The sequence below is a fragment of the Rissa tridactyla genome, chromosome 16 (assembly GCF_028500815.1).
Source record: "Rissa tridactyla isolate bRisTri1 chromosome 16, bRisTri1.patW.cur.20221130, whole genome shotgun sequence".
Classification (NCBI taxonomy): domain Eukaryota; kingdom Metazoa; phylum Chordata; class Aves; order Charadriiformes; family Laridae; genus Rissa; species Rissa tridactyla.
The window spans coordinates 9316119-9388207 of record NC_071481.1 but is presented as its reverse complement, the minus strand read 5'-3'; the positions used below and the strand labels follow the sequence as shown (position 1 = coordinate 9388207).

At 44.5% G+C, this 72089-nt stretch overlaps 1 protein-coding gene across 4 annotated transcripts; it reads right to left on the bottom strand.

The window, feature by feature from the left end:
• Positions 1-50213: 50213 nt before the first annotated feature.
• On the bottom strand, positions 50214-69978 carry LACTBL1 (lactamase beta like 1). 4 transcript variants are annotated; one of them, XM_054222722.1, is made up of 7 exons: positions 69856-69961; positions 66238-66382; positions 64695-64804; positions 59839-59996; positions 57997-58244; positions 54974-55079; positions 50214-52904 (listed from the first exon to the last, which is right to left on the bottom strand). In XM_054222722.1, the coding sequence occupies exons 1-7, from the start codon at positions 69874-69876 to the stop codon at positions 51926-51928; spliced, it is 1767 nt and encodes a 588-aa protein (XP_054078697.1). In that variant the 5' UTR covers positions 69877-69961; the 3' UTR covers positions 50214-51925. The 4 variants fall into 4 exon arrangements, with proteins under 4 accessions (XP_054078697.1, XP_054078698.1, XP_054078699.1 ...); XM_054222723.1 differs by lacking the exon at positions 69856-69961 and adding an exon at positions 69076-69427; XM_054222724.1 differs by lacking the exon at positions 66238-66382 and having other exon boundaries at positions 69856-69978.
• Between the last annotated feature and the right edge of the window lie 2111 nt (positions 69979-72089).

Here is a 72089-nt window from a genome sequence, read left to right as displayed (position 1 = left end):
CTAGCTCTTTAACTTGGCAGCATAGCTTTATCTTTGAAGGGCTTCCAGAGTGTCATTTCCATATACACACCGGTGCTTTAATATTCAGAGCCAAGAGCTGTTCATAGATCTCTAGATAATAATTCACAGCCTTAACTGTGAGACTGCCTTTTCTAAGAAACAGAAATATTCAGGCAAATATCTGCTGGGAAAGTAAGACATTCAACACCAAACAAAAATGGGGTTGAATATCACAGGAGGAGACTCAATGGAGCCTTGTAATTTTAATCCAACACCGTATTTTTGGCCTGGTTTCAAGCCCATTCATACCATCTCTCTTTGACTATCTATCCCTGTCAGGTACCTTTATAGCTTGGGATGCCTCACAGGAAAAAAACTGAACCTGTTGGAGATCTCAAGGGATCAAATTTCTGCAGATTTGTGCAGTAGAGAAATTGCGTAGAGGCCATGATGTCCAGTTCACACAGTGAACTGAGGCAGCTTTTTGAGTTCCATAGTTCACCAAAAAGAGCTGGAGGTGACTATTTCTAGGAGGGGAGGATTAAGGATAAGAGATGCAAGAAGGAGCTAGAGTAAAGAGTCAAACGGAAGCCACAAAGACACACGTCCATTATAAAAAGTAAAATGCATGCGAGTGCTGCTTGTGTCCTGTGACACTTCATATCCCAGCTGCTACGCTCAGTGAATGCTTTTCACCACTACAGTCCTTGGATTTTGCACCTGAATGAAACTTGGTGTGCAAATGTGTCCCATAAATTATTATCTCCAGCAGAATATATTGATATGTTTGATATTTTCAGTGTTTCTTGAGGTAGCTGCATACCTGGTTTCCCTTATTTTTAGTTTAGCCTTCCAGCACTGAACGGGGCCTGAAATCTCCAGCCCATGCTTTTTTCTTGTATTTAGTCATGATAGAGCTGCTTTCACTTAAGAAATATTTTATACATTGTGTTGCCTTGTCAAGGATTCAGCTTTGAATTTTATACTTTATGGGACTTGCCTGTGAATCTGATTGTAACTGCAACAGCTGTGTGATAACAGACTGACAGTCACTTTTTGTTTATAAGTTTATAATTATGACCTTGACTTTCAGATAATATTTTGTTGAAACTCCCAGTGTCTGCCTCACCCTCCGGGTTGCATTCTTTGCCTCTTTCAAAGGCCGTGCATGTGACTTCATTCGCCAGAAGTGCTTATTTGAAAAACTGCAAATGTGCCTCCAAATCATAGTCTAGGTAAAATGATTGTCAGGCAAGCTCAGGCCCTGCAGTAAGGCATGCATGTTTTTTCGTCTATTCGACTCAATGTCATAGCATTTTGCACCAAATATAGTAAAAATGGAAGGCTGGCCATAACAGTGTGAGAAGGCTGGTTTATAACAACATAGGATGCGACTCCAGCAGACAGTGCTTCATTGAATGCGACCCCTCCATGACCCGTGCCTTGGAAAAGACAATGAGCTAATGGCTACCTCATGGGAGAGAGTAACTACTGGGTGCAATTTTCTTTTAACATTTGCCTGTAATACTAAAGAAATTATGCACCAAGTTTTGATGTAGTGAAAAGCACTTTGGTACTGGGAGACTGAGAATATAGGCCCACAGCTAGCTCCAAAGGCAGATCCTGTTCTGAAATTTCAGAATTACAGCACCAATAATTTATATTCTTTTTTTGAAAATATATATCAGGAATAAAATTTTTATTCAGAAAGAAACGAAATACAAATGCTGCATTGTGCATTGTAACATAAAGAGTGGGAGTGAAGAGGATGGGGCCAGAATCTTTTCAGCCCAGCAACAGGACAAGGGGCAACGGGCACAAGCTGGAACACGGGAAATCCCATCTGAACATGAGGAAAATCTTCTTTATTTTGAGGGTGGCAGCGTCCTGGCACAGGCTGCCCAGAGAGGTGGTGGAGTCTCTGTCTCTGGAGACATTCCAAACCCATCTAGACACGGTCCTGTCCAACCTGCTCTGGGTGACCCTGCTCTGGCAGAGATGATCTCCAGACGTCCCTCCCAGCCCCTACCATTCCGTGGTTCTGTGATTCATGTTCTGTGTTTGTTTTCCCAGGTACACGATGCCTGAGATAGCAGAAATTGTTAGTTTAAAACATAAAAACTGTGTGTGTTGGGGGGTGTCAATGGAGAGATTTTTGTGTGCCCACACGTGGGAGACAATGGGAGAGAGCAAAGATCCAGGAGCAGCTACTGAATTGACATGCAGCTACCGTGAATACACGCTCAGTCTTGTTACTGGCTGGGCCTGGTGGCACAGACCTGTGGCAGTCTTGCCTCTGTTGGGGCACCAGATTTTGCAGCTCTCTACAAGAGGAAACATCAGAAAATAGCCGTAGCAGCTGAATTATCTAGGGACCAGACTATCTCCAAGGAGGCACACAGCATGTGTTATTTGTGAGTACAGGATGTCAGGAGATAGCTGGGTTTGAAAAGAGACTGGACAAATTAATGCTTAAACATAGTCATGGCAGTGTTTATTAAGCATCAACATGCTTGATATTAAATAAAATCCAGAAGGTAGGAGCCCTACCTCAAAGAATTTATGACAGGGATAATATTTGCTCAGTGTGAAATAGGGGCAGTTGCAGATCCTGTTTCCTGAGGCTGGCTGATTACTCTAACGTCAAAATTGGCAAATGAACAGGTAGAACTGCGTGAGAAAACACTCTCATTTGCGGTGAAGCTTTATGGGAGAATGTGGGCAAAGGCTGCTGCACCCAGTCAGGTAGTATTCAAGTTATCGGAGCCTTTTTGAAGCCATTACTTTCTCTCCTAACAGTCTTTCATCCTCTCCTTAATAAGAATAACAAACCCACTCCAGTAACACTCTGGCAATCAGGGCTGAGGAATATTAACATTTTTTGCATGATAAAGCTCTGCACCTAACTCTGACATCATCTTTCAAACATGCACCAGCCCTGTGGCCTGGGTGTACCGGAAGATGCCTCCAGAAAGCTCTGCCAGCTGCCCCTGTGGTCAGCCACAGCCGTCAGCAGCCCACGAAGATCATCCGTCCTTGTGGGGCTCCTCAGTGTGCAGTTCTGGAAGGGGATACGCCCTGACCTGGAGCACAGTGAAGAGGTGTCCCCCACCTCTCAGTGTCTCTCCAGGACACAAGTCGGAGGCTGATCAGAAAAGCACGGCATGCCTCCAACTAGCAGGGTTCCGCACGCGAGCCTTGAGAGTGAGAAAGTCCGTGGGCTGTGTGACAGAATTGTGTAAGGCAAAGAAAAGCATAAGGAAGGGATTTGTGCTGCAACGTTAAAGGTCAGGATGTGGAACCAGATAACCAGACACATAGATCCACTGGTCTGACTCTGGGGATCACCTTTAGAAGTGTGCAGCTGTATTACTGTGTCTTAATTAGTTGGTCTAGTGCATTGGAAATTAATGGAGAGAAACAGAGAAATGCAAGTGCCAGCAGGATGCATCTGCTTGCCTGGAGCTAAAGAAGTTCTGCCCAATGTGAAACCAGAATAGTTCACGCTGCTATTGATCCACACGGATTTATAGCGAGCTACAGATCTATTGATCCACACAGATCTACATTGAGCTTCCAAAGCAGAAGAAATTCTTTCTGAGTCATTCCTGGGAGATGCATGTCTCACTTATTCTTCAGGGCCTACAAGAAAGGGGAATTCCACAACTTTCTCAGAAAAGTCCAAAGCTTCACTGTACCTGTTATTTAAACCTTTTCTCTTTGAATCAGCCTTTTGCTGCAGTTTAAACCTGCTATTCCCAGTTCTGTTCATGGAAATGGAGATCAGACCAACCTTGTTCTCTTTCATCAACTGCCTACAAACGCAAGGGCTATTTTCATCCTCACCCCTCTCTTATCTTTTTTCTGCTTATTTTTGCTGTCCTTATTTACTGGTCTGTCCCTTCAAGGACACTCACGGTTCTCTCTGGAGTCCAACATCTTCTCTGACGTGCTAACTCTCTAAATAAATGTAAAAGGTTAATCCACACACTCTGAGGGTTGTGGCTCTAAACATTCCAGGCTGGGCTTGCGGTTTTTGCCGTGCAGTGTCCTGCCTGGCTCATGTCCCGCCATGAGTATGTCAGTCTCAGTTGTCTACACGCTATGGACATGAGCAATCAGAGAAAATCTGAAGGTGCAAAACAACAGTCCGTCTATTTCAATGAAGATAAACCACGCTGCTAGTTAAAGGAGCATTAGGCACGTTTGTGTGCAGGGCTGAAAAGTGCACATATCCTTCTGGAGGAGCTGCTTTTTTTGCACGTTTTGATAAGAGCCAGGAACATGAAGAAAGAAGCGATGGCTATGAGACAGGCAGCAATGGCTATGAGAAGGGCAGCAGTAACCTCGTTTTGCCGGAATAGTTTGCCTTCCCCCCCACAAACTCCCACTCCCCCGGCCTTTATTTCTCTTGTTAACCACACGAGGGCAACCTTATCCTGTCATTTGTGGGAAATGGGCTCAAATTCCCTGACAGAGATTAAGGAGACTAGGGAAACATTCCTTTTCGATTGGACGTGTATTAAAGGACAGAACTTAACTCCAAGTTGGAAAGAAAATACTAACAAAATCTGCTTGTTATGCTTTTCCTTCTCTTAACAGTATACCGGTAGGATGATTCCAAACCCACCTGGACACGTACCTGTGCCACCTGCTCTGGGTGACCCTGCTCTGGCAGGGGATTGGACGGGATGATCTCCAGAGGTCCCTTCCAGCCCCGGCCATTCTGTGACTCTGTGACTGTGTGACAATGGCTTGCCTTGTCTTTAGCAACGAGCAATGAGAAGCCCATGTCAAATCTCATGACCAAGGCGAGTTAGGGTGATGTAATAATTATAATAGGAAAAAAATCTTGAGAGGGATGACGAGAGTGGGAAGACTGACAATCACAGGCCTAAAAATTTGTTTAACTTTTCTACTTCTGTACCTCAGATGCTGATATTTCAGCATTAAATGCTAAGATCAGGTATCTTTGTGTGGAAAAGATCCTTCCAAGAGATTTTACTTACTGTATCATATACTATATGCTAACAGGCTTCCATTTTTACCTTCTTTATTGACTGTCCTCACTCACGTACATTTCAACCCCAAATCACATGATTAAAGTTCGGCAAGAGTATACCTGTTTCTGCTACTATTATCATGATGACAAAGTGCATCTGTGAAGAAGTTTCTTTCCTTTTCAATTTATTTCTCTGTTCCTCCTCTCATCACGTATTAGCACTGGCCAGTGCTCCATGAGAGCCATAATTGCCCAGATATTGGTATGTGAACTCACAGAACCACAAAATCATGTAGAGAAGACCACAGAAGGTCCCTGTGTGCTCCAGTCTCCTGATCGAAGCAGGCCCAGTTAGAGCAGGTTGTCCTTTTGAGTACAGATTATCTCCGAGGGTGATAATCCTTCCGCCTCTCTGGGTCCCTCTTCCAGTATTTGACCATGCTCATGGCACAAAATGTTTTCCTTAAATTCAGTTGAAATTTCCATCTTCCAGATTGTGCCTATTGCCTCTTATCCCAGCCCTGGGTGCTGTGCACCTCGAGAGGAGTCTGTCTTCTCCACACTGTTCCAGCAGGTTTTTGTACTTGTCTTCTCCAGTCTGAAAAAACCCAGTTCTCCTACCCTCTCCCCATCATGTGATCCAACTCCCAGTCACCTTGGTGGTCCTCAGGTGAACTTGCTCCAGTGTGCTAATACCTTCGTCATATTGGGAAGTCTCCAACTGGACTTGGCATTCAGGTATCATCTCACAAGTGCCAAACAGAGGCAAAGGATCCTGCCAGCAGTGCTGTTGCTAACACAGCCGAGGATGTGGCTCCCCTTCTTCGCTGTAATGGCATACTGCTGACTTTAATTCAATTTGTTTTCAGCCAGGACTCCCAGCTCCTTTTCTGCAAAGCTACCTCCAAGCTAGCTGGCTGCCTGTCTGACTTGCACTCAGGATTATTCTGTACCAGACGCAGTGCTTTTCATTTGCCATCATTGAACTTCATGAGGTTCTTTTCAGCCCATTTCTCCAGTCTTTTCTTTTCAGAAGCCAATGAATGATGAAGGAAGGTGGCAATGAAGCCTAAATCTGATGTGACCTGAGTACAAAGGAGCCCAAGTTCAGATCTGGTATGTATTAAGAAACCTTACAGTTCAGCTGTTCCACTTGTCTCATTCTTCAACAAGTCCTTCACACTAATCAGACCTATTTACAAGAGCAGGTAGAGTAAGAGGGGTAAATAATCCTTTTGTGTCACAGATATTTAACAAATGAAAACTTCCAGCCTTTGTGACAGTAAATGCAGCCCGTAAGAGCCCATTGACAGACAGCAAATGCAGTTGGTGGCTTCTTTCATCCTATAAGCCTCACCAAGGGTCAACTGAACAAATCTTCTTAGGTGTAAGCACTGAACTGAGCAATACATACTTCTCACTATGACCAGTGAATGCAGAGCACCAGCAGATTTCACCTCCTGGAAAAGGATTACTTTAGAATGTTTCAGTCAAAAGTAAGCAGTGCTATGTCTACCTGTGTGAATAAAGTAAGGTCTGGTGGCATTTGGGATTGACATTCAAGTCTGAGACCCAGCTACTGCTGGGAAAGAAAATCAAGACAGTCAGACCACTGGTTTGAAAGCAGGTAACCTGGATCCTGTTAATAGTGTATCTAAAGCAGAAGCTCAGCACAGGCTCCTGGAGCCATCAAAGTACAGGAGAAACACTCAGCTCAGAAGCTTATGTTGAACTCATGTAGTTGCAACAACCGCCAGCACCCCTTGAGCATCTGGTTTGATACACTCATATCTTTAACTGTTAAGTGAGATCTGTGTAATGATATAACATGAGAGGCTCTACTTATTACTACTACAAAAAATAGTGTTACCCCACTCCATTGACAGAGCAGCAGAGAGGCTCAGCTCCTACGTGAAGAAGAGGCAGGCTGGGGGTGTTCTTTCTGTAGGACATGAATTGTATGAGAGAGCCCACAGAGAAAGAAGGATCTGTGCCACCAGAGACTGTAGTCTCAAGGCTATTAAAGAAATGTTCTGCCAGGTCTCTAGTTCCAGAGAGAAAATCAGCTCAGTGAGGAACCACTCATCCTGCTCCTCATCCAGAGTCCCTTCAAACTGGTGGAAAATTTGTTGAATACTAGTTTTGACAGGATAAGAAAGGGAATCACCACTAGATGAGGAAGAAATCTTCAACCAGGCAGTGTTTAGGGTTAAACACACTTTTGTCTGTAATCCTTAGACTCCTGAGCACAAGGTAACTGTGCCTACAAAGTGACTTTCTTACTTTTACCCTTCCCTTCGGTGCGCTGCTCTGCGTTGCAATGCTGCCCTGCATATAATTCTGCATTTGGAGATTAAAATTTGAGCTGTGTGGCTAGTAATACATTTTAAATAATGCCTTGGGAAGCGAAAAAACAGGAAGAAGCAATCACAAAACAAGCAGGAAATGAAAACATTGATAGCAGTTAAGTCTCCAGTGCTGAGATTGCATTTTTGTGTGGTACTTTGGGCAGGCACAAACTCACTCTGCCACAACCTAGGCCAGCTGGAAACCCTGAGTAGAGAAGCTCAAACTAGTCTACTCTGCCTCCCAGAAAAGTGAATTAGCCCATGTTCTGTGTCTCGCTCAGCGTGGTCATGAGATTTTTAATCTGCTTTGTGCACAGGCACAGTGAGCTCCCATCTGTTGTAGAGGCAGGCACAGCAAGTGGGCATCTAAGGGCAAACCGGCATGTAGAGATACCAGGAGGAAGAAGCACCTGCCATCTTGTGTACCATAGGGATGTCCAGAGGAGGAAGAATGTGTGCTCTCGCTGTAGATTTTTGTTTTTCACTGCTGTCTTCTTACTTCCTTCTACATGAATTTAAAAAAAAAAAAAAAAAAAAAAAGATTTAATCCAAAATCCTTTGGGAAAAGTCAGTTTTATGGCATCAGCTTCTCTGAGTGATGACTTTCAGCCATCCAGGGCTGGAACATGTACTTCTGTTTATGTAAAATTCAGAACCACCTGCAAGTTCCCCAGAGCTTCAAAGAGCAAAGGTGGCAACTGCTTGGGCAGATGGTTAACTGGGCTTCTCAGGCACATCTTGTAACATACAACAGACTGGGAAGAAAGAAACTAAACAGTCCATCACCTGTTGATTCACCAAATATCTGTTCCACTAGACACTTTTTCTGTGCAATAATGCAATGCAGAAAATGGACTGGGAATTATAGAAGTACCTCTGTTAATAAACTAGGGTCTTCTCCCTGGGGAAGGAGATTGCCCACCAAAAGCTACAAAACTGAAGTAGATATATATGAAGATTTTGCATACAGTTATTTGGAACCTGCTGGGTGCCTGTGTTTTTCTTTTGTCCTTCAGGTTGCATATAAATAAAAGCTATAACAGGAAATGTTGCCTGTGGAGACATCTCCAAATGCAAACAGAAAACACAACTTTCAGTATAAAATCCAGAATATGATGCATGATACATCATGAAAGTAGAGCTTGTGGCTAATGCCTCCTCTGGAGTTTCTCATGCAGGGTTTTCCCATGCACAGTCTATCCAGTGTCTAGGAAGGCATGAGCTCTGCAAAAGACAAAGAAATTTTCAATGTCTCCTTCACACATAAATTTCTGTTGTCTGAAACGGTGTGAATTTACTTTGCAACTTCCCCACAGACTTGGTGCATGCATAAATTCTGTCTTTTCTGTTTCCCTTTGATTTTGAGGTAACAGGAGGTAATGGGAGCTCATAAGTGAGACCTTTTCCTGGTGAAATGAACCAGAAGAGTTAAAAAGTTAGAGCCCTCACTACAGGAAAGACATTGAGGTGTTGGAGCGGGTCCAGAGAAGGGCAACGGAGCTGGTGAGGGGTCTGGAGAATAGAATAAGTCTTATGAGGAGCGGCTGAGGGCGCTGGGGGTGTTCAGCCTGGAGAAGAGGAGGCTGAGGGGAGACCTTCTCGCTCTCTACAGCTCCCTGAAAGGAGGGGGTAGCCAGGGGGGTCGATCTCTTCTCCCAAGGAACAGGCCATGGGACAAGAGGAAACAGCCTCAAGTTGTGCCAGGGGAGATTTAGATTAGATATTAGGAAAAATTTTTACACTGAAAGGGTTATCAAGCATTGGAACAGCCTGCCCAGGGAAGTGGTGGAATCATCATCCCTGGAGGTATTTAAAAGGCGGGTAGACGTGGTGCTGAGGGACATGGTTTAATGATGTTTTTTGTCACTATTAGGTTGATGATTGGACTCGATGATCTAAAAGGTCCCTCCAACCTAGACAATTCTATGATTCTGTGATTCTGTGACCTTCCACCTATCCTGCCAGATAACACAAAGATGAAGAACGAGCATTTCCCAGTCAGTACGCTCTGCAGTAAAAACTTATGCCTGAAGTGAGGTGCTGCAAAAGAGATGCTTAACTCTGATTTAAACTGGCAGCATTCCTTGATCCATGATCAGTTGTCCAATGTGAAATATTGTAAGAATGCAAAAATGTCTCTCAGTGTCCTAAGTACAGTGAGTTGACTTCCTTTGTTCACATCCTTTAAAGAATAAATAAGCTTAGATTAATTTTTGGCCATTCACCAAACACCTTGTTTTTCCTGCTGCTTTGAAGAAATCTCACCTATTAGAAATACCGCCCAATGAAGCCTCTTGACATCTTAATAATCTCCCGAGTAAATGAAAAACAGATTCTTAAGGCAAGGTGTCCAAACTTCAAGTCATTCTTAGAACTCTTTCCCCATAATCCACCTTTCTTTTTGTTTTGATAGGTGAACACCATCAGTATGCCTAATAAATGGGATAAAACAGAGCTGGAGAACTACAGAGAGAGGACCCCTGTATGTTCTAGAAATACAACATGTCAACTGATACAGGAATGACTGATGAAGAAACTGATACAGCAAGGAGATATTTCCATCTTTGGCTTCAGAATTAATCTTTTGCAACAAATGACACTGTGGTCTAGACAGAAGATAAGCTTTAGAGTAAGCAATAAGTCCTAGGTTGCATCCATTCTTGCTGACTTTTAAAGGAAAAATAAGAACGAAAGCATGTCAGCAAGATGTTGCTGCCCTAGAACATATTAACAGAGTGGTGGTGAATTGGTGGACTTTGAATTTTTCCAAGATGGGCTTAGGCAAAGCCATGACTTCCCTGATTTAGTGTTGCCAATTGTCCTGCTCCAAGTGCAAGTTAGAACCAGAGGCTCCAGAGGTCCCTTCCTATTAGCAGTACTACCGTTCTGCAAAACAATTAAAGAAATGAATCTTCATCCCGGAACAGAGAAGACCAAGGGATATAGGAAAGAGGAAAGAAAAGTAATGAGCAGCATGGAGAAATTTGGTAGGATCTAATGCCTCAATGTCACTTCTACACACAAGAACTAGGGAGCACCTACACTACAGGATTGCAGGTTCACAAGTAAAAGAATTTTTCTGTTCCCACAAGAGTTAATTAAGCTGTGGACCTCCTTGTCACATACAGTAACAGATGGCAAATATTTACCTGATTTTAAAAAAGAAATTGAAAAGCTCGTGGAGGATCAGTCCATGGAGGGCTACTGACCAAAATGCACACTCTGTTGTGAGAATTATCACAGGAACACTACTTTATGTTTGCGCAATTCTTTCACTTTTCTTTATGAATCAGATGGCTTTCCAAATGTCTTGATCAAAAACATCCTCACTTACATAATGTTTTTCAACAAGCTGGTTAGTACCTTCTGTCCCCAGATGGACTACATTGTGATGGCACTGTTTGGAAGAATCCCACAGGAAAGATTGTGATTTTGAAGATGAAGATGTTATTTTACAGTATTGATGTCTGATTGGCAATCCACCCCACCTCTGCTGCAAAGGAGCTGTTTTGTGTTTCTGCAAGGCAGTGCAGAATCACCACCAGTGGAGAGGCCGTCAGTGAATAAAGTGCAGACCTGTTCCCATGACACTCACAAAACCATAGTTTTATCAGTTGACGCATCTGCTTCAATCATTACCTTGTTATGGCAGGGGACTGATAACATAGAATGAAAGCTAGGGAAATAACAAAGCAGATCATAAAACAAGCTCACCCTCCAGAGTCCAAGGTCCAAGGACAGGAGTTTCTGGCCGTAAGTGCAGTTGTACTTGTTCAGATGATGTTACAAGAGCATACTTTGAGACATATATATGATTACAAAGCATAACAAAAGCTTTAGATCCGTAAGTGATACCGGTACAAAAAAAAAAAAAAATGCCCAGGGTCTAAGCTGGTTACTAAAAATCACCATCAAACGATGTAGAACATGAGACTTTCCCCCATATGAAGTTTTGCAGAGAATAAACTAGAACCATGAGAGCCAAAGATGAACCAACTTCTAAGAAACAGATCTTTTAAAACCCACTTTGAAAATATTTTTTCTCAACTGGAAAAGAAAGGCAGGAGAATGAAACACCCAAGCGTAAATATCTTACAGTTTTCCTTATACAACCAAGGAGTCTAATTTCTGCAGGACACACAATTAAATTAATGTTATTTTTATTTCTGTATCGGTCCGGCAGGCTGGAGATGTATTTTTCTCCTGGTAATATGATCCTATATACAGCTCCCGTAATATACTCGCACCTTAATTCCTGCTTAGATTCTGGGGCATTTCTCTGGGCACTAAGGAGGTAGGAAACAGAGGCTTAATTGAATTAAATAAATGGAATGGTCCCCACTGACTGTTGATGCTGTATCCATGCTATTTAGCATCATCCCTCTGAAAGAGCTTGCTGAGATCTTTCAGCTTGTGACTTTTTTACTGAGCTTTCCGGGGAAACAGAGTACAATTACTGGAGCTGCATTCCAACCACAGCACCACATTCTCTTCACCATCACATACAAACCCTTCGTATGTCATTCTACAATCATACGTGTTTGGTGGGTACAGAAAAATAATGTTAATTTCACTCTTTCGGTCTTACCTGAGGAAAGGGTTCCCATTCCACCCAGCCATTCTTTTCATGGGGACACTAGTGTTACTGGTAAGATGGATGATAATGTCCCCTTTCCAGCACATTCACTTATGTAGTCCAGAACTTTCAGTTCTTGAGGCAGAGATCGACTTTATTCTCATGATAAAATGCTATTAAACAGCTATTGTCATGACTTCTGTGACAACATTATCATTCCCAGTAGCCTTTCCTCAAAAAAAAAAAAAGCTCTGAATACATTTTCAGAAATGCTGAGAACTCTGAATCTGTTCTCATCTTTAGGGACCTTGACAAATGGTTTATCATAAAATGCAGTGAACTGAATATGCATAACCTGGCAATGGTCTGTTTATGAACCTGTCGCAGTGGCTTGAAGTAATCCTTAATTTGGGGTGAGACGCCACTCCACATTGTCAGGTTATACTTACGTGGAGCAGACGTGCTGCACACCGATGTGTTCATTTGCTGAGAGTGCAACATCCTGCTAAATAAAAATGAAGTGTAATTTTAGCCCAAGGGTATTATTGCTATTCCTTATTTCATGCTTATTATAAAAAGGCCATTGACTGTATCTCAGTGGTCCTAAAAACTGCCTTGGGATTGTCTAATCTAAGCTTTGGCCTTTCCCACATCTTAAATTTCTCATACTTTCTCCTTCTGATTCATAAGATCAGGCTTTTTGTGATGGTTCATAGTACAATGATGCAAGCCTTTTCAACTGATTTTAATATTCTAAATATCCTTTTTTGCTGGCTTGTGAGGCTAATGGACACCGTTGTGGATTTTTGTTGACATGTACCTAAAGGGATTTCCGTAAGCTTTCATGCAGTGTAAACGTAACCTGATGTTTAGGTCTGTTAGACTAAGACCCAGGAATCATGAACAATTGTGACAATATTGGTATATGGACCTACTTTGTCATATACTGTTGCATTGCAGGAGTCTGGAACACACTTTTTGCCTGTACACATAGAAAAAGTCAGTAAGAGTGATGTTTAATTAGACAAAAATCTTTAAAAATAAACAGGAAGGTGAACATCAGACCTCATTAGTTTTGAAATAAACTCTTGCATGAAAAAGTGACTCTCATAATCTCTGCGTCACTTGACATGTTGGCCTTTGTGCCTATTTTCATTTGAAGATGAGTGGGTTTAAAAGGCAAAACCATACAAGAAAAATCCTCCCAGAGACTGAGATTCAAGGATAAAAATACCATATATTACTCAAAACAACCACCAAACTGCACATTGTAGAAAGCTTGCAGGCTCAGCTGGAAACATCACACTCCTTGAGCACGGCTTATATGCTTTTCTTTTGCATCTGTTACTGTTTCCTGTCCTTTTTGATATAGGGATCATAAGAATGGTTCTTCTGGGTGTGAGCTGCCAGAGGACATGCCTTGCTGCTGAACTTGCATTCTGTTGCCAATGGCTGGAAGGAGGAGGCCATCACCAGCACCCGTCCTTCATGTCACCATCAAATTAGACCACATGGAATGGGGGTTAGCCTCACTGGGTGGGGCTTGCTGGCAAACCTGATGAGGGCAACAAGACAGGGTCCTTGGAGAATGGACTACAGGAGACTGCATGGAACAAAAGAAAGGGATATTCACATAGGGGGTTATTATCTCCCTCTCAGGCCAGCCTTCCTGGCTTTTCTTTTCATGCAGTTGCCCTGAATCCTCTCTGCTGAACACCTGCACAGATATCTGTAACTAGATTGGGTACTTGGCTAAGGTACAAACTGAGAAAACTTAAACCCAAGCATCTCTCTCCTCCCCTGGGATGAGAGTCTCCTCCATGTGTGCTCTGGACCTGTAGCTGCCTCCTGACCAGGTTCAACAGGTAGACCTAGCTGCAGTTATGCAAAAAACTCTGGAGAGAAACGCCACAACCAAAATATATGAGTCCACTAGCCCTGCTTCAGAATGGTGGAACTGGGTCTACTCCACATATCTCTTTGACATCTTCAGTTTCCAGGTAGTCCTCTTCTGAGGGATAGGAAGACACAGAAATAGTGGCAGCTCATCTATTGCACTGCCAGGTCCCCGTGGTGGATTTACTGTTAACCTCATGGTCTGAGTGGCTGCAGCAGGAAGCATCTACCTTCCCTGGTGTTATAACATCTTCATGGGCATCTAGTTCTGGACAGGTATTTTAACTTCACCTTATGAGGGGTGGATCAGGACAGAGAGGTATCAGGCTTTAGCAGATGCGTTCAGGTAGATCACAAACCATATAGCAGATGACAAAGAACTGCCGGAGAGGGTACAGCAAAGGGCTACCAAGATGCTGAGGGGACTGGAACACCTCTCTGATGAAGAAAAGCTGACAGGACAAGGGGTAACGGGCACAAACTTGACCATGGGAAGTTCCATCTCAACATGAGGAGGAACTTCTTTGCTGTGAGGGTGGCAGAGCCCTGGCACAGGCTGCCCAGAGAGGTGGGGGAGTCTCCGTCTCTGGAGACATTCCAAACCTGCCTGAACGCGTTCCTGTGCCACCTGCTCTGGGTGACCCTGCTCTGGCAGGGGGTGGGACTGGGTGATCTCCAGAGGTCCCTTCCAACCCTATGATTTTATGATTCTATAATTCTATGATTCTATGATTTGGCAGCCAAACCTATACAACACCACCTCTTTCACTTGTATCTGGGTGGGAAGTGGCATATTAAGCCAGTGTTATTGAACTGGTGTGTAATGCTTTAACATCATGTCAGTGTGATACAGGCTGGCCTCCTCACAAGCTGCTGCCTCATAATCACAGCTTTTTCTGTTAGTTTCAGCGCTTGGGATCAGTCTTTTGGCAGTTTAACAAAAACTTGGCAGAGGATGTGAGCCTTCTAATTGCCCCGTAGACTTCTGGCTTCCTTGCAAAAAGGAGAGGCACATCTTTCCCTCAACCTCAGCAGTGGTGAGACCTTGTTGCCACCCACTAGGGTGCATCTTATATTCTTACTCCCAGAGTATTTGAGCCACCAGCAGTGATACTGTCGTTGTCTTCTTTCAGCTTTTGCACTGGCACCTCCCTTGTCCTTCCTGTGTGAGGGTGCTCCCTCCAGACATGTTCTGACACTCCTTGCAGCCTCTCCAGTGGAGCAGTCCACTCTTCAGCAGGCTTCCTGATGTGCTGCGCGCTCAGAAAATTTTGAGGCTCTCCATGCTGCGGACAGTCATTGTGATCCAGTCAATGGACTGCTGATGGAAAAAGAGTGGTCAGCAGAGGGTGAGGTCCTTACCGCCTGAGGGATAAAGGGTGGCTGGAGAAAGTCCATGGTTGTAGTAGTCAAAGAGGAACTGTGGCACTGCAGGTGGAGAAGCCATGCCTGCCCAAGACAGGAGATACTGCTGGGAATCTGGCAAACAAAGCTGATGGCTGGACTGGGTCTGCAGGGGCAGGCCTCTGAGGACAGTGCTCGTGCCCTCCCTGGGCACGGAGGAGGGCCCTGCAGCAAGGCAGGGGAGTCTCTGCCTGGGCCTGGCAGTGTTTCCGTCTCTTGGTTGCCTTTGTATGTGGGGAGAGACAAACACCTTCCATTTTTCTTGCCCTAACACCAACCATATTAAACAACAAAAGTGTGTTGATTATTTCCTAAACAATTAAAACACCTGCTTATCTGGACCCAGGTAAAAGATTTTCCACCACAATAAAAAAGAATGACTAACAACCCCCAAAATGTTATTCTAGCCCATTTTTAACAACATTACCACAGACAGTCTTGCAGACGTGCCAGAACGGGGTACTGTGACCTCATTCAAAGCATTCCCTCCAGCCACAGACGCTGCCTTCAGCTTTTGATGAATTATTTCCCTTTCTCCCCCTAATTAGACTAGATTTTCTGGTTCTGTTCAATGCGACTGCAGCATAAATGGTTGCTCACACATGACCCTACCAGTGCCTGTTCAGCCCCCTCCCCTGCCATCTCAGCTGGCCCAGAATTCATTCTGAGAGCCTCTGGCATTTGATAATATTTAGCAATAGATCATATGGAAGGTGTTTTATGATTAATGGTATTTGGAAAAATATCATATAAGCTGAGAAGTCTTACACCCTGTCTATTCACATGCCAGCAAGTGAAGATTTGCAGAGTGAGGTAATGTCTCTTATTAAACCAACCGATACAACTGGAAAAAAGAGAAATACTTTGGAGCATTCAACACCTTCTTGAAGTCCTAACCAGAAACTACAAATTTCTAGCTAAGTTCTGTCTGAGAATGGCTGTGCTGAGTTTCCCTTGATTTTTTTAATCTGTTTGAAATAAAAGGATGGTTGGTGAAAATGTGAGGTGAGAAGACTGTTGTGGGGTAAAAGACATTGTTAGAGCAAGGAGCAAACAGTCAGTGGGAATCTAAAGTTGGTCTCTGAATTAGCTCCATGGTGACCTTGAGGACCGATTGCCCATCAGCAGCTCAAGCCCATCTTTCCTTTCACTTTCATCCCAAGGGGATATCCCATGCTCTGAAATTGCAATGCAAGCCAGTGTCCCAGGGGAAGAGAGTCAGGAGACTTGCTTAAAAAATTGTGTTCTTGATTCGAACTAAAAGTAGATGTTCCTGATGAAGCCAGCTTTCCCTCCAAAATCCTTGAAGGGCTCAAGAATTCTGATGAATTGGTTTTCCCCAGACACAGAATGAAAGTGCTAAGCCTTCATACTCTCCTTCAACCACAGATCCAGATGGATACAGCTTTTACAGAACAACACATTTTTGGGGGGCAGGACCTTTTAAACTGATGGTCAACATAGAAAGAAGACGCTGGCAGTGAAGGAACCTCGGTCCATTAAGGTATAAGCCAAGCTTCATCTACCACCAGCAAGGACTGGACTCAATTTCCAGGAGCTGCGACTGCTAAGTTGGTTTGCCACCTGCACATCTGAATGAGGGAGTTTAAACATTTTGTCCTTTGGTGAACTTGTTTTCCCAGAGTCAGATTTGGACTGTGTCACTGATCCTGCTGGCCCCATGCAAGTGTTGGCTAACAGCATGTGATGACAGGCTCACCACACGCTCTTGCTGACCTCTCTAGCTACTAGCTCCCGCTGTGTTTTGCTACATCAAGACTGCACATGGAACAAAGGTTTAGGCACGGTCCTTATAGCTTACAGAAGGCCTCTAAAAAATAATATGACTTTTGTCTAAGGTTATGACCCATTGCCCTACTCTGAAGTGGCTAATTGCTCAAGGCGAATTCCATTTGAGAAGAAAAGCTCTGAATAAGACCTGAAGAACCTCTCTCATTAAAACGCTAAGCCAAGAATTGAGGAATGATTTGGTACTTTTCAGAGGAGTGAGCCCCAAGGACACTGCAAACTGGTACAGAATAGAAATGTGAAGATCATAGAATCATAGACTGGAATCATAGAATGGTTTGGGTTGGAAGGGACATTAAAGATCACCTAGTTCCAACGCCCCTGCCCTGGGCAGGGACACCTCCTACTAGACCAGGTTGCTCAAAGCCCCATCCAACCTGGCCTTGAACACCTCCAGGGATGGGGCATCCACAACTTCTCTGGGCAACTTGTGCCAGTGCCTCACCACCCTCACAGTAAAGAATTTCTTCCTAATATCCCATCTAAATTTTCCCTCTTTCAGTTTAAAACAATTACCCCTCATCCTGTCACTACACACCCTCATAAAGAGTCCCACCTCATCTCCCCTATAGGCCCTGAAAGGCTGCTATAAGGTCTCCCTGCAGCCTTTTCTTCTCCAGACTGAACAACCCCAACTCTCTCAGCCTGTCTTCATAGGAGAGGTGTTCCAGCCCTCTGATCATCTTAGTGGCCCTCTGCTGGACCCATTCCAACAGGTCCATGTCCTTCTTATGTTGGGGACTCCAGTGCTGGACACAGTACTCCAGGTGGGCTCTCACCAGAGCAGAGTAGAGGGGCAGAATCACCTCCCTCGACCTGCTGGCCACACTTCTTTTGATGCAGCCCATCATGCGGTTGGCTTTTTGGGGTGCAAGTGCGCATTGCCGGATCTTGTTGAGCTTCTCATCCACCAGCACCCTCAAGTCCTTCTCCTCAGGGCTGCTCCCAAGCCATTCCCCACCCAACCTGTACTTGTGCATTGGATTGCTGTGACCCAGGTGCAGGACCATGCACTTGGTCTGGTTGAACATCATGAGGTTTGCAGGGGCCCACCTCTCCAGCCTGTCCAGGTCCCTCTGGATGGCATCCCTTCCCTCCAGCATGTCCACTGCGCCGCACAGCTTGGTGTCGTCAGAAAACTTCTGAGGGTGCACTCAGTCCCCCTGTCCATGTCGCTGACAAAGATGTTAAACAGCACTGGTCCTCATACTGGCCCCTGAGGAACACCACTCGTCACTGGTTTCCACTGGGACATTGAGCCATTGACCACAACCCTTTGAACGCAACTATCTAGCCAGTTGTCTATCCACCAAGTGGTCCATCCATCAAATCCATGCCTTTCCAATTTAGAGACCAGGATGTCATGCGGGACAATGTCAAATGCCTTGCATAAATCCAGGTAAATGACACCTGTTGCTCTCCCCTTATCTACCAATGCTGTGGCAACATCATAGAAGGCCACCAAATTTGTCAGGCATGACTTGCTCTTGGTGAAGCCATGTTTGCTGTCACCAATCACCTCCTTATTTTCCATGTGCCTCAGCAGAGACTCCAGGAGGATCTGCTCCATGATCTTGCCAGGCACAGAGGTGAGACTGACCGGCCTGTAGTTCCCCGGGTCTTCCTTTTTTCCCTTTTTGAAAATGGGGGTTATGTTTCCCCTTTTCCAGTGAGCGGGAACTTTACCAGATTGCCACGACTTTTCAAATATAAGGGAAAGCAGCTTAGAAACTTCATCTGGCAGCTCCCTCAGGACCCGTGGATGGATTTCAACAGGTCCCATGGACTTATGTACCTTCAGGTTCCTTAGATGGTCTCGAAACTGATCTTCTCCTACAGTGGCCGGTTCTTCATTCTCATAGCCCCTGCCTTTGCATTCTGCAACTTTGGCAGTGTGGTTGGAGCCCTTGCTGGTGAAGACTGAGGCAAAAAACTCATTTAGTACCTCAGCCTTCTCCAAATCCTGGGTGACCAGGTCTCCTGTCTCCTTCCTGAGAGAGCCCATGTCTTCCCTAGTCTTGCCTTTATCCCTGACATACTTATAGAAGTTTTCCTTGTTATCCTTGATGTCCCCAGACAGATTTATATGGGCTTCAGCTTGCCTAATCTGGTTCCTGACCACTCGGACAGTTTCTCTGTATTCCTCCAAGTCTACCAGTCCTTGCTTCCACCCTCTGTAGGCCTCCTTTTTGCTTTTGAACTTGTCCAGGAGCTCCTTGTTCATCCGTGCAGGCCTTCTGGCATTTTTGCCTGACGACTTCTTTCTTGGCATACAGCACTCCTGAGCCTGAAGAAGGTGATCCTTGAGTAGTAACCAGCTTCCTTGGGCCCCTCTCCCCTCCAGTACTTTTCCCCATGTTTCCCTGCCAAGCAGGTCCCTCAAGAGGCCAAAGTCTGCTCTCCCGAAGTCCAGGGTAGTGAGCTTGCTGTGCACCCTCCTTGCCACCTTAAGGATCTTGAATTCTACCATTTCATGATCACTGCAGCCAAGGATGTCCTTGAGCTTGACACTCCCCACCAGCCCCTCCTTGTTGGTAAGGACAAGGTCCAGCATGGCTCCTCTCCTTGTTGGCTCCTCTACCATTTGAAGAAGAACGTTGTTGTTGACACATTCCAAGAATTTCCTGGATTTCTTGGGCCCCACTGTGTTGTTTTTCCACCAGGTATTGGGGTGGTTGAAGTCCTCCATGAAGACCAGGGTCTGTAAACACGATGCTGCTCCTATCTATGAAGGGCTTCATCTGCTCCGTCGTCCTGATCAGATGGCCTGTAGCAGACCCCCACTGTAACATCACCTGCCCCTGTGTTCCCTTTAATCTTGACCCATAAGCTGTCCGTTGGTTCTTCATCCATCCCCAGGTGGAGTTCCATGCACTCCAGCTGGTCATTGACATAGAGGGCAACATCCCCTCCTTGTCTCCCCTGCCTGTCCTCCCTGAAAAGCCTGTATCCCTCCATTCCAATGCTCCAGTCATAGGAGCCATCCCACCACATCTCCATGATGCCAATGAGATCATAGTCCTGGAGGCCTGCGCACGTCTCTAACTGCTCTTGCTTGTTCCCCACACTACGTGTGTTTGCATAGAGGCACCTCGGCTGGGCCCCGATGAAGCTGTCTCACCGGCCGGAGCGGCTGAATTTCCTACCTGCTGCTCTTCAGGTGGTCTTCCTTCGAGGTGTTTCAGCTGTGACTCCCTGGTTCCTATTGCCTCAGGAGCCCCTGGCTTGTCTCCATCAGACTCTGAGTGTGCTGCAGCGTACCCAGCATGTCTCAGAGCAACAGATCGAGGGCCTTCACTAGCGACCCATCCCTCAGATCTTGGAGTGTCATCCATTGGCTTGTCACGAGCAAGCCTGATAATATCCCCCTCCCCCAACAAGTATAGTTTAAAGCTCGGTCAATGAGCCCCACTAGCTCATGAGCAAATACCCTCTTCTTCCTTGCAGAAAAATCAACCCCATCTGACTTCAGCAAGCCTGGTGCAGTGTAGGCCATCCCATTGTCAAAAAACCCAACGTTGTTGTGGTGACACCAGCCACGAAGCCATGTGTTGACAGACTGAGCACATCTGCTTCTTTCAGAGTCACTGCCTATAACTGGGAGAAAGGAAGAAAAGATAACCTGCACTCCAGATTCCCTTATTAATTTTCCCAAGGCCCTGAAGTCTCTTTTGATTACCCTTAGGCTACGAGTTGCCACCTCACCACCACCCACATGAAAGAGCAACAGCAGGTAATAGTCTGAGGGCCGAACCAGGCTGGGAAGTTTCCTAGTGATGTCCCTGACCCGAGCCCCAGGGAGGCAGCAGACTTCCCTAAGAAGAGAGTCTGCCCAGCATATTGGACCCTCTGTTCTTCTCAGAAGGGAGTCACCTACAACTACAACCTGTCTCTTCTTCCTTGTAGAGGTGGTTGTTAAATGGGGGGTAGGCCTTTCCGGTCCTGGCAACTCTTCTGGTGTGGTCGGACCGTCTTCCACATCACCCGTGGGCTGGCTTATCTCCTCGAGAGCCCCGTACCTATTGTACAGAGGCCCCCGGTTAGGGGAGGTGGGCAAGGAGGGGGTTCACTTGCCACCCCGAGCATGGGCTTGCCTCCATTCACAGCTGTCATTGTGGTCACTGCCTTCAGCCTGGTGCGGGGAGGGTACCAAATCTCCTTTAGCTTGGGGTTTTTTTGGTGGCTGTTCAGGTTTCTCTCTCCGGTAGGTCAGAGCCTGATTCCACCAATCCATTTCTTTCTTGCGCCCCCTGATGCTCCATAGACTTTCTACTTCCTCTTTTAGCTCTGCCACCAGGCTGAGTAGATCATCCACCTGGTTGCACCTCACACAGCTGTCATCCCTTTTACCATCCACTAGCCATGCGAGGTTAAAACACTCCCTGCAGCCTGAGACCTGGGTGGCTGCATGCTTCCAGGGGAGCTCTGTCTGTGTGGCTATGTTCGCTCTGGTTAGTGCAGAAGATGCAGCTTTCTGCCTAGTAGAGACCATGGCTGAACTCCCCTCTTGATCCTTCTGTGCCCTTCTGCGCGCCCTTCCATGCGAACTGACGTGCCATGCCCTGGCTGAGGTGCCATGCCCTGTTTGCCCGTCCTGGTCACCGCACGCCTGCTCACCACACTCCCCGTGGATGCCTTTTACAGGGCTGCTGCTGCTGGCCTCGCCCCTGCCTCGTCAGCCACCCTCGCACGAGCTGCTGGCTCCCTGCAGGTCCCTGGCCTTTCCCCACCTCAGAAAACCTCAGGAAAAGCCCCTTTTCACTGCGATTGCCTGGCTCTGCAGCAGATGTGCCAGCACTGGAGCTGTTTGTCTCAGCAAGTGACTTGCCTTGGCCTATTGATATCACTTCTGAAGCTCCCAGCTGGTGGATGCAGGCCCGTGTTGAAAGGCAGAGCTGGTTGCCCAAAATTGCGGGTCATATTGCGGTGTCAGAAGCCAAGACTCAGGACTGAGGTGAGCGGGTTTATACTGCAGCAGTGTATCGTCAGTGTATATTGCAGAGAGGTTCAGTGCACTGGCTCTATGAGCACACAGAAACTGAAGGTACACTGACTTGGCCACCACTTGAAGAGGTTTTGGCTCCCATTTCCCAGTAGAAAGAGGGCAAGAAATGGGAGCTATCAGGGGAAGTTAAGGCAGTCTTCCTTTCTCTGGTAATCTGTGCCCTGGGTTGCAGAGTCTGCACTTACGAGCCAGCTGTCATGGTCCTGCCTGCTTGTGACCTGCCCCAATCTTTCAAAGTGGGATGTTCTCCAAGAAAGCAGTCTGCTAGAAATCCCAGCACCTGAGAGCTGGGCAGCCAAAGCATTCTCAGTCGATGAGCAATGCGGCTCGGACATCTATTCCAAGCTTTTCGAAAGAACTGTGAAGGCTGGAGACCAAACTTCTGCGTGCTGGGAACTGAGGCTTTCTGATATTTAGCAACGAGGAAAGCCTCAGCTAGTGCACTTCCAGACTCCAACCTCTGACAAACAGCTTGTGTGTCCTGAGAATTTCAGCTGGAGGGTCTAGCAAGTTAGAACTACACCAAAGTCTGTGTTTCCCAGCAAATATAACATTTAAAGAAAAGATCAGAACTTGAATACTGAAAATGACTGAGCAGAGTCTGTGTAGAATTCATAAAGTGAGTGAGAACCACCATTAGGATACAGCTGTGAGAAAGGAAAGTGAGCTCCCAGGTCAGATCTACCTTATCTTTTGAAGCATAAGGGCTCTCCTTTTAGAAATGTCCTCTAATGGGAGTGTTCTGTCCATTTCTGAAGAAAAAGGCAGAACAAAAGTCAATGTTTTGGAGCTTTGGAAGATTCAAAATTGTTGTGGATCATTTTTTACCAATGAATACGAGTTGATGCTAGATCAACTAAAAATCAGGTGAAGTCTCTCTCTGTCTTTGGAAAGGAAGATCTGACTGAAAGGGAAGTGTAGTCCCTTTGGCAGGCAACAAGGAGATAACTACAGGAAGAAGGGACCACACACTGCAGGGCACAAAATACTAACCTGTACCTCAGACTAAATATTTCCTGTGCAAAAGCCCAACAGTTTAAAAATGTAGTGTAAGAATAAAAGAGAAGATTCATTGATATTTCAGTGTCATGTGTGCATGCCATAGGCAGGCACGCATGGTTCCCAAACGGCTTCAGATACTGAACCATGTCTCATTCTGCAGGAAACGCAGAGCATCCCTGACAGCCACTGATAAAATGCGGAGAAAGAATTCCTTCCTGAGGCTCCTGGAGCAATCAGTATAATCATAAACACGGTCAAGACACAGATGTGGCACCTTGGAGGCATCAGTGCTCCTGGCAGCCCTGCTGCACCTGTCTTCGGCTCCAAAAGACCTTTCTGGAGCTCACAGGAACTCTGGGCTTGCTAGGGGATGCTTTATTTTCTGTGAATCAATAAACTAACTCCCTTTCCACACATTAGGTGTTTTGTTCTACAAAGTCTAAGGAAATTCAGAAAAAGACAGGAAGAGGTATTTAGATATTTTAATGATCCCTTCCCATGCCTAATGGGAAGATGGTTAAATGTGGAATTCCATACCGGTTCAAAAAAGTTTTGAGAAGTACTGACTGGGGTGGTTCCAAGTAGCCATATTAACTATGAAACTGTCCAGTCCCCGCTTGAGAGTTCTGGATTTACCAGGGTTGTAAAATCTCAGGGCAATGACCTCAAGTTGGTAATCTGCGGATGACTGAAACCACCCCTGTGTAATGATACTTCATGACTAGGCATGTTTACATCTATGTGATGCAAGCCATGCATGCACGGATAACAGTAACTCCAGACTGATATGCAAGTACAGATGGACACTGTATCAACTAGTCAAATTAATAAAGCAAATACAATTTACTACTGTTAAAAATTAACAGTTATGTCCTGTGCTTGGGATGTCCTGTGCATTTGGTCTCTGTCTATGTCCCTGCTTTCTCAGGAGTATTTGCGCTTTTATTTGCTTATGAGACTGTCTAAAGTTTGCGGACTGGGTGGGATGGAGTTTTCTTTTGGGAGTGTTCTTTGCCATGGTAACCCCTTAGAACTCACAAACTCACAGCCTGGGATATCTCAGATCATAGATCTTCAGCTTGAACAAGGTCAACTTCTATCAGCCTTTCTGTTTCCCATGCACTTTCACACTTACGTGCACTTTATAAACACTTTCTATAAAATGTATCTGGCCTGTATTGGACTATCAACACCTTTGAACAACTCAGTTGATCAAATCATGCATTTTTAATGCAGCAGTGAGAAGTTTGCTGGAATCACTCTCAGCATGTCTGGATCTCATTTAAAGAAGTGGAGGTGATGATGTCGGTTCAGCTGGTTCCCAGGTGGTACTAGAAACATGTATCCCAAAAATCTCTCTGTTCTTCAGTGTGCAAGTACTGCCCTGCCATGGTCACCAAACTGCACACCTGTGCCAGCCCCAGGATGTCCCCATCTTCTCGCGGAGTGGTGACAGCCTAGGATATGTATTAGGGACTCACGCCCAGTGTGTTTGTGGCATGGTGAGTGCACATGGTGATAATAAAGGACTGTTCTTTTAAGTAGGACACTGTGTTGTTTCATCGGTTCAGCAGATCTAAGGGTTGCTCCCTCTGAGCTTTGGAGCCTGGAGCTCTGTGTGCATCAGAGAGCAGGGAAGCTCACTTGGTCGCCTGCAATGAATGAGCCGAGACATCCCAGAAACTGAGCTTTTCCTTTAGCTTTTGCTTCAATTTACAATGAAGATGTCTCTCTGAGGCCAGTCTTGGTCCAACCTGATTGCTCACAGAGTGAAATCCTGTTCAAAAGGAAAGACAAGGCAAGGGAGTGGAAATTCTGAAAACAAGACTTACGTGACATAGAATCACAGAATAGTTTGGGTTAAAAGGCTCCTTTAAAGATCATCTAGTCTAACCTCCTCTGCTGTGAGCAGAGAGACACCTCGAACTAGATTTGGTTGCTCAGAACCCTGTCCAACCTGACCCTGAATGTTTCTAGGGATGGGTCACCTATCACCTCTCTGGGCAACCTGGGCCAGGGTTTCACCACCTTCAGCATAAAAAATTTCTTCCTTATGTACAGTCTAAATCAACCCTCTTTTAGTATAAAACCATTGCCCCTTGTCCTATTGCAATAGGCTTTTCTGAAAAGTTTGTCCTCATCTTTCCTGTAGACCCCCTTTAAGCAACGAAAGGCTACAATAAGGTCTCCCTGACTCCTTCTCTCCTTCAGGTTGAACCACCCCAGACTGTTCTCACAGGAGAGGTGTTCCATCCCTCTGATCATTTTTGCGGCCCTCCTCTGGACTTGCTCCAACAGGTCCATATCTTTCCCGTGCTGAGGGCTCCAGAGCTGGACGCAGTACTCCAGGTGGGGTCTCAGCAGAGCGGAGCAGAGGGGCAGAATCACCTCCCTTGACCTGCTGGCCGTGCTTCTTTTCATGCAGCTCAGGATACAGTTGGCTTTCTGGACTGCGAGCGCACGTTGTTGGCTCATGTCCAGTCTTTCATCCACCAGTACCCCTAAGTCCTTCTTGGCACAGCTACTCTCAATCCCTTCACCCCCAGCCTGTGCTGATACTGGGGGATGCCCCAACCCAGGTGCAGGGCCCTGCACTTGGCCTTGTTGAACTTCATGAAGTTCACATGAGCCCACTTCTCAAGATTGTCCAGGTCCCTCAGGATGGCATCCCATCCCTCAGGCATGTCAACCACACCACTGAGCTTGGTGTTGTCACAAACTTGCTGAGGGTGTACTCGATCCCACTGTCTGTTGTTATCCCTTTGCCACTCTTGCTCATCAGAAGCGGGTACATTTTTTTTAACCTTCCTTTACTAGCTGACATACCTGTAGAAGCCCTGCTTATTATTCTTTGCATCCCTTGCCAAGTTCAGCTCCAGCTGTGCCTTGGCCTTCCTGACCCCATCCCTACACAACTGGGCAGCGACCCTATACTCTTCCCAGGATACCTGTCCCTGCTCCCACTGCCTGCACATTTCCTTCTTGCCCTTTAGTTTGACCAGGAGGTCTCGACTCAGTCGTGTCGGTCTCTTGCCCTTGTTTCCTGATTTCTTACACCTGGGGATCGAGAGCTTTTGTGCTCTGTGGAAAGCATCCTTAAAGATCTGCCAGCTCTGTCCTGCTTCCTTGTCCCTAAGGGCAGTAAGTCCTGGGAATGGAGCAGCATCTCCGGGGAATATCCTGGCTTAGCAGGACCTGCCTTTAGCTTGCTGGATCAGGCATCTTTTTATCACCTTTTCTTGCCTGAAGCAGAGGGTGGGAAGGAAAGGAAGCATCTGTCTTGAACATCTCTCCCTGCAGAAAAGTCTTTTTGGGTACCACAGAGCTAATGCAGGTCCAGGAAAAGAGGTGTAAGTTCATGATTTTTGCATGTCTAGTTTGCACACTGATGGATTGGCCAGAAAAACAGAGGCAAGAAAAGATTTCAGCAGAGGGTGCCATAGAGGGACAGGAAAGAGAGGAAGGGTCTATTTTACAGTAGGTTTTACTGGCTTCATCTCTGCTCATTTTGAGCTGGACAGGAATTTAATATGCATTAGTTAGGGAAGTTCCATTTTGTAACTGGTGTAATAGAAGAGTTTTATAAGATTATCAAAATCTTATCCTTTGTCCCTAGGTAGGCTAACATTTACATATACAGAAAGCATTTATGTTTTCCTACCATTGTGAAGACCTGGGTGTCTAGATCTTAAGTTACATCACAAGTGTAAATGTCCATCTCAGAAACGAATTTATCAAGGTACCTGTCATTGCTTCAACAAGAACTATGGGAACCGGCTAGGAGCAAGAACTCATACTTATGGTCTTTTTAATAGCTTTTCAAACCTTACTTCTGCATTAGAGCAGGCTAGGACGTGCCAGGCTGAGATCTAGAAGGTGAGAACACAAATAACTAGTGATATTTCAGTCCACATTGCTTTAAATGGTTTGTAAGAAATTCACTCATTTTCTTAAAAATATTCTAGTAGTTATTATGTATGGTAATGGGCATGCTGACGTTACAGTGTTGGGGTTAAAGAGGGAAACACACCACTTTCAATATTTCCAGTGTATTTTATGTGCTTGTCTTGTTGAATCGGTGCCTCATTTGGACTGGGCTTCATGCACAGGTGAACATTACTTTTGGTTGAAAAGTCTGTCTATAATTATAACTTGACCATTAACAGCCTAACTTTTTTTTTTCTGAGTCCCAGAAGCACAAACGAAGTGCTAAAATTAAGCGTTAGAACCCCTTTTAGTAAAGACTGAGGAGCACTTTGCCTGTTTCTCTGTGTTTTTCTGTTTGTTTGCTTAGTTTTTTAAGAAAAGGGCAAAAATGATCATTCAAATTCCCTTCTGTAACTTCGGGTTTAGTAACGCATCTTCTTGTAAAAACCCATCTTGAGCATGTTTGCACCTCTCTCCCAGGAGATGGCAGAAGAGTCCTGATGATGGCAAGTAACAGTCATCTCAAGCCGTCACTTTGCTGGGTGACCGTCTGACGTTTGAGCGCTGGGGAAAAATCAGGGAGCTGTTGAGGTACGATATAAATGATCAAAAACCTCACAGATTCACAACCAAGGCTTTTCATGCTGTCTCTCTTTCATGCCCTCATGCTATGCATATAGTGATGTGTTATGGCTTGATTTCATGTCATATGACCCTCTGGCTGAAGCAAAGTGAAAAGCCAGTTATAATGCATCAGCTGGGCTCAACTGGAGGTTGTAAAGGGCTGGGCTGGCTGTCAGGAAGGTATTGGGTCAGGCGTGACGGGATGACGGTGTCAGTTTTTAGGTTAGAACTCAGACTGCAGGACTGAGTTCCTCAAAATGAGGTCACAATAATCACATTTTAGAAGACTGTGGGTGGAAGACGGCAGAAACTGGGACTGAGGGAGCCACAGTGCCCCACGGTTCAAATAAAGCTCCTGCACCTAACTGCATGCGAAGCAGGACTGTCTACATAAGGAACAGGGCTTCCAGGTAGCAGCACTGGCACAAAGTTCATTGGACTGGCTGAAAGCAAGTCAGAGCTGCCCCAGCTCAGGGCTGGCACCTGCTAAAATGTCGCAGTGTGACGTTAAGGCCCTTTGCAGGCCTCTGGCTGCCTGGTCATCCACCAAGCAACGGTGGCAGCGCATCATGTAACACGGACCCAGCCTGTGGAGGCGTGGGGGGACCAGGTGCGATGCAGCCAACAAACCAAAGGGTGTTTTAGATGGCCAACATAAAGGGCATGGACCTCACCCTAGTGGTTTAATGGCTGGAATGCTTTTCTGCTGCACAAGACAGCTGGTTCAAATCCCTCTCTAACCTGAGACGGACTTAGAAACACGCCCTTGTCAGCAAGTTACAGGCTGCTTTCCAGCCATTTTCTCTTGGTCTACCAGGCTTAACAGCCTCTCTTTATCTCCATGAATATTTAACTATTTCATAGGAAGCTGAATATCTTCTTTATGTCTTTAAAAACACTTTATCTGAAATTATACAATCTGTGGTTATAGCAGTAGTTGTTCTGTGGTTTCTTTGCACAAGAGTTAAGATTTAACTGGGTTACTTAGTCATGACACTTTTTTTTTAAAGTGTTATTTTTGTTTTGTTTTGTCTGTGAGGTCTTTGCATTTACTGCTGCACACCTTACTCAGCTTACAGCCTACATTTGATTAATTTGGGAGTTTTTCAGAATGTCAGAAGCAAAAGGCCCTTACTGAATGACAGAAAAATCTCCTTTCCTTTCAAGGTATGTAAATAGCTGCCCTTTCATTTTAACAAAGACCTTCTATCTCATTTTTCATTGAAAAGTATAAAACTATTGCAAATAAAGATTATGTGTGAAAAAATCTCACTTACTGGATCAAGAATCTAAACTATTTAACTGTTTCCAGGATTAGGAAAACTGAATTAATATTTAAAAAGGACATCAATCTGTCTATGGCCCTGAAACGCTTTAGTGAAGGATTTCTGTTGCTACACAGTAGCTCTGCCCAGCAGTTTTTTTAAGCATTTAGGAATTCAACATTACCCGACTCTGATGGTGAATAAGCCAGAAAGTTATCTCCACAAGCCCTCTTGCCTATCAACCCAACACAAAAAGACTAAAAGAAAAAAGAGATTTCCAGTATTTTCAAGCTGCAATTCGCATGATGCAGGTGCAATTGAATCTGGCTTTTGCTTGGAAATATTTCTGCTAGAACCTGATTGGCAGCCACAACACCAAGTTCAAAAGAGGGACCTTAAATTTAAAGAAATTTAAAATAAACCAACGTCCACCTGGCTCAGCCTCCCTTCTGAGAAATAATAAACCAAAGAGCTCAGTGAAGAGCATCTTTTGAGTGGGGGACAAGAACAACAGAAAGATAACCTGCTTAATATATATAAAATAACAGTTCTCTCTAAAAGTAACACTTTTGTCTGTTTTCTCTGGCATTTTGATGAGACAGTCCCTAGTCCCTCAGGCTGCTGTTCTGCTCAGGCAGTGACCCCTTGCTGACAGCTAGGAACCACAAGACCAAAGGCTCTGGTCCAGATCCTCTGGGTCAGAAGGCACCTTCCAAGCTGCATGGTCCTGGCCATGTCACTCCAGGCTGGCTCACGCAGCTTTCTGCAGCTGGATCTGTTCTCATCAGCAATGCAGGCAGCAAACAGAACCCCCACAACTCCAATGAGAAAGGGTCTTTTTCTGTCCCCGATTGCTTTGTCTACAACCTAAGACTAGAGGCCCCCTCAACATAGGTCCACGCAAGCAGAGGTAGATGGGCCACACTTTACACATCCTCTTCACTTTGAAATGTCTTCTGTGTTGTTGCAGGCTTCTTGTATGTACATAAAGACCCTTTGAAAACATATTTTGATTCATTTCTGTCTTTTTTTTCCTGGCTGCGCTCCCAGTCAGGGTAGAATTCCTCTGAAAACAGCTCAGAAGGGAGCTCAGTATGGGGTAAGGGGTGCTCAGACACCAAAACAGAGATTTATTTTCTGCTGTCAGATCCTTCCACTGTAATCGCAGCTCTGCTAAAGGGACAGGGCAGGGCTGTGCACAGCCCATTCTTCTCTTGGTGCCACTGGTCACTTGGGTTTTCTGCTTAGGAAGATAAATGTCTAGATTTTATTTGAACTGGAGATTTTTTGGTCTGGTTTTAGCTTAAAAACGTTCCCACCTTCTTGGAATAAGAGGTAAAAGCTGTGGCCAGTAGCGGGGATGTGCCACGGGATGCTCTGAGGCTCCATGTAATTCATCCTGGAACAGAAGAGTGGCCTCCCTTCAGGAGGAGAGAAAAGTTTGCGCGTTAACACTTGAAGGTGTCAGAACTAAGATGACGATGTGGTATAAGGGGAATACGTAGAACAAAGGTCAGAAAAAAGGTTGAACAGCACTGAACAATTAGGAGCCTGGAATGGCATTTGCCTTCCCTTTTTCTTCTGCAGAAATTGGTCTCTGCTGGAAATGAGGTTAATGGCCTTCTCCCCACAGCAGGGATCTTGGATACAACCTGCCTTCACCCCTTCAGGGATCGCAGTAATACAGGAAATCTCATTTGTAAAAGAAGCTCGTTTATCTCGTTATGTTAAAAATGGACTCATTTTGCCATAATACAGAATTCTTAATTACTGTGTCACTATTTTTTCAAGGAATAGCTAACGTGTCTGAAGTATTCCCGAAGATCTTTGTCCTACTTCACTTGGAATTGGTTATTCTGAAAAACCCATGGAGTGAAAATTGTTCCCGTTGTCTGTGTGTATGTGTATGCATGTCCACAAGTTTAGTCGTGATGTTTCCTCTGTGGATAGAAACTTTTCTTCAAGTTACCCAAAGCCTGGGAACTGTAGGTCTATCATCAGCAGTACCATGACAATTACTTTCAGCAATTTCATGCTTGACCTGGCTGAGCACTTTGAGATTCAAAGTACAAATACACCTTCAAGATGTACAACGTGCTCCACTGAATGGTTTTGATTATTTGTTGATTATTGATTTTTCATTGATTATTGAAATAATTGATTATTATTATATTTATTAGGCAACTCTCAGGTGAAAAAAAGATTGACACATGGTAAAAAGATTGCCTAGCAAGATTGTTAGCCTAACATATGCACAAAATGAGGAAATGTAGGCAGTGGATTATGGATAGAGTAGGTGTGGATAGATCAGCAAGGAGACTTCGATGTGCAAAGTCTTATGCTGTCCAGGACACCACAAGGCAAAATGAAATCCTATCCCCCAGTGCAATGTATAGGTGAGTGTAGCAACTGAAAATGGGGTAAGAGGAAATCATTTCAGCTACCCGGTAAATAGAAGTGAGGAGAATGATACTACCCATCTGTTTGCTGTTATAGTTTTGTACTGGTTGCTCCGGGCTGTCTTCATGCGTAGACAAGTGAAAGCAGCATTATTTGTTCCAATACCTGTCCCACAAATGTTGAAAACTACTTTTTTAAAGGGAAAAATTAATCTATTTTTAATTTGCAGTGGGACCCTTTAAAATTAAGTTATGTTGAAAACAACTAATTTAGTTGTTGCTCTGTCTTTGGAAAAATGATATTTTTTTTAATTCCGCTGTGGATTTTTCATTATTTCACATCAAAATCTGGCAAAATACAAACAGTGCCTTTTTTTTTTACCTTAAGGGATTATGTGTCTGCTTTTCAGTAGACCTTTGCCAGAAGAATCCTACCACCTACTGGAAGTAAAACAAATGAACAGAAACCTTTTTGCAGTCAGTGGTCAATTCTCATCAAGGCAGCGGATGTAAAGAAAAAATATTAGGACATGTCCTGCAAGAACAATGGAATAATGATCCACTAAACTCAAATGGCACTTAAGTCTTCCCATGATCTAGCTCATAAAATTTATTTTCCTCATGGATCCCGAACATAGGAAGTTCCACCTCAACATGAGGAGGAACTTCTTTGCTGTGAGGGTGGCAGAGCCCTGGCACAGGCTGCCCAGAGAGGTGGGGGAGTCTCCGTCTCTGGAGACATTCCAACCACGCCTGGAGGCGTTCCTGTGCCACCTGCTCTGGGTGACCCTGCTCTGGCAGGGGGTGGGACAGGGTGATCTCCAGAGGTCCCTTCCAACCCTACCATTCTGTGATTCTGTGAGATGCTGAGATTATACATCACTGCCTAGCAGGGTCAGCACTGACCAGAGACCCTAACTACAGATCTGATTTTTTTTCTACAGCCCCGAGCTGCAGCAGCAGATCCCCTTTACTGATCAGAAGATCCCCTTTTGGGGAGTCTTATGATAGCAAGCAATAACAAAACTTTGATCATTGGCATAACCTGTGGCATGGACCAGAACCACTTGGCTTCTCCTGTTGGTGATAGGTAGCAAGCTGAGAAATTCTGGGTCAGGCATTGTTCTACGATTTCTCACATTTTTATAAAGGTGATTGTAAACGGAATGTTGGATCCAACTGGCTAATCATCTTCCAGAAGACAGAACCTGATACTTCATACTTCACCCCAAGTGTGAACATCTGCGGATCACTTTACATGACGGGAACAGCAAGTCTGCAAAAGAAATATGCAGAAAAGCAAACAGCACAGTTTGCCTCTTTTTGCACAGATGGCATTTTCACTACAAAAACTGAGATGAATTCTGGATTTTAATTTTGTTTTCTCCCCCTCTCCTCCCAGCTAGGTAATGAACGTTACCAATTCTATTACTCCCTATGGAGAGTTATTCTGAAATAGCTAGTTGATGCTTACTGCTGACTATAACTGTTGGAAGACCATTCATGTCTTCCTCTTGGCAAGATTATACAGCCTGACAAACCCAGTACTTACATGGAAACATGCCCGCTTTAAGTCATCAAGGTTGTGGTTTTGTTTTTCTACTGAACTTGCAAACTGAAATTTCACCTGTGCGTCTATCTACTGAGATAATGAATATCATTACATTTTCCCAACAGGTCCCTGAGATGACCTCCTGGTCATCTTGTGTGAAAAGGATGACCTTGTGTAAAAACAAACAAACAAAAAAAAGCAAACAAAGGGGGCAAAAAAAAAAGAGGGGGGGGAAAGGCAGGAAGTATCAGAAATTCAACAGTTTTCATTCTTTTTATTTCAGTTAAGGTAGAAAATCAGAGGGAAACTGGGAAGAGTATCCCAGGGAGTCTGCTCAGATCTGTGGTGAGGCTTGCAGAAAATCGTTCTAGATGACAGCATTATTATTGAAATCTCTGTGGCGGCATTGTTTAAACAGTGGAGCTATTAAACCAGCTACAGAGTAGAAGGATGCGGTGGAATGTGCATTTTTTGTGAAGAAGGGAGACAGGAGGTGGAGATGGAAAAGGAAAGGCAACCATCATGGGCTTCATGCTTCAAGCACCTTCTTCCACAGTGCTTCGTGCAGGGCCCTGAGCCTTTTTGAAAGGGGACTCTTAAATAATTAAAATCTGAAATCTGTTCACTGAGAAACCAGCAAAGAATGAGTAGGCTCTTACTCTCCTCTTGGGCATTCTGCCTGCAGACATTTTATTTGTATAGCAGACTGCAATGCTTGTCAGTTGATATCCTGGTTATAGATGGACTTTTCCAACAAAAGATTGCGTTAAACCTATATTAATGAAGAGTTCAAACTGAAAGGATAGACCAATTGGAGACGGTTAAAAACCACCACAGGGAAGTTGTTGTTGCACGTGTGATAAATTCCGAGTGAATACTACACATCAAAATAATCCACCCATAGTTAGGGAAGAAAAGACGTTAAAGCACTTCAGCTTGCCCTACATCTTTCCAAAAGTGATGAGAGCTATTTTTGTGTCTCTGCTGCCAACTCATGCTATCTGTAAAAACAAACTCACATGTTCTGCAATATTTTGTGCCTAGGAAAGTAACTCAGATGTGAAAAAAGCCTTATCTGGTTGTGTACATTGTGTACTTCCCACTTATCCATATCTGAATGTCTTTCAAGTGTAACCCTAACTGAATAATTTGAGTTTATTGTGCTTGTTTTCAGAAAACTATCTCATCGTGGTGTAAGTACAACTTCCTTGCAAGACTGATTTGAGAAAGACACACTCAGAGAGGAGTTATGTCAAACTAGGGTGTTGTATCAAGTGTGATTCTGCAGGAATCTGTGTGAGCCAGCACTATTCAATATTTCCATTTAACACCTTGTATTGAACAGATTTCGCTTACATTTGCAGATGAAACCAAACTGTGAAGGATGACTTGTACACGGAGACACTTCGAAGTAAGAGTGGTCTTTCCTGGCAGCCTGGAGATGCAGTCCTTTATTCTTTAATGAATACTCTTAAACATGGGCAAGAATATGCCATGTAACTTCAGCCGTAGTATTTGGCTCCATGTAACCACAGGGGAACTACTAGCCATGGAGCAGTTTTGCAAAAATCTGAGCACATTATGGATCACAAATTTGGTGTGAGATGTGAAAAGAACCTAAGGCATAACCAAGGGGTGCGGAGGAAATAGCATTTCCTTGGCCAGGGAGAGGAAGGAGGACAGTTCAGTGACAGGCAAATGGGCAGGCCAAGCTGGGCTCCTGTCCAGTGAGCACTTACTGAATGCATATACCCAAGCAAGGCCAGATCTCCCTGGCTGCATATGACAGCCTCAGCCCACGGAGCTGGTGGTGATGCACTAACTCTGTGCAGGGCATTTCCAGATGTTAAGATCACCTGCTGGTGTAAGGAATCATTCCTGGGAGGTGGTGGAGAAGAAGGGGGGACCACAACCTCGTGGATCAATGTTTGGGGCAAGGCTTTTTCCTGGCCTTCTCAGGCTGAGGTGAACACCTTCTTCCAGGCCAGAGGAGGGTTGTCTGTTATAAATTGCAGACCCAGGTGGCTACTTTTGAGCATAGGATTAGGCATCCAGATGCCAGAGAGTGGTGAGATTTAATGTCTTTCCTTGATATTTCCCATTCTCAACACCAACTCTTCAGGATCTCATTTTGAAACACCTCTATCTCTTCATGTATTGGGCAGGTGATGTGTTCTGACTCAGCCTCATATGGCAGGATTGACACCTGTAGCTTGGCTTTGGTCATTATCGTAGATTCATAGAATCATAGGGTTGGAAGGGACCTCTGGAGATCACCCAGTCCCACCCCCTGCCAGAGCAGGGTCACCCACAGCAGGTGGCACAGGAATGCCTCCAGGTAGGTTTGGAATGTCTCCAGAGACAGAGACTCCCCCACCTCTCTGGGCAGCCTGTGCCAGGGCTCTGCCACCCTCAAAGGAAAGAAGTTCCTCCTCATGTTTAGGTGGAATTTCCCATGGTCAAGTTTGTGCCCGTTACCCCTTGTCCTGTCACTGGGCACCACTGAGAAGAGCCTGGCCCCATGCTCCTGACACCCACCCTTGAAGTATTTATAAGTGTTGATAAGAAAAAAGATAAGTCTTTTTTCCAGACTGAAGAGACCCAAATCCCTCAGCCTTTCTTCATCAGAGAGGTGTTCCACTCCCCTGAGCATCTTGGTAGCCCTTTGCTGTCCCCTCTCCAGCAGTTCCCCGTCCTTCTGGAACCGGGGAGCCCAGAACTGGACCCAGCGCTCCAGCTGTGGCCTCCCCAGGGCAGAGCAGAGAGGGAGGATGACCTCCTTCGATCTGCTGGCCATGCTCTTCTTGATGTCCCCCAGGGCCTGCTTGGTCATGAGGGCACATTGCTGGCTCATGGTCATCCTGTTGTCCACCAGGACTCCCAGGTCTCTTTCCACCAAGAAAGAGGTTCTTTTTGTGAGACTTCTTAATGTGTGCTGGTGCTTGTGAAACATGAATTATCACACTTCTGTAGCTAAGAAATCCCAACTACCCTTCTTGTGAACAAAACTGATGCTCTTCCAGGGCATCACAGACGCTGAACTTCATCACAAGACCAGCTGTGTGCATGTTGGCAGCTTGGGCACACTTCAAGTGGATGCACACTAAATACTGCTTTTATAAGAGTGCTCTTACATGGCATTTCCCCAAAGTTCTCTTTGTGAGACTTCTTAATGTGTGTTGGTGCTTGTGAAACATGAATTTGGACTTGCATAGGCTTTGCCAAGTATTCCTCAGTGTTGCCAGCTGGACTAGTAGACAACGATCTAAGACAGAGACAATTATCTGAATTAGAGTGGAAACGATCCTGTCTGGGCTTCCCATTGCCCGCGCTGCCCCGCCAGACACTGCTCTTACCAACAGAAGAGATGGGCCCTCCAGTTCATGATGGGCGTGGAGAAGGGTCACCAAGATGGTCAGGCCTGAGACACAGGACCTATGAGAAGAGGTGAGGTGGGATGGGCTGTGTTAGCCAGGTGAAAAGGAGGGGGTTCAAACTGTAGCTACATCCTGAAGGCAATTACGCAGGGGGGCAGAGCCAAATGGTTTTCAGTGGTGCCAGACAATGCAAAAGGAACAGCCACAAGGTGTGTTTTAAAATGTTCAGGGTGGACAACTGGGGCAAAAGTGTTTCCTCAAGAGGATGGTGTAGCCTTGGTACAGGTCACCCAGGAGGTGGAGGATCTCTGTCCTTAGTGAGCTTCAAGATTTGACTACGTAAAGGCATGACTATCCTGTCTAGTATTGGGCATAGTCTTACTGTGAGGAGGAGACTCCAGTGATTCTGTCCCACCAGTCCTGTTGGGATCCTGTGATTGTGTTTTTTGAGGTCCCTATATTTTCAGGGTAACTTGTGCCAGTGTTTGACCAACTTCACAATAAGAAATACTTTATGTTTAAGTGGAACTTTCTCTATTTAAGTTTGTGCCCATTGCCTGTTTTCCTGTCCTGGTACCGCTGAAAAGAGTCTGCCTTTATCTTCTGAACTCCCTCCCATCAGATCATGTACATTGATGAGACTCCTCCTGAACATTTTAGGCTAAATAATCCCCCCTCTCTCAAAGCTCCTTGTAGGCATACGGGATGGCATGAAATAAGGGGAGTTGGGAGCAGAATGCTTGCTGCATACTTCCTTATTGTCAAAGCACAGGACAGGTCTGTCAGGACAGGGTGTCCTTACAACACGCACAAATTGTGCTCGTTCCTGCAGGCCCTGAGTATGACAGTGTGGGTACGAAGTCCTCTGCCGCACTTGGCCTGGACGAACAGCAAAGACAGAAGGATGGAGTCTGCTGGTCTTAGAAACAACCAGAGGCAAGGGGGAAAATTCCTAGTATATATTTTACCTTATTGAAATACTCGATGAGTGTCCTGGTTCCGGCGGGGATAGGGTTAATTTTCCCTGGTATTCCATGCCATGTGAGCCATGCCCACCCTGAGCTGCCGGGGCAGGGGGCAGGAAGTCGCTGCTTGGAGAGGGCTGGGACATCCCGGGTCCGGTCGGGGAACGGCAGTTCCATAATCGTGTTTGTATATTCCTCTATCCGTGTTATTGTTGTTGTTTGCTTGTTCCCTTTGCTGTTCTGTTAAACTGCCTTTGTCTCAACCCAAGAGTCTTGCCTTTTTCTTCCGATTCTTCCTGTATTGGGAAGGCCTGAGCAAGCGGCACGTGGTTCTTTGTTGCCGTCTGAGGCCAAACCACAACAATGAGAAAGGAAACCCTTGGTCTTATTTTTCACTGCAGAAAAACTCTGTAGAAAAGAAGCGAATTGGCTGACATTCAACACATACGTGAGCTGCAAAGCAATTGCACACAGATGCAGTGTAGAAGGGATTGAGTAGTGTATAACCTTTTCTGTGTTAATCCGTGATAGGGAACAGTTTGGGAAACAGGAACATTCTTACAAGACCCTACTTTCAGGTTTGTTTTCAAGAACAAGCAAGAATAGGATGGGATCTTCTGGCTGAATTCGGATTCAGAACTGCACAAAACTGATAGACTTCATGAGGCTTGACTGCATGAATATTTGGAGAGTGTACCCAAATAGCTTAGAACAAAACCAAGAATCAGGATGAATCTTCAGACCCTCATTCATAGCAGAGAAAAGCAGCTTGTACTCTGGGGACCATTTTTTGACTGTGCCCACAAAATGACAACAAATGCTGACACAGCAGCAGATGATATTTCCCACAAACCTGTAGTGACAGAAGCAAGCTTTTTGTATTCCTATTTCAGTGACCTTTGCTATACCCCACGGAGCCACCTTTAGTACATGCCACCTCTCACAGAAGGAACACAGTGCTTGCAAGTCACCAGTTTTTACTGCGGTTGTCTGTGCAAAATCCCAGAGCTCCAGCACTGCAGGGATTAACGGGGACAGTGCTTCAAATCCAGATCTCCGTAGAGTGATTTGTGTCACCTTCTGTCACCCGGCTTGGAAGCTGCTGCTGCTCTGGTAATTCCCAGAGAAATCTGGACTCACAAATGATCTGACGTAAATTTAATCCTCAGAAAGCTCATAATGTTATCCTCTCCCACAAGTCCTAGTCCTGTGAGCTGAAATTCCTTGACATTGTACAAAACGCTCCCCATAGCTCCTAGCCTGTGTGACCCTCTAAAGTGGAATAGCACTCTCTCAGTAGTTTGGGACTTTGAAAATTTATTTTATGTTTTTTCCTAAAAAATGCATCTGCAAGTCACAGTCACCATGATCTGGTCCAGGTCCAGGTTCTGTAAATCTCTTGCTCAGTGAAAGTTGGGCTGAAACTTTAATTTAATCCTTTGTGGTGTTACACAAGGCACATCTTCCCAGAGCAGTGGAGCACACCATTCAGGTGAAATATTAATCCAAATTTTGAGGCCGGAAGGAATGTGTGTGAGAAAGGTATCGTGTAGGTATCGTGACTATCTACCATGATACGACACAGAATATCAGAAAAAGGATCTTTCCTTGGGACAATGAAGGTCACCCGTAAACCACTGGGGCTTTCATATGCTCAGAAGCATAAATTCAGAGTACAGTTGGGCCAGGGTGGGTCACTGCACACACTGAATAATGCATCAGGTATATCAGCATCTCTGATATCTCCAAATCTTCTCTGCCAAGTATTCTCAAAACTTCAGTGAATATAACCTTGAAAATTCCTGTGACAAACCTCACCAACCTCTGTGCCTGACAGAAAAGAAACATGGCTAACCCCATTTTTCAGGGTTAGCTATGGGGGGTTATGGTTAGCAGGGGAAATGAGAAATGTCGTGTTGAAAAGCTGGTGGGTAAAACATTAAGGTAATGTAGGGTACTGCTACAAAAACAAGTTACAGTAGGCAAGGGGAGACATGCCCATGTATATGTTTTAGCCACTGTTACGCAAAGCAGTTAACACACAGGTCTCCTCTAAACCAAAGCAGGCCACATACAGCTCCCTGAGTTGACAGGCACCCTTAGCAGACCTTCCTTCCAAAGTGTATATCATAGAAAGTCTTCCAAGGCTGAACGATTGGGACCAGTTTTACTGTCTACACAAGTTAGCTCGGAAAAGGGAAATCTCCCGGCAAATCCCTAGCCTCCTTGTGTCTGACACGAACAGTTCTTCATTGATCCCTTGAGACACACACACACCTTTGCTTCATCTCAAAGGAGCCTTTCTTCATGGCCTCCAGCCAGATTAACAGTTAATTGTGCATGTTTTACACCCTTTTCCTCCTCCCCTGTCCTTGAGGTTTACAGCTGGAGTTTATGGACATGGGAGTTTCTTTGACTCAGGCTCATGTTCTGGCAAAGATTTCCAAACCTTACCTTTCCCCTTAGGTTTCACACACTAGTCGAGTCTCCTTGACAGAGATAAAGCGCTGCTGACTTGGGGACCTCTGAAGATGTTGGTCACACAGGGATTTCTCCCTCTTTCCACAAGGAACAAGGAAAGATGAGCCTGAATGGAAAGCCAAATGCTCCAACTTCTTTTAAATCAGAAGGGCTTCTTTGTCTCCATAAACTTTCCCTTTCCTGTTGGTGTGAAAAGCTCTTAAATCCACTAAGCAGTGCTTTCTGTGTTGTTTTGGTTTCTAGCACAGGTAGGGAGAGCACTGCTACTGCTGGTTCCCTGGCCAGGAGACCAGACGGGGAAGACCACAGTAGAACAACTTGCTGCTCACCTAAAATGCATGATGGAATGCATACAGGATAGAGGAGTGTGGGACACTGCAGAGGGCCATAGCCCACAGCATGTGTAGTGCAGTGTGCCATCAGCGGGACTACGCTCCACTTCCTTATGCCCTTCGCGCAGAAAGGCAGGAGGGATTAAGCCTGGAGATAACGCTGCTTTTCTTGGCTACCTGCAGCCCAAGCAGTAGTTCCCTCAATGAGTTCGTGAGGATCTATGAAATTGTAATTGTGAGAGTAGAAGTGAAATCACAAGTGGAAAATTCTGGGAATTCATAACGTGCTGTTGTACTATCTCTATAGTGAGCAATGTAAGCAACAGCAAAGAGATGCTTGTATCATACTCATAAAAAAAAAACCAAAAACACCTTAATATGCAATCTCTTTGTTTTCAAGATACTATATATACATCTATTTACATGGATTTACAGGTTTTTATATGCATTTACATCCACATACAAAATATATTTAAAAACACGTTTACTACAGTATCTCACAGTGTAGGAAGAAATTGCGTTTCTTCTCAGCTTCCAAATGACCGACGCATCAGCACGTAGTGACGAGTTACATCAAAGCAATTGTCTGATGTCTCTGGCCCTTGTGTGTGGGGTAATTGGAGATTGTACCCATGACTGTCTTAAGCATTTGTTTGCTGCACCAGGGAGCACTGTGTGTTTTCCAGGACACGTAGTGTGCACTGGCTTACTTCCATACTGCTTGTGTTCCAGGCTATTGGAGCAACAGATTAAATCCTGGCTGCACATCAACAGGAGCATAATGTGGTGCCCTAGCAAACCTAGAAGCCCGTGAATCTCCTCCACAGGTGTTATTTTATGTTCATCAGAGTCATGTGCACTTTGTAAACATGCTCATGCTCTGCTTAGCTTTGAACTCACATCGCACGTAAGCTCCTGATCGCTGCCAGCAGCACCACAGAGGATCACTCTTGGGACATCCCCCAAACATCTTGCAAGGAGCTCACTCTCTGTCTTGGAAGTGAGGGTGTCAGGACAGTAGGATGTTACCTGTGATTCCTCCCTTCAAGCACATACAAGGGAAGGCGGAGGACAATGATCCTGTTGCTGAAATCACTGCCTCCTCGCAGAATTAAATCACCCTCCATATATAGATCAGTCAATGTTGACTGTAACATTCCAGGAAGCCAGCCATCCTGGGAGCCATCCAGGAGACCGTGCACACACTTCTTTGTGGGCATCTCCCATTTTGGGATGCATTGCCATGGCAAAAAGTGACTATTATCCCAATGAAGTCTGGTCCCTGCTGACTCATACAGACCAATCAGGAAAGCACTCAGGATAGATACAGGACTTTCTGTGGCATCAGATGGCACTGGGATGAGGCCAAACTGTGGGCTGACATCTTCCAGGTTGGACAAGAGAAAGGGAAGCTGGAGGCTTCTCTTATTCCCTTATTCCTTTATTTTCCCATGTTTGTTCCTCTCCAAATCCCCTTGATTCTTCTTTTTCCCTATCTCCCCTAAATATGCCATAGTAAGTCTTGTGCAATCCTGAAATGCTCTTCCCCCATGTCCTATAATGTGTCCCATGCCCCTAGTCAGTAACTCCCCTCAGTCTTTAAGATGATCCAGAGAAAGCGTGCCAGGTCTCATCCCAGTTTGTCCCAGCTTTCCTGGCATGCATCAAGGATCCCATACACAAAAGACTGCGATAAAAGACTTTTCTGCACACTTGCAAGGAAGGAGCACAGAGGTGCAACGGCAGGTGGGGAAACCAGAGCAACATCCCTGAGGGAGTTTAACTCTTACAATAAACACCATGTCAACAGACTTTTAGGGATGATGTGACTGAACTCAAAACAGCGGCAGTCAAACACGCTGGCCTAGGAGAACCTGCATTGCACACTATTACAGTGAAGAGTTTACTAGCTATCACAGGAGGAGGTATGACAGCTTAGCATTTTTTATTCTGGAATTGGCCTACCATTGTCAGCAAGAGATTGTTTCACCCACAGTTTGGGTGAATGCGGAGCACAATGTGTTTCAACTTGGGAGCACATTGCTCCTACATTTCAAATTTTCTGTTTAAGCAACTGCGTTTGTTACCTCTTCATCAGTATATTCAATAATTAGCTAAATGTGATTGGAAATTGTGACTGGACATTTTTATTCCAGGTAGCACCTCAGAATCTCTTTACATTCAGCTCCCTCTTGTGCTCATTTCATCCTCCTGCTGACTTCTCTCTTCCCATGTTTTTCCATAACCTTTTGTTAGCAGGGTGCTATTGCATCAGGCCATCTAATCCACAGTGCTCAGGTGGAACTGAAATTAAACAAAATGCGCTTGCCCATCTCTAGCAGAAATATCACTCCCTAGAGGAATAAATTGTGAGCTAAATGAAAGCAGACAGAGCAGCTTCCAGGAAGAGTTGGCATCAAACCATGAGTCTGATAATTGAGTTCTGAAAAAGGAACGGCTATCAGGGGAGGCCCAGTATCTGCCTGAGAGCAATTATTACCAGACCACGAGTAGGCAGGATGGAGGCATTCCCCCCCTTATTTCCCTTCTGTTTTCCTGCTGTGGCACTGTGCAACGCAGAACCTGTGATAAAGAGGACAGCGTGGGTATGAGAGAGAGGTGCAGAAATCAGGAGAGGCAAACCACTCCAAGGACTGCCAAGCTGAGATTTGAAGCAAAGGGGAGGACGTGTGGTATGTCTGTGAGAGGCTGCATGGCGCAGGGCAGTCCGAACTTACAAGCTCCATCCAATTTCCTTTCAAGAGCCTAGTAAAAGTGGTTTGGCGGGAGCAACAGGCAAGAGGACTGTCCTGATATGTAAGTCTTTCTCTCTCTCGTGTTGATCTTTGTGTTTTCATTTGGGATGAATGACCAGAGCTCTCAGTGGCCAAATGCTCTGAAGACAGGTGGCTTTGGGTATGTAGTGGCCTTCCAGTGGGATGAGAAAACAGAAGCTTGCAGACAGTCAGGACGCAGGTCTGTGAGTTTCCCAGGTGGCCATGATAAATAATTAGGCTCTAAATTACAGGTTAAGCACACCATTTCAGTGTTGGCTGGTGACTGCATCATATACTTGAACTATTGGTGCATTCTTGCAATTCCTGTTTATATGTCTGCCAAAGGGCATGGAGTCCTCCTGTCCAGTTAGGAAATTGATTTTTTATATTTTTCTTCTGTTATGAGATTTCCTTGGGCATATTTGGGCATGAAAGATCATTTTTTAAATTTTATTTTTTTTTTTAGTCATTTTTCAACGTGGCTAATGCTAATACTATAGTATTATTGTATTTCAGCCTGGCAATGCCAGTGCTGTTTGTGCAATAATTTTACTTTTACCATTAAAATTATGTCTGCTTGGTAGCCATGGGAGGATGGACTGCGTGTGCCACTGTACAGCAAATTGAGAAAAAAGTTCTTTCCAGGACAAAGTGTGGATAACGTGAACCTGGGGGATATGGTCCATTTTAGGCTCCGAGAAGAAGGGCATGGAAGGTGACTACTCTGTGTACTGGAGTAACCAGAAGACACACAAGCTTGGGAAATGAGTGACATGGCTGTAATAAAGAATGGGAGAAAAGTCATGTCTACATGGAGAAATGGCAGTTGCGAAGAGAAGCTAACGCAGCTACATTGAGTATGAAAAGGAGCGAGAAATCTGAGGGCAATGAGCCCACAAATAGCTGGAAAGTTGAGTAAGCCGTTTATTCCCAGATGGGACGTGTTAGGTGGTCATGGTGTGAAAAATTGAACGACCTGATCTAAGGACTTTCTAGTCTCTTTCTGTACTGATGATTCTTCAGCTTCCTGACTGGTGGCGATGTATTTGCCTGGCTACCAGGGGTCCAGCATTGACCAGGAAAGGCAAAAATATCGCTCTTTGTGAACAGGGAACTGATCTGAGAGATTTGCATTCAGGCTTCTTGCACTCATTGCTGTAATGAGAAAAAGACACCTTATTTCAAAGGAAAACTTGACACTGGCACCTCAGCACAGAAACAAAGTTACAGAGAGATGCTGACAGGGACTTGTCCAGGCTGAGAAGGAGAGTTTTAGAACATCTCCTGGCTTCAATTGGAGGATGCATAATTTAGGCATTGGCTTCAGGACATGACACAGCATTTCAGCTTTGCTGCTGTGAATATCGCAGGATCTCTGGCCCTTTTTGGCTCAGATGCTTTGTTTTTTCTTACTGTAATCCTCAAACAAAACATAACATGCACTTTTCCGATGACTGATTTTTTTTTCTCCTTTTAGGTGAAACTAGTGATCATGAATCCCTTCCTCCTAAGGAGTATCAGATAATAAAACTATCTGAGAAGAGATGCTTCGCTCAGTAATTTTTCTCCTTTCCTCCATGAATTCAGTTTTGCCAATAAGAGTTGGTTACAAAGTTTTAAGATGGAGGCGTCTTCCCACACACTTATTATAAGACTGGTCAAATTATCCTCTCTGAGCTGCTGATACCCCAGGCTATTCTACTGGAATTGCGCTTTTCAACATCAAGGTGCGAGGACCCCATTTCAAAAAGGATGTAGAGAGACTGGGTCTAGCTGAGGGTGATCAAGATGGTGGTCAGTGACCCATGACCTATGAGGTCTGTTTTGTCCAGCTGAGAGGAAGGGGTGATGGTGTCTAATAGCAGCAAACAAACCTTTTAAGGTTTTAAGGGCATTTAAAAAGAGGATAGATTCAAATCCTTTTTGGTAGAAGTATGTAAGAAGCAACAGCAACATTGTAAAGGGAAGTTCAAGTTGGACATCAGGAGAAGTTTCATCTGCAGAAGATGGTGCAATTTGGGTTCAGGTACTAGACCAGTAGGGAATCTTTGTCCTTGGTGGTTTTCAGGACAAAGCCATTGCCAACCCGATCCAGTGTTGGGGATAGACTAAATATATTATGATCATGCCAGCTGGCACGTTAGTGCACTTCGGATATTACATCTAATCTGTGCCATTCCCGTCATTATCTCTGTCTTCCTTCTCTAGGGAAGAAAGAGGAATCTGTCATACACATTGTGCTGAAAACCACATACATCTATAGACTCCTTATTCAGAGCACTGACTTCTTTGTCCCCATGATCATTATCACAGTGCTCTGCCTGATAATTGACTGCCATCTCACCAAGGGGCAGCTGTCTTTGAGGCAGCTAGACAGAAGCAGAGGAAGATATGAAGATATCAAGCTCAACAGAAATACCCAACAGGGGAACAGCAGAAGGCAAAAAAGAGCAACAAAATGTTGTGTAAGCAGTCAAGAGAAAATACATGAATCTGCATGATCTTTTGGGTAAGTTGAGATTTTGCATTTCACAGTGACAGCAGCTTTAAGTAAGATATTTAAAGAGCAAATGTAAACAGCTCTTTGAAATATTTTAGTATCTCTCACTGTTATCGTGCCCTTTCTTAATCTGAATTTTAACTTAGTATTGCAAAATATTTTCTAGTTTTTTTCTGTCTTGTTTGCATTTTAATAAGGAGAGGAGAAGATCTATGGAACTACCAGGGCCTGATGTGATCAGCTTTTATTATAGCCCCTTCTATAACCATATCTAATCAGTCTCAGTACAGCTGTTTCATGCCCAAGTCACTGGATAACTCAATGAGAAGCCACGTGCCTGCAATCCTTTCTCCCGCACAACTATCTGCCCAGTGGTTTTGTGTCTCTGCAAGCATTTTCTCTGCATTCCGTAGTACTCCACATACGCTTTGCATCCTGAGGCTGGTCTAATAATTTCTGGCATCTAAAGACCACCTGGTAATTGGACAAAATGGTAGCTGGTCTTTAATGACAATATCCTAATTCTGAGATTTTCACCAAGGGCATTTACCCATTTTTTATCTCCTTTGTCCTCAAAATTGCTACCTATGCTAGTTTTCGCTTTTGAAACATTGGGGATCATCACTATAACTACCTAAACAAGTACTGTGCTTGGGCAGACACACAGTTTGGGAGCTGTAAGCCATTCCTCTGTCTGGCAGCAGTTACTAGGAGAAAGCAAATTGCATGCTTCAGATACCAAAAAACTCTCCCACTGCCCCCCATGTGTCACTAAATATCACTTGTGTGATATTCTGAGAATATATACCTGGGAATCCTGCCTACTATGAAAGTTATGAATAACGGTGCCCCAATTTATGAAAAGTCATGTTATAGCCTGTTAAGGGAATTGCACCAGGGGAGGTTTGGATTGGATATAAGGAAAAATTTCTTCACTGAAAGGGTTGTCAACCATTGGAACCGGCTGCCCAGGGAAGTGGTTGAGTTGCCGTCCCTGGAGGGGATGTAGATGTGGTGCTGAGGGACATGGTTTAGTGGTAACTTGGCAGCGCTGGGTTAACAGTTGGATTTGATGATCTTTTGCAACCAAAATGATTCTATGACTATAATATGAAAATGCATGGTTCATATTACCTAGAAGCATTGACTTTCAGGCTCATAGTGATCCAAAACACTTTCCCTCAGTTCCGTGAAGACAGCCAAACCAAGACAAATCCTACTGAGCCCGAATTTAGGCAGCTCTTCACTACTTTCAGAGGACTAGGGATCAGCGTTTGCCATACCACCTTGTTCAGACAGTGGCGACAGATCGAAAAGTGCCACTAGAAGCAAAAAGCAGAGCCTTTCTTGGTCTCCTGACTAATTTTCCTCTTTTACTTCAAACTTAAAGACACTAAGACCTATTTTTGTTTATCCCTATAATGAGACCTGATGTTAGCATCAGGCTAGTTGATCTTTCTTTCTAGGGAATGTGGAGCTCCTTTGTCTTGCTCCCTCCCCCTCCAGTCTTTCTAGTCCCTGCTGGGTGATAGTCTTTTGTAGTCAATTTTTTTATACATTTCAGTCATTATATTCCACAAAAACCAAGCCAAATGCCTGATTAAATAGCATCAGATGGTTTGAGCTGCAGTTCAGCATGTCCCACTGGAGCAATCCCTCACATAACAGCATGCGGCATTTTTGCCTAGGGTCCCTAGCAGTCCTTAGGGACACTGTTAACAGTGTTTCTCAGCCAGCCCTCTCTGCTTCTGAACTCTGCTTTTGTTTAACGCTTTGTCTCACTTTCATTTCCTGATTCCTCTTGCCTGCGTATGTCATGGTAGCGGTGTTCGTGGCATGCTGTCTTGTGGTTCAGGCAGAGAGCCTGCTGTGGAGCTCTGGTATCCACTGGGCAGACCTGGTGCACGTGGTCTTCCAAAGTGTCCACATGCTGCTAAGGATCTTCATCTTGAGTTCTGACATCAATCCTATCATCTACAGCCTCTTGTCTTCTCATTTCCATAACTATTCCCAAGATCTGGTCTGCTGATGAGCTGGATGTGCAGTCTCCCCCTCCCTTGGGATTCACTGCAAGGCCATGACACCAGTACAAGATACTTTTCACTTGAACACAGTGGTCGCCTTATGACACTGGACTTCAGATACTAGCTATGCCACTCACTGATGTTGGAAACTGCCCACAGAGTGTGCCCTGCACAGTCACAACATCAGGACCCCAAAAGTAAGACAGGCATGAAACTCTTTCATGCAAACATAGGATTTTACCTGGTGAACTAAAGCAAGAGTTGTCTTTGCTGCTGATATACTACATTATGTCTGCAAGGATGAGCCCTACAGAGAGCCATTGTCACATTAAGCCAACAGCTCATGCTCAGCTGGGCTGCACAAATGCCTATTAAATGTAAATGGAGATTGTCTCACTTCTCTGGAGACAGCATTCAACATTTTTTGGCATCTATTTTCTTGCAACTGCTGATCTGCAGCTCTGTAAATCAAGTCACGAGATGGCAGACTTCATAAAGGCAGAAGTGAACGGACAAGAAAGGATTAAGCTTGCAAACAGACTTCTAGCCTTTGCATTTTGAAGCATACACGACCTTATCTAGAGTGAGAATTGCAGCTAATAACAATATATATTGAAGCTTCCCTGCTAACTGTGAAGTACTTAAACATTTTTTGGTATTCACTTTATGGGTGAAAAGGAGACAGGGACTGTCTTTGACTCAGCATCTCTCTGAATCTCTTCTCATTCTTAAAGGGTGGATGCTGACATTTGTTTTTAAACAACTCCTACAAGCTCCTGTGGAACTGAAAAGTCAAAAAGCTTGTGCTTCGCATCACAGGGGCTTAACACATCCCTTTGTGACAAAAACATCAACACATTTCTAAAAGGGGAAAACAGACAACCTGGTGTTAGTGTTTAATAAACTTTCAGCCTCTGGCTGGCCTGACTCTGTCCTTTTTTTCCAAGTCCTGCTCTGGTGGTGGTTGCAGGCAGATAGACACATCATCTTACTCCCATCACTGAAACAGAAAAAGCTCTGCAAAGATGGTGTCCAGTAAACAACTTGGGCCACACTACTCTGGTTCAGAAGTATGAGTACGAAGAAATGAAGTATGTAGGGATAAATTGCTGTTTTCAAAATGTAACTTGAAGCTTGAAGCTTGATACCACCCTCACTTGAGCTATTATTCCTGAAAGTAGAGTTCTTCTAAAAGGGAAAAAGTTGCCTTGACTAACATTACATTAGCATGGGACCACAACAAATATCACCAATGTTCTGCTTTGGGCCTGCTAACCAGTGACCTTCAGCTCTTCAGGGCAATTGTTGGTGTAAGAAGTTCACAACTTGTCCTTACCTGGCAGGCAGGTAATACTTTCATAATCTTATCAAAGTGTTTCACTTACAACTGAAGAATTGCTTGTGATAGCAAGGATTGGGTCCACCTCAAGCAACTGGACGTTGAGGATTCATAAGAGCGTGACTCATCAACTTATTCTAAATATATGCTTTAAGATGAGATGAATCCACTCTACTGACTAGAGTAATTAAAGCTCACTGAGAAGAAAGGAGCTTAAAGGAGCTAGCTCAGATGTAGCTGTTGATGTTTTGCCAGATTAATCTTATTCTTAGTGGCCCAGAACCTTTTAACTTGTAGACCAAACACAGCTTTCAGGGACACTATTACAATATTATGTGGTTTCACCAGTGCTCCTTAGAGCAGAATTTGGTCTCCTGAACCAATAAGTAAGTTTTGTTCTTGTCTCTTTTCAATGTTAATGAAGCATATTCTATTTGTTTGGTTCCCTTATGAGTAATTACGAAAACACTTTTAAAAGCAGTGTTTATACAGGCTGCTGCAGACACATCTGATCACCTCTTAAAACACACACTTCTGTGAAAAGTGAGCGGCTGGGTAGATTTTTACATGTTTGCTGTACCTATTGTTGGAGCCAGTCTCTGACATAGATGAAATAACATTGGGATATTTTTTAATTCAGCAACAAGCGTACACAAAGGCCTAAAAAATTACTCAGAATGGTAACTTAGATTCTGTATTAAAATGGCAAGTTTATGAAGAACTGTTAAAGCTGGTATAAAGCACCTGCTAACATGAGTCAGGTCACACCAGGTCATAGAAGCTGGTTCTGCTTTTCTTAGCATACTGTTAGGTATGAAGTGTCAGAAAGAAATTGGACATTTGTGTTTGTAGCATTGACTCAGCATTGTGACTCCGGTTGCTCTCCATGGCTGACTGGGGTCCTCCAAAACTCCACCTTCTCCTGCCTGCTACACACAGCCTCTCCCAAATCCTCTGTACAGGCATCCCAAGGCCTCCTTCCTCCTCTCCGTACCAGGTGCTCTCCTACCCACGGGAAGGGGCAGTGTGGGAAGCTCTTGTTTACCTTCCCAGTGTGACCCAAGGTTTGGTGAGACGAGCTTTACTGCAGGTGTGGGTTCACGCTATGAACAGCAAAGAGTTGTAATGAGAACAAGCAAGAGCACCAAAAAGTGTCAGTGTATAGGTTTGAAGGTGGCTCACTAGAAAAGGAAAGACTTGTTAGTGTCTGCATTACTGATGGAAAAGAAAAACATCTTAACTTCTCCATCAGACAGATGGAGGCAGTTCAGCATGGTGTTTCATCCTGCCCTGTGAGTGACATGGGATATAAATCCTATTTTTTCTTGGAAGTTTTTAAAAGTAGCTGATGGGTAAACAATTAGTTCTTTTGTTCCAAAGCAAGAAGAACAACCCCAAACTGGCACTTAGCCCTCACTCAAAAAGACCAGGGTTAGACTGCTCAAATGTCTTGCAATCAGACATTACATCCTGTGAGCTCAAAGCCCTGAGAGCACTCTTGTGTCAGGCATACCACGACAGACTGTAGGCACTTATACAGGAAATCAACTGTAGTGCAACATATCTGCCTGCACACATACCTCTGGGAAAGACCACACATGACAGCAGCAAGAATTTGCGTACAGTTTATTGCTGATGCTAATAGCTCAGATTAAATGCTTGAACATATGGGGTTGTACAAGGTATGTATCACCTACAAAGTCCGTAGAAAACCAGTACAGCAGCAACCATGACTGCCTGTAAGGCAAGGTTACATTATTTCATATGTTTACCAGGGAAGTGAAATAGTCTGGAAAAAGGCAGGGAACCGAGTTTGTGAATCACAGATTTCCAGGCCTTCAGTGATGGTTTCTCTTCTCAAAACTGAAGCTGAAGAACGGCATACAGAGTGAAAACAAAGAGAGACGACAAGAGAGAAGGGAGGCAGGGAGATTCATTTTCTCACGTTCTCTGAGATATGTCCACTTTCAAGACTGTATAGACAAGCAGCAGGAGAACATCTTCTGCAAGAGGATCCAACCTCATGCCAGTTATTTTATGGGAGAACATGCACTTTGAAGGGTCCTTGATTGTGCCAGTATGCCTACCCTTTTGCACTTCCTTCAGGATTTCCACAGTGTACCACCATTGCCATACTCTGCAGCTAGGCTATTCATTTTAAGGTAAGAGTTATCTGTCCCTGACGCTCTGCTTGCATTTATTTCAGGCTCCAGTTAAGGCTGCAATCACAATACTTTCCTAAACTTGAAGGGGCATTTCAGGAGATGAGACTCCTCAGCTGGTGGTACTTGTCATCTTGCACTCGTGCTTGATGCTGTTCCCATCACAGTGATATGGTGTTGGCTATTAATGACATATCATCTGTCTCACCTGCCTTGGCATTGAGTGGGCACAAGAAGGGACAAGAAAATGCACCTGTGGCTTTGCAGATTGCTTGCAGGTGCACCTGTTCTGAAAGTAGTGGTCCCCAGGCTAATGCACTTTCCCTTCCCGTCCTCCCTCATGTCTGCATAAACACAATCCATACAACAGCCTGCCCAAAACACACATAAAGGTTGCCGTGCATTCCTGTACTTAAACACCACAGTCACACACTTGCCTATATATTGAGATAGTCACAAACCTGAGTCCCTGCTCACCATAAGGAGTATGCTTCAGCTTCTATACTTAAGTGCTACAATACCTTTTGTGTGACCACCACTTTAGCAGAAATCCATAGACATAACCACATTGCTGTCTGCTCTTTTCACAGTTTACTTGTTGTAACCCAGGAAGGAAATGGACTCTCACTTCCCAGGTATCACAAGCAGGGCCTGGTACCATGCTGGTGCCATTTTCTAGCACGTAATGCTTTTGGCGAACCCAGGTGAGGAATCTTGTTCATGGTAGATGGGCTTCTGAAGAGCCCTGGAAAACCCTTGGAGTGAAGAAGAGATATTTTCTGAGACACAGGAAGTTCTCAACCCTTTGGTGATACCAGTCAATCACCACAATGGTCATCAAACAGACAATGTTAAGTGTGGAGACTTAAGTGCTTGGCTTTTCTTTATGGCATCCAAACACCATCCATCCAGCACGTTCCCATCTCTTTTTTCTGCAGGCATGTCCTGATGTTAGCTGGCCTGTTGTGCACTGACAGGGATTGTAAGCCATTAAAGTCATTTTAGAAGTAGGACATGATGTATTTGTTGGTCAAAAGAGCCATTTGTCACCATCTTTCCCCTTTAAATGGCATCCATAAAGCCACACGGACAGGAGAATCTGGTAAGACACAGATTTGGAGCCACCTCCCAGAAGTAGTCAGAAAAGTAGAGGGGACATTTAGCTATAGAATACAGGTTTACGAAGTACACGCACCACATTGTATGTGTTCAGCCCTGGTGCATCAAAGCCAGGAGACAAACCCTTGCGATCAAATGGATAAAAGTTGAAGAGCTGCCCATTCTGGGTCTCCAGTGAGATGGAGGCAGAGCCCAGGTGCAGAACACATGGGAACTCCTTGTCAAAAACAACTTGGAAAACGCGATCTTCCAGGTGGTGGAGCTTTATTGTCCGGTACTTTTCAGGAATCAGCTCTTCCACATGCGGCCCAAACTGCTGCATGACCAGCACCCCACCAGGTCCAACTTTGATCTCATAGAAAGTCAGGTTGGAATAGGTATAGTAGCCAACATAAGGGCCTGGACTTGGAGGAGGAATCAAGCTTTTCTCTGCCTCTCTGAAGGCTGTCTCCATGGCAGGAATAAGATACTCATATGTCTGAGTCACAATATCTCCACCCTGAGGCCTAGGCCCTGCCATCAGCACAATGAAGCTTAGGCGGAGCTTGGGGATAAGAGAGAAGGTAGCTGAATAACCGTCAAGGTCTCCGTCCTTCCTAATGACATCATATCCCAATTGCTCATTAATCTCCCAGGGTGTACCGGTCTTGTTAGCAAAGTATTCAGTGGAGCATTTAAACAGTGGGGTCAGCATTGTCTTCACTGTGTCAGGTTCTAGGAGACGACGGTGGTAGGTGCCTAAGAAGACCATTGCCAGCTTGGCAAGGTCAGCAGCTGTGGAGTACATCTGGCCAGAAGGCCTGTACCAGCCAAGATCATAGAGAGGGGCGGGCTGACGGCTGCCATAGAAACCCACAGCCATCTGGGAGCGGATTGGTGGTGTGATGTCGAAGCCAGTGTCCTCCATGCCCAGGCGGTCCAGGATGTTCTCCGAGATCCAGCGCTGGTATTGCCCCTCAGCTGCATGGTCGGCTAGCACATGTGCCATCAGTGAGAAGGCCAAATTGCTGTAGTGGCATCTGAAAAGGAAGAACAATATACCTGGATCAGCCTTTCTGCAGTGATGCAGTGTGGGTACGACTATGAAAAAACGGTGTCTGGGTCTCCCTTTGGGGAAAAATTCTCATTTTATCAGATGACATGCTAAAGAGAGAGGAGAGATGAAGGAGGGACAGAGAAAAACTGAATGTTGTTGCTTTGCTACATAAAGAAAGAGAAATTTCTTACGGGAACATCAGCAGAGCTATTTAACCACTATGTACAGAAAGAGGGATGGAGATGGAAAACTAAAAAAAAAAAAAACACCCTTAGTGCAAAAATCTATATATTTGCATATCCTGGCTTGTTGTTTATAATTGTTCACCAATTGTTCTTTTTAAAAGTAGAGATGAGAGTTACAGTTGCTTACCTTAAAGGTCTCAAAATCCCAAATAAGCTTTTTTGGACATTTAACATGGTAAAATCACTTAAGCACCTAAGCTACCTTCAGATGGTAAAAGCACCTTAAAAAGCGCTTAAAAGTCTACAAAGCAGCATCCAGCAATGTTTAGTCATTAATGACACCTAAATGCTTCAGCCTTTAATATCTATAAAGTTATATAAGGTTTTATACTTGGATGAAGTTTAATGACATGAAGACATGAATGGGCAACATTTTTTCAAACACATTTTCAAAATTCATGATGTTTTCAACCTTGTTTGTTGTGGTTTTTTTAATTATGTGAAGCCACACATCTCACTGAGGCCTATTTAGATCATAAATTTGGTACCACTTCAACAATTTCCACCCCACCTAGCTGAATAAAGTCATGACGAACATATATATTTCTACACCAAGAATAAATACATTCTGGATCTAAAATTTTATACCTGAAATGCAGTTGAATTTCGACATACGCAGAAAAACATGTTGGAATTTCTATATCAATAAATGGGAATTTCCTTTACAAAGAATCATCTGTTAGCTGTGAAGTATATCCAGGAACAGGGAGACAGTTAAAACTATCAACAAGTCCAGTAATAAGGGTTTGAGAGACTATGAGTGGATGTCCTTATGTACCTTAATGGTGAACATAAAAGAAGATGATGGTATTAAAGCCTTAAAATCCTTTAAGGAATATCTATTGTAACCTCCTACATGACATTGGACAGAACTATTACAAGGTTGCCAAGATCCAGCTATTGAGTTTTCTAAGAGTCTTCTAAGCTTGCAGACTTCAAGTCATGGTGAATCCTCAGCAACCTTGGAAAAATATTTCAGAATTTAATTGTATTCCCTAAAAATTCTGCAGACTTGGAAAAGTTTCGCCCAGTTGGTCTGAATCCTTTCCCTCACCTGCTGTCCACTGTTCATATTTTTGAGTGTTTGCAACTACTCAGGTAATAGACTTTTAACAGGCTATATAAATTGTAACAAACATTAATAGATCTTATTGATAATTTAGACATATAATCATAGAATTGTTAGGGTTGGAAGGAACCTTAAAGATCATCTAGTTCCAACCCCCCTGCCCTGGGCAGGGACATCTCCCACTAGATCAGGTTGCTCAGAGCCTCATCCAGCCTGGCCTTAAAAATTTCCAGGGATGAGGCTTCCACCACTTCTCTGGACAACCTGGGCCAGTGTCTCACCACCCTCAGGGTGAAGAACTTCTTCCTAATGTCCAGTCTGAATCGTCCCATCTCTAGTTTTAATCCATTCCTTCTAGTCCTACCATTACCCGACATGCAAATCACTACAGAAATAGCACAATTTTAAGTGAAATCCATGATGATTTAAACCAATTAAATTAACGTGCCTTACCACTCTTGAAAATCTGCATCTTTCCCAATTTAAGGCTCATTGGACCTAGCTATAGCAGTTTAATTTTCCTCATCTCGGCTTCTCCCTCAGGGTCTATACACATTTTAAAGAACCCTGGCACCTTCAACAATCACTTTTTCCAGCCTAAGATGGCTAAGATTCCAGTCTGGATGGCTGAAGCTCCCTTTAGGAATGGCTGTCTTTTATCCATTGGCCATGGAGACTGCAGATGGGGCTAATATCAGTGGAGAGCACAAACCCGGAGCAAAAGTGAATAAATCTGACCTGGTTCCAGGATCAGCGACCAAGATGTCATCTTTCAGGAGAGCCAGAGCATCTTGCGTATTGCCTTTCCACAGCAGGGTGGTAGATCGCAGCCTCCTGGGCAGACCTGTGCCATGGAAAAGAGGAGTTAACAATTTGAGACAAATCATCGTCCAGGAAACTTTGAGTCTGGTGAAGAGTGAGCAAAAGGCAAGATTCAATGGCAAGATGGAAGCAAAAATGATGCACACATGTGCTTTATACACATAGTAAATATGCTGTAGGGACCTGTTTATACTGGACTGCAGGACACAATATTCAAGTCACGGACCACTGAATCTGTGTAATGTAAGTCCTACCCCAGCACCAACTCTGGGTTGGTGTTACATTTCAGTAAAAATACCTTGATGAGTTATTAAAAATACTGTGTATCCCCAAATGGATTTTGGAAGAGAAGGGCATATTCAGTGTTGGAGAAATCCCTGTCCGTATTTCCATGTATTCCCTTGACTACAAAGGTGTGTAACACCCCCCTTAAACAGGGTTTTGTTCTTTACATCTCACTACAGACGGTTTGAACTTCTCTGAACCATTCCAAGCTTGGCCTAAAGTATTTTTAGCATTTTTTAGGTTTTTTTCAGCTTTATCAACAGTTATTCAGGGTTTCTGAATGTAGAAAAATTGAAGTTCTTTTTGCTTTTAATTCCACAACACTGAACATGGAGTGCCTAAAAACTTTTGTCCAGAACATTTTTAAGATGCCACAACTCGTTTGCACTGGAACTATGGCTTGCCAAGTCCATAACCTGGATTACATCTGGAATGAAATCCTCATTGCAGTTTACAGCTGACTTTGATTTAGAGGTTAGGAGGAAATCAGGAAGGGTGCATGACAGAAAAATTACTTGCAATTGTCTGCTCAGCGAGCATGTGCTTAATCATGGCAAAGCTGAATGAGGCCCTGTTCTCAACCTTGGGATTTGAACTGGGATGAGAACACTTTTTCTGCTTCTGGTCTGTGGTTATTTGTGCAGCTGAATGACCAGATAAGAGATGCACTGAGCATCTTTCGGTAGACAACGGGCTCCTTCATTTCCTACTTGTCACAATGGCAGCAAAGAAAATGTTGTGCCACGGGAGAGTTCAACCAGCGCCGTGAGAGCAGTGCAACGTCTCTCTTGAGGTTGATTAGAAATGATAAACCAGAGAATGTGTGAGCGTAACAGAAAATCCACAGTCGCTGATTTATACCTCATGGGCTGGTAATTGATATGGCAAGCATGCTGTTAATAATTTAAAATACCATCTCATACTGTCATTCATACATATCTGAAAATCATAGTCTTAACAGGCTGGAGCTTCCATCTAGCGATGTACCCATCAATTGTTGAGGAGAAAAATCTTTGGAGTTACTTTTGTAATACGCAATGTAGAAAAGCCCAGATAATGAGGATATATTAGAGACCAGTTTCCAGTGTAAAAATTTAGATGAAAAATACTTTACAATACGTCATGCAGTGGCTTTGATCTTGATGCTAAGCAGAACCTATTCCTTTTTGTTTTTTGACAGACAGGAAATGTAACGTATGACCTCAACATTCATCTGATTTTCAGTTGGGATTTTGAAACTGGGCTTCTCCTTCTGCTAAATCATCAGGGTCCAAGCTGGTTGGTGGGCCCTGCTGGTGTGCTCTGGAAATTTGGGCCACATTCTTAAAAAAAAAGACATAGGATCATAACAGGAGCTAAGCAGGGACACAAATCTAGCACAGTGATGGAAGCAATGGAACGGTTACACGTTACAAGCAATTATGCTATGACCAGGTACACTTTTGATGCATGCTTCCCACAAGTATTTCTAGGGCATACCTCACACCTCATTAGGTGACAGGGACCCGCAGCAGGGCTGGGAGCTGGCAGCCGCAGCACACATTGCTCCTGCAAGGAGCAGCCAGACCAGCTTCAGGTGCTCCTGAGAGTCAGAGGGGACCAGGCAGAGTTGGTGGCCCTCAGGACATCATCAGGCTGGCTAGAGCAAGACCTTGTCTGCAGGGAGAGCGGCTGGGCAGGGGTACGCACACCTCGTTCTTTCTGCCTTGTGCTGCCACTGGCCACTTTGGGTTGCTTGTCTCTTTGTTTCCAGATTTCAGTTACAGCATTCCTTTTTAAGGAACTCTTATTTTGATACAGGCTTGCTTCAGGTGGTGCTGTACCCTATCCTGATGTACTTCAATTTGCCTACATGCTATTTTGATCTTAGATCCTAATTTTAGGGCATTTATTCCAATCTGGAATAACGCAGGTGCTACAGAGTTTAATCAAAATGCTACATGAGGTATTGGCACAGTCTCTTTGGCCGTTAAATTCTGGAATCTCTGAGTCAAGTATTAGCAGATTTATTTCTGAAAAAGTTTAAGGTTGTCATGAGTCCTGTGAGCTCCTTCTACCTTAATGTAAGGGGTACACAATTATGAAGGTAGCAACAGATTAATAGTCTTCTGCCAACTAGTACAAAGCTATTAATAGCTCAGGAATCCCAGATCAGGAACCACACTGACAGCTAAATTTAGCTCAGCGATCAAGGTCTGTCTGTTAAAAGCAAAGAGGGTTGGTGCCACTTTGACCCTCAACTCTACATGTCAGAAAAATGAGAGCACTCTGCGCTGGAGTATAAAGAACTGTTATGCAATTGGAGCCTGATTTCAGGTCATGCTACTGTGTTAAAAGAAATACATGTTCACCTTGCATGGCAAAAACAACTCCCATGCAGGGTGAATATGTATTTCACCCTGCCCACAGTGCAGCTTGGCCTGCTGCCTAGCAGGTGGCCTGGACAAGAGTTTCCTTTTAGCGTTTCATGAACCTGCTGACAGCTTGCTTCCAAGTGCCTGAGCTCTGGGAAGTGCAAAGGTGCAGGGATCACACTGGGAAATATCTTCAACAGCAACCCTTTTTATCGCTGGCATACGGTTTGTTCTCTGTGTGGTCTCTTTCAAGTGGCACCGTGGTGAGCAGAGACCAAGCAGGTAGCAGTGTTGTCTCACCTGAGAGCTGGCTGGCCATTCTGCGCAAGGTAACAGGTGATGGCTTAAGTGGCATTGAGCCTTTTTCCAAAAAAATGATCCCATCTGCTGTGTATTTCTGTTCTGATTCCTTGAGCCTTCCCAGAGGGTTCTTAATAACAAAGTTCTGGGCGTAACGTTCCAACGGGTCATCCAGAGATGTGACTTTTCCTTCCTCCCACATCTTGTACAACATAATGGTGGGAAAGATCTTGGAGACACTGGCAATTCTGTCAAGGAACAAACATTCGTAGAAATTAAGTATTAAGAAACCATTGAATCGAGATGAAAGACGGTCAGTACATGAGGTCACCCAACTGACCCACTGCCTGTAGCTTTACATGCAACACTTTTACTAATTCAGGACGGAATGGCTAAAATGCCGGTAAGGAGCTTGAATTAATATCCTTAACACTGGCCTTTATGCACTGCAAGATAACCTTCAGTAGTATTTCCTGAATAGTGCAATGGGCTGCAGACCTTCTTCTGTTCACTTAGTATTCATAAGATGACATATTTTATAAATTATTGCTAAGTAAATACCATAACAAGTTGCAACTAGTTTATTGGTTAAAATGCCATAAAGTTTTACATTTCATAATCAGTGTTAATGTGTCGTTGGCTTCAGAATAGAGTCAAAATTACAAGAGGTCTTCTGGAATAGGACTCTTGTTCTATTTTGCTGGTTTTCAGAAATGGGAACGTCATTAAGAGGGACACCCGAGGGCGTTTGTATTGTGCCGCTACAGGTGAAATTCTTGGGCTGTTGCAAGAGAGCCGACAGTGAAAGCGTTTGCCAAGAATGTTTTCATTAATCAGAAACGAAAGTCAGAGGTTCAAAGATGATCAGATACCGTCATAGTTCCAACCATAAATGATGGCAACTGGGGATAAATTTTTAGGGAGGGAGTCTCTGTAGCACAATTGGTCAGCACGTTCACTGTTAACATAAAAGGTTGGTGGTTCAAGCCCACCCAGGGCAGGTTCCCCTTTCCTTGCCAATGGCAGGGGGTTGGAACTAGCTGACATTTAAGATCCCTTCCAACCCAAAGCCATCCTATAATTTTGTGATTCTGGAAGAAATAGTATGAGGTAATCGATACAGGGATTTTATGATGCAGAGAGAAAAAAAAAAAACAGGTAAGCACAGCTGCTGAAACTTTCCAAAATTGTTTATTCTGAGGACAACATTTGATAGTCAGAGTGCAGCCCATATGTTTTATATATAGCACATTTATAAATCACTGAAAATAGATCTTTAAAGGAAGTAAACACTTCCTTTGTATTTGTTTTTGCTTTTTAACACACACGAAGAGCCTGATTCTATCTTTACCTAAAAAATAATGGCCAATATGGCTTTGACTTCACTAGGAGAATGAATAAGCACACGGGTCTATGTGTTCAGTAGATATTATCCTATGGCACTCTCTTCCCTCTGCTCACAAAATCTGTGCTAGCTCTCAGTCTTCAGATTTTTGCCCTAGGCCTCCTCAAAGCATGGAGGCATTCCTGTGTGAGTATGTTTTTAGGTTCTTCAGGATGGTCACTGCTATTCCGATTTAAAATATTGTCAGATGAAATTAAAAATAAATTTTAAAAAAATCCAAAGTAAACAACTCAGTAAGCCACAAGCGTATGGTAATTTAGGAACTAGCTGAAGCACTGTCTCACAAGGATTCGTTGTAACCCAGAAGAGGTTTCTGCAGTGGACCTGAGCCAGTAGAAGATGCCATTTGTGGCAATGGCTCTGTTCCCAGGTATCAGATCTCCATATGTGTGTCCGCTCTTTTTCTAGCTCTCATGCCTGTGATACATCTGTCTCACCTGTAAATAGTGTACTCATTGGGCACTACCGAGGAGGGGTCTGAACCATTCTTCTTTCCGAAGTTGCCTGTCCAGAGCACAGTGTCGTTGTAGATAACAATGGCAGACATGGCAGGGAGACCAGAGCTATGAATCTTTTGGCGCAGCATCATATCTACCTGGAGAATGATGGGACATTATGAATTTCCAAATGAAGAGTCTTATAATGTATCTAGTCTGTAACAGGCAGTGGAAAACCCAGACCATCAGCCCTCCTTACTTCCAAGCACTTGAAAGTGTTTTTTTTCTGGTCTTTTGAATTCCTTATGCTGAATTATCCAGTATCTTTCTTTCAGTCTGAAAGATCATCCCATCTTTTTAATTATTTTCTGCTTTATATATATTTTCAGGTTATAAACAACTGGGACTTAAGTTTTCGTTCATTGAAGGGGCTATTCCTTGCACTGCTTGTCTAATTCTGTTATGCTTGTTTTGTACTTTACTAGGGAAAAATGGTGTGGGAGAAATTTGTGTTCTTAGTGTATGTATAATCTTGTCTTAGTAAGAAACCCAACACAGCATGGGAGTTGATAAAAAGGTTTATGCATATTTGGAACCATACGGACCAGGGGATATGTATCACCCTCCCCGATTCCGCATCAGAAGGGTCCAAACTTGTAATGATTAGTCTAAATCTTATGAAAATATTGAAAAGTGAATTGAGCAGTCTTGGCCAAACAGAGAGAAACACCACATGGGGAGTAACTGAGTCCTGTCTTTCTTGAACAGAAGGAGGTCCAACCATGGAAAGATAACGGGACATGGATTTAACACCCAAGGGCTTTGTATCAACTTCTGAGCAATTCTATTTCAGAAAAAGTATAGAACCAAACTTGTTATCAGTCCTTAAACAAGAGTTCCAGTAAATTGTATTCCCAGTTAAATATGTCTTAGATATGCTACTGTTAAAGGACATGGGGTATGCATAATGTTAAGTTTGAAAGGAGAATGCTGCGTTACCATCTACCATGCCTCCACCACTACAGAAGAAGCACGCACAAAGAAGAGAGAGTTAGTGACGCAGAAGCAGAGAACCTTTCCAGGCAATGCAGCCGGCAGACTGGTTTGATGGACTTTGCAATTCATGACCGGGGCTTCAACACTGAAGTCTCTCAGACTCACAGGGTGGGGAAGATGGCTTGTAAATATTGCCCTTTTGATATCGTGTGGATTTTTGTTTCTGATGCTAGGCCTTGTAGCAGTTAGATTTACGATCTCTCACTTCCTGCCTTCTCTTTCCTCTGTACCTGTCCACTATGTTCAGATCACCACGGTCGAAGAAGAACTTAAGAGTGTTTGAGCCACGGGGTGGTGTAAGGGACCACTCATAATTTCTCCTAAACAAAGCAGCCTGAAGAGACTTTTAGTGTCTCAAATGCTCTCGGTACCAGGCCTTCTGCTTAAGGAACTGATAAGGCTAACACCTGGTTATCTCTGGAGTCGTTTAGTGGAAAGAGAGAGACTGCATCAGGACAATCACTTCCAAAGAAACAGAACAGCCCTGTTTTCTCTCCCATGAAGGACGAGATGATTCTTTGGAAAAGATGTTATGCCCAGTGTTGACCTCTTTATCCGTGAAATGCATATTAAAGCTCACACCCCAGCATACGCTAATGAAGATTATCAAGATCATACTAAATTTATATGCCTATGGCTCTCGTCTCCTCACCCCAAAAGTCATACTGCATGTCACCTGGTGGGGGGGAGAAACTTGAGATGAAACTGCCCCTAGGAGTGGATGAACATAAAAGGGGCAAGACTTTCCCCAAAGAGAAGAAGAGAGAGAAGAAGATTTATGACCTGGGAATATTTTCCCCTGAAGAGTGCTTCTGTGACCTGCGCTGACCAAAGTAATGCTGGAAGCAGGACCGGTGATCTCTTTATCTCTCTCCCTCTTGATCTCTCCTTTGATCTCTCCTTCTCTACCCCTTTGCTTCTTTCCTTCTTTTTTCCTTTCTTCTTTCTTTCTCTTTCCTTTCAAAGAAGTAACGCAAGGCATACCGTACCACTGGCTATAATTCATTGTGTATCTGTTATTAAGTACTGCTTGACATAGTTCATTGTATACCTGTTGCTAATTAACACAATGCATACCTTACTGCTTGCCATAATTTGTTATATACCTAACTAATTATCGTGGACCTAGTTAAGACCTGGTTACTAACCTAATATATGTTTGTATACAGACCTTGAGATTTGTCTCACTTTAGTCCGTGCTGCTGGGGATTTACGAATCTGAGTCACTTACTCCCCCCGCCATGGGACGCGACATGTAGAACAATGTGCTGTTCATCCTTGTAATACCTCTGATGCTTATATGATTAACAACAAATGCTAAAACCTAATAATTGTAATGTCTTCCTTTTAAAATTGTACTGTGCCATCTAGTCTTTGCATTAATATTTTAGGTTCAAAGACGTATGAGAAAAAGATCCAGACTTTTCAAACATCCCATGACATTTTTTATGCCATGAAACTTGCTAGAGCTAGGACTCCTGTTCAAACTGTAATCAGAGAAACATCACTAAACCACTAGAGGGCTGTGATGGCTCTTTGCTCTCTGTTGTGCCAGGGTTGTGTAAAATTAATCTGCCACCTGTGCTCCACCCACCTCCTGCAAACAGAATGCATTGGTCTTGCTCTTTTTTTTCAAAGCTGTGTCACCATCATGCATAAGTTTTCTTTTGCACAGTAAGGTTAAGACAAAAGAAATGGCCTTCCAAGCCCAGTGTCTGAGACAAGAAAGGACAAGCCAAGTCATGTCCTCAGGACCTCTTCACTGGATGAACTAGTGAGGTACACTGACAGCCAGCAGTGGAAACGTCCAACTTGTGCCTAGTCCTTCTGTAGTGGTTCTTTGCCCTCCCCTCCCCATGTGCCAGTGACCTATCTAGTGTGGTTAGGTACATAAGCACCTCCAGAGAACAGGCTTGGTCTTGCAAGCATGGTCCGCCTTAGAGTTTTCTCAGAGAGAGTCTGAGTCTGGCAGGTAGACCTGCCTGGACCTGCAGAAAGTTGACAGAAATACGTGATGCTCTTCTAGACTCAAGTGTCATTGAATCCAATACTCAGCATTCGGATTTGGCCACTAGCAAGACTCTTCTGAGGAAAATGTGTGCCTTTTCTCATAAGCAAAAGTATTTACCCTTAGAAGAGAAATGTTTCCTTAAGCCTCAACCATGAGTGAATGTCACTTTTCTGTTTCAAGCTGGGCTAGGAAAAAGTCTCCCCTGTATGCAATATAATCGCATCTGGTATCATCCAGAGCCCAGTTGCAGGGTTCTCGGCCTGGGGCTAGTAGGATGGTAGTTTGTCTCAGGTACTGCAAGATCTTTAGTGTGGGTTCGAGCGTCCACAGACTTGGGCAGAACCAAAGGCATCTGAAGATACACTTTTGAAGTGCTGGTGCCTAAGCCCCCTTCAAATATTTATGTCTTCCTGTGCATCAATGTTCAGGTTCTCTGTGCCTTATTCCATCTGCCAAACAGGAATAATTTCACCAGCCTGCTTCAAAGAAGTGTTTGGATACTTCATTTCTGAGGAGCACAAAGAAGCGAGGCTAGTTGGCTTTCTGATGGACACTCAATGTTCTGCACATTCCCCCACCTCTCCGACTGATCCTAATTGAATAACAAAATACCTTTCTACAGTAACCCCAGAGACAGCAGCAGAGACTTCATAAAAATCAATGGGAAGTGATAGCAATTGAAATTCAGTGTAGATAAAGCAATGTGCATGCAGGAAAACATCCATAACTTCACAACACACATATACACACAGATGGGCAGCGAGCTGGCCATTAGGACTCAGGAACAAGACCCTGGGGCTATGATGGATGCTCCTATGTAAATATTTACTCAGTTCCCTATGTCAGAAAAAAAAAAAAGTAAATTAAATATAAGGGATTATTAGAGAAGCAACATAAAATAAAATAGAAAACACTGTTTTAGCACTGTATAAATCCCCTGATCCACTTGCACCTTGAATACTGAATACAGTACTGATTTCCCACAGCTCCACAAGAGTATATAGAGCTGCAAAATATTCAAAGAAGGGTAAAAAGAATGATCAGAGCTGTAGGACAGTTTCTATTATGACTAATTAGACTACTTGTGAGAAAGAGGCAAATGAGAGGGTATCTTATATGATAGGGGTCTATAAAATCAGGAGTGTCCTGTCAGAGCACGGCTATCCTTATGGTCCATACAGTCAAGGCAACTCTACGGTATTCCCTCATTGCAAGGGGAGTCTACTAGAATTTCAGATAGTGCTAAAATTTCAGAGACAATATATCATACCGAGGAAAAGCAGGTCTCTCCTTCATTCAGATGCTCTTCCCCTTCCTCTCCGTTCCCCTGAAGTTACCTACAGTAGCTTTTTAATTTTTAAATGGTGGCAAGGAAAAAGACAGCAAAGCAGTAAAATAAAGAATTTGCAGTCACTGATGAAGAGGAACTAGTTACATGAGTCACCTGCTTTCCAGGGCATGAGGGCTGCCTAATAGTAGATAAGATGTCAAGAGCCACAATTTTGTGCTGATGTATGCTCCCTAGACCTTCTGATGGAGTTGGAGATGGATGTTTCTTCATCACAGGTAATCCTTTGGATAAGATAACTGCTTCCTGACCTGTTCTGTTATGTTATGTTCAGTGAAGGAGTTTTATGTACCCATTCCTAGGTTTACATGTTGTCCACCTCCTCAGTTCCCCACCTCCTTCCCCAGAGATGCACAGGGGCAAAATACATATTCTCCCCTTTACACCTTCAGAAAAGCATTCATGAGCTCTGTCTCTCTTTGTTCTCTTCTCCTCACACACCTTCTCCAATGCGTCCTTCAGAATGGGGATTGGGTGGTCCAGCGGTACTGGTTCAGGATAGCGGGGGCACATCTGCGCAGCTTCTGATCTCACTTCCATCACTGATGGGCCTGGAAAACATTTCAAAGATAGCATATGCAACTTGAATAGACACACTAACAAACTTAACCTCATCCAGCAGTCAGCACTAACTTTCTTGCTTGTGTTGTCCACAGCTGAAGGCAAAGAGACAGTCTTGAATTGTTTCTATCTCACATAAAACAGGTCTTGAGGAGGGCACTGTGCTCTGTTACTGCCTATTCCAACATGGTATAGCACACACGATGGACAGGAGCTCCAACAGGCTTCAACTGACTCTGCAGCCTGGAAGAGTAAGGAACTGTGACTACAGAAGACTCTGTAGGGTAGCTGACAGTGGGTTTAGACCCCTTGAAAGTGCCCTGCCCACGTCTAGGGGAAATTCTGAGTTTGACTTTGGGAGAACAGAGTTGTCCCATGCATAGTTTAACCTCAGAAAATGGATGTAGAAGTGAACTGGGCGTGCCATCTGAAATCTAACACTATAGTAACGGTTGATAGGCTGCGTACCCAGTATATTATCCATCTTCTGAATTAGTTGTATCCTGCATATGCCAAAGACATGTCTTGAATTTTTGTGGCAAGCAAAGCTCTTTAAACTCAGTGAGAGATGGGAAATCTCTTACTTGGAGGCACTATTTTCCCAGTTGATCCCAAGGTGTTCATAAACACAGCTCCTCTGCTCTGTAAACTGTAAACAAAATGCTTACTTATCTTTTCGCTTACCGACCGAGCATGAAGCATTAGAAATACAGACGAGAAGAGAAGTATTATTAAAACTTTGAGGTGAATTGGGGATGGATACACAAGAGCCTACAGGCAGTGTCTAATACTCTGTGATAAAAATGTAGGGTCTGAAATCGTTTCAGACATTGGTCTATGAAGTACCTCTTGCACCTTCACCTTGGATTTTATTCCACCTTTGGGCTACTTAAAACTCTGATCCAGTTACAATATATATTTTTCATCCTCGCACATACAGCGCCTTGAGTCTATCTGCTGATAGATCATACATAAGGGACTTCTACTGTGAAGCAGGGGCTTAAACCCATTCAAAGATCTAAGATTAAGGGAATAGGAAAGAAAGCAAAGCCATAAGCTCAAGCACTTGGTAAGGTGTAAAACAAAAAAAAAAAAAACAAAAATGTAAAACATTCTAGACTGGAGTGACTTTTACAAGAGGATCCTAAAAAAGATAAGAGTATGTAAAATAAATTGCCACCTTGGTATATCAATTAACCTAGGTTAGTGCCAGAAGCAATGGAGGTTCTCTGGGCACCAGCAGAGTTACATGGTGTTCCATCAACCCAATGTTCATCTCTTCTGTGTCCTTGCACCACCTAGGAGGAGGTAAATTTGGGTGCTGTTTGGGGAAATGCTCTTTGGGTAAAAATGTCCACATGGGGAGAAAGGCATTACAAATTTCTGTGCCAAACCATGGCTAATCTTAACGTTGACTACTCACTGGGCTCCACCTTGGGGAGGCTGTACTGCCACAGAAAGCAGCCCGTCATTGCAACAGACAACAGGAAGAAGAAGATGACCAACACGTGAATCCACTTCACCTCCATAGCAGTGAGCTTGAGGAGGTTCCGGCTGCTGGACACCTGCTGTAAGCAGAGAAGATATGATCTCTGAGAAAGAAAATCTGCCTCTCATGCATATGAGCTAGGTGAAAAACGCACACTACATTGGAGAATAAAGCTACTGCAGCGATATGGACTAATTCCAGTACTATTGCGGCACCGGAGCTGGGCACTGAAATAACTGGAACCACATTGAAATAACTGGAACCAGAGATGACTTCTTGTTTTCCAATGAGGTTTGCAAGATGTTACTCTCCTTATCTTGTTGGCCTTGTTGGTTCCTGTAGAGGAAAAACCATCCTCTCCTTTTGTCTTTTCCCCTCCCTGCAGGTGAACCTGGGCTGGCAGGATTCTCTGTTACAGCTCTCATTTCCTCCTTCTCAACCATCATAACTTATTCCTGGATATCCTTCCAAACCCTTTTATCCAGAGCCCAGCATCTGTTCATGGCAGTCACCAGCCAGATCATCTGAGCAGATCCAGCTTTTATAGATGAATGATGTATTTTTTCACCATCTACTGCCCTTACTCTTCTATTTTGTGCCTGTAATTCCCACTATATCATGTACCATCTGTAAGCTTGGCATATACAGATGCCATGTTTTGGAAAACTGGCTAATATTCTGGGTTTGTGCAGCCCTCGCAACACTGGAGACCATACAGGTTGGTGATACTACCACAAAAATGTTGAAGAAACACAAGGAATATATGACAAATGATTAGGTGCCTAAGCATGAGCTTAGCCTCTTTCACTGACTGGAGGAGGTCAATAGGGTGCTTTTGAAAGTTTGGAAATTAATGTTATAAAACATATGGCCTGCCATTTGCATCCAATATGGTCCAAATTCCAAAGCTGTTTCAGGCTGTCTGGACTCACTTGTAGGATAGAGAGACTAAAATACTCCCTTTAGATTTCCACATGTCCCTTTTCTTCTGTTTTTTGAGATACAGGATGGTTCATGCAAGAGCTTCTGCAAGTCAGCTGAGCCTTGTCACTCACATAAAGGGAATTCGCAAAGACACTTCCAGACCTGCACATTACTCTCAGGCTCTGTAAGGATCCAGATGGGGAACCTAGCCCCTGCTGAAGCTCTAGGTTGCAATTCCACTTTCTGTACAGTAACAGAAATACATCACAATTATTTCTGAAGCCCTTTAGCTTGTTCAGGCATTCCCACGTAACTTTTTGAAGGCAGCTTACTTCAGGTTCTTCCATAACATAATTAAGACTTCAAGGATGGCTTAAGACCATACAGGTGCCTGCAGACCCACTCAGACCTGAGCCTGGCAGAACGCACATGCAGTCCATATTCCAGCTATACATAAGTGACATGTGTTCCTAAATAGGGCAACACCATTTTGACACTGAAACCAGGTTGGTTTAGATATACACAGCCTTGTACAGTCCCTTAGTAGGCATGAGATCATATCCACACAAGGAGAAGCCTGTGTATTAAGTTCTCTTTAATCACCCTGATGCTAGCAGGCTTCAGTTTACACTGAAGGATGTTGCCTAGAGCTGCAATTAGTTGCTGTTTTCCTGCAGCAAGGAGTGGCACAGGGCCCTCTTTGCCCTGGAGTAGTCATGGGGTGACTTTCTTGGATTTAGTCCCATCATAACACTGGAACAGGCTTCCCAGAGAGGTGGTGGAGTCTCCGTCTCTGGAGACATTCCAAACCCGCCTAGACGCGTTCCTGTGCCACCTGCTCTGGGTGACCCTGCTCTGGCAGGGGGTTGGACTGGGTGATCTCCAGAGGTCCCTTCCCACCCTATGATTCTATGATTCTATAATAAGGTCACTCCCCAACCAACTTGCAGTTCCTCTGACCATTTTTCTGTCTCTTTCCTTACTTCACTGAGAAACCCTGATTCCTGGGTCCCCAAGAGCAGATTGAAAGGAAAAGATTTTCTGGTACGTACCTCATCTTGTGAACTCCAGAATCCCTAGACCACTAACCGAGGACCCAAAGATACTGACACTGAAATCTTATCCTTTAGTCCAAACTCTCCTTTACCTTTTGTCGATGATGAGTGCCTTGAATGTCCCTTTCATTCTCTGACCCATAATCTAGTGGCAAAGCAATGAAACCATGACAATGCTATGCAACTGGAGACATGGATCTTCTTTATTGACAGAGCACCAAATATGCAAAAGTGTGTGGAGTATTCATCACCCTGAGGAGATGCTCTACCCTCTAAGTTACCTTTCAGGAAAAATACCACTCTTTCCCTCTACCTGGGAGGTGGTCAGACAAACAGATGTATAGAGACCCACAAACAGCCTCCTTACACTTCCCATTCCAGGACCTGTCTGGTCTCACCTCCCTTTCAGCTGATTTCTCCATCTCACGTACATTGCTCAGTGACCATCACTGCTAACAGCATAAATACAGCAAGGCAGGGGGAGGGAGGCTACCAAGCACTTAGACACATGCAAACGAATGCAAACACATGCAGGAAGGAAAAAGTGCACACAGCTTCCCATGGGTAGGTTAGCTGTATGCTACGTTTTTTTCCCCTGAGTTCTGAAAAATTAGGATGGAGGTAGGGGGGTGGGGAAGAAATGGGGATTTCACATAGACCACCCAGCTACACTGTCCGGTCCCACCGTGCTCATCTAGGCAGACTACCACAGACCCTGAGAGCCACGCAGTCAGAGACACGTCTCAACACCCCTTAGGGAGAGACAGAAAGAGCCCCAGTCCCCTGCACATACCAGAAGTCAGTCACCAGAAGTCGTCTCAGTCCCAGCGGCTGTTGTCAGGTGTCCCAGTGTGTGTGTACCTTAACAAAACCGCAATGCCTGATCTCAGCCCCGGCAAGGCGGGAGCCGAGCACCTTGCCATGCTCCTAAATGCAGCTGTGTATCGTGGACGGGTGTTGATCGGTCTCTCTGGCTGAAGTGGCCATTTTTAGCTCCCCCACAGTCCTTCTTGGGGTTTCCCTGTCCATTTGACCCATTCAGCCCCTCCAGAAAGTGCTGCTGACCTCCTCTGGGCAAGGAGATTAAGTGACAGGGACAGAACGGCATTTGCTCTCAGGAAAGTGCCTGAGAGATTGAATGTTAATTCTTCCTAATGCTTCTCTACCATGTGTGTGAATCACAGCTGAAACCATGAGGGCTTCGCAATCTATTTATAGCCACTTCATCTCCTCCTGACATCTGAACAGGAGGCGATTAACTCACAAGATGGACAGTCCCTGCTTGCCTCCAGCTGGCTGTCCCTGGGCGGGCTTGGGATGGGGGCAGGCTGGGGAAGGGGGCAGGCTGAGCTGTTTGCATGAAGATGGGGTGGGGGAGCTTAATCCCGGAGCTCAAGCACTCTCTGGGCTTTATCCTGAACAGCCTTCTGGAGTTCTCCTGCAGCGATAGACAAGGGAGTCGTTCCCAGCTAACAGGCTCACTAGACATAGAAGGAGCGGGTGTTTTCTTTCCCTTAGCTACAGGACTCCGAAGGATAGAGGAAGGTTATGATTTGCACGAGGTGAGCCTTACCCGCAGCTGTAATCCATCCATGGCTGCTCAGAAGTCTCTTCTCGTCTCCTGTGCTACCTGTCTCCACAAACAAAAGGCTCATAAAACCCTGTGATGAAGAGAAACAAAAAGCTAACGCAGGAGAAAAATGGAGTCAGTGCACGGAGGGAAGCCCAGAGCGACAAAGCCCAGCTCAGATAAGCAGAGCAGCAGGGAGGGACTAGTTCTGGATAGGGAGATAAACCACAGCAACCACACGAGGAAAGTCCCCAGTAACACTTTTCCCCTCTCTACCTCTGGTTTGGCAGCACTTTGTGTTTACTGCAAGCCTATGGCCATCCTCACCCCGCCTCCCAAACACAAGAAATTGGAGCTTCAAGACCTTCAAGGCTGCCACATTTCTATTGTACCTGCTCTGCAGGGTACTTCCAGCCCTCTCCCTGGCTTCTCAGCCTTGCTCCCTCTGCACAGCCAACAACACCCCCCTTAGTTTTGGGAATCAGAGACACAGACAAGCAACTGTGTGACAGATTTGGAAGTGCCACCTCTCCCATAAAAGCTCCCTCTTGTCTTGCTACCTGGTATTGGCAATTCAATATGCAAACCCCCCTCATAAGAGCTCTTACCAACCTTGCTGCTACCCTCCGGCTTCCAGTGCTGATGAATTTGGGGCTGTCCTGACGCTGCAGATGTTAAAGGCATCTGAAGCACTAATCCCAACAGTCAGCCTCTCTGAGCATAGATTAATCTGCCATGCCTCACCCCTCCTCAAAAAATTCAGCATCTGTCCAGGGATGCAGCCAAATGGGAGTATTGCTGGTGATTTCATGTCTCAAACAATACAGCAGAATGGAAAATGGGGAGCTGGGGAGGAGGGTATCCTTAACACTGTGAAGAAATATTAATAATGAACTGCCATTATCATGTAAAGTACGTTATAAAAACATTCTTCAAAGCGGAGGGCACCCACCTACGCACTAAATCCATGTAAACCCCAACCTCAGGGGTCCTGCCATCCTTCCTCAGATGTTCACAAGCAAGGATATTGTCTTCAATATCATCTCTTCATTTTGGTATCTCCAGTAGTGGCCCAGGTTCTGACAGTGCTAAAAATACTGAAGTAGCGCCTATGCAGCAATGTGCCCGTGCCCCAGAGTTGGGCCCAAATTTTGCTGAACGGGGCTGCAGACAACCTCCTTACTAATTAGAGTAGATCAAGCTCCTCGCAGTTTTGTTGATCCTTACTTTTGGGAACTCCTACTTCCTTCTGTCCCTGCTACCAACCTTCCCAGGCTTTCCTTCACAACCTGTGCAGTCTTCCTTCAAAGCCAAAGAGAAGTGGTGCACGTCAGTAATTCATGCTCTTTACATATTACACATTGTCATCCCATTTCCTCTTTATTTTCACTCCATTTTGTGCAGCATTAATAAAAAAAAAAGAGTTTTTCAGTCTCCAACTCAGTGTGATTTGCAGCAATTCACTGGCTATCCCCGTATTTCTTGACCTTCTCTCTGTGAGCCGTAGGCTTCGTGCTTCCCCCCCAGAAAAGGAGCTGTGTACCCAGAACCATAACGGAGTCTCTGCCTTTCCTGGCTCAGCAGTGTTTCCTAAGTTTCACTTTCATGTTTTTCAGTCCCTCCTTGCAACCGAATGGCCTTCCACTGGCTCCGAGAAGAGTCCCATCTTGGAGAAACCTCGAAATGTGGCAGGAGAGTAAGAAGAGCTTGTGCCCACTCTGTCCTGAGTGGGTTTCCAGGGCAGTCTCTCCCTGCTGGTCTGCTCTCTCAGAGCATCCCTCTGACCCAGAGAGCCACAAACAGGAAAGTAAAGAGCCATCGTCCTCCTGATGCCTGATCAAACATATACTGCACATAAGTGACTACACACAAAAGATTTTTTGTTTTGCGACACCAGTTATGGCAAAGCAACATAGCTCCAGGCTGCAAAGGTCAACCCGTGAAACAGCTTTGACTCGGAAGCACCCAGGAGTCCAGCAGGATAGGGAATGACCAAAACAGACAGCTCTCCAAGGGCTTTTTAGGCTTCTCTACCCCTTCAGCTGCTAATTGACGCAAAGACCTGCGCAGGTGCCGGAGTGCCCAGTCTGGCTGCATCCCTTTCTGTTTCTAGCTCGTTTGGAGTCAGCCACTCACCGCTGCTTTGCGGTGCCGCTCACAGGCGCTTTGTGTGGGATGGGCTGTTCCTGCAGCCGTGAGCCTCTGCAGCCTGCGGAGGACTCACGCCAGAGAAGATA

Excerpts from the sequence above, each read along its gene's own strand:
- LACTBL1 (XM_054222722.1), bottom strand. The coding sequence starts at position 69,876 with ATGGATGGATTACAGCTGCGG. Across the intron at positions 59,997-64,694 it reads TGAAGGACGCATTGGAGAAG|GTAGATATGATGCTGCGCCA; the intron begins GTGTGTGAGGAG and ends ATCATTCTCCAG. Across the intron at positions 58,245-59,838 it reads AATGAGTACACTATTTACAG|AATTGCCAGTGTCTCCAAGA; the intron begins GTGAGACAGATG and ends GTTCCTTGACAG.